At 39.4% G+C, this 72,089-nt stretch overlaps 1 protein-coding gene across 6 annotated transcripts; it reads right to left on the bottom strand.

Annotated features, from left to right (window-relative positions):
* Positions 1–18,785: 18,785 nt before the first annotated feature.
* On the bottom strand, positions 18,786–63,495 carry LOC126183726 (serine-rich adhesin for platelets-like). Of its 6 annotated transcripts, none has more exons than XM_049925923.1 (5): positions 63,446–63,460; positions 48,893–49,011; positions 36,379–36,439; positions 30,953–31,115; positions 18,786–22,991 (listed from the first exon to the last, which is right to left on the bottom strand). In XM_049925923.1, the coding sequence occupies exon 5, from the start codon at positions 22,963–22,965 to the stop codon at positions 19,324–19,326; it is 3,642 nt and encodes a 1,213-aa protein (XP_049781880.1). In that variant the 5' UTR covers positions 22,966–22,991; positions 30,953–31,115; positions 36,379–36,439; positions 48,893–49,011; positions 63,446–63,460; the 3' UTR covers positions 18,786–19,323. The 6 variants fall into 6 exon arrangements, with proteins under 6 accessions (XP_049781880.1, XP_049781881.1, XP_049781879.1 ...); XM_049925924.1 differs by lacking the exons at positions 48,893–49,011; positions 63,446–63,460 and adding exons at positions 30,232–30,310; positions 63,227–63,402; XM_049925922.1 differs by lacking the exon at positions 48,893–49,011 and having other exon boundaries at positions 63,446–63,494.
* Positions 63,496–72,089: the final 8,594 nt, after the last annotated feature.

Raw genomic sequence — 72,089 nt, 5'->3', positions numbered from 1 at the left:
AATATTGTTATTCCCTGTTGCATTTTGCCTACTCCTACCTTGCCGCATCTCAGGAGGCGTCTTGTCGGGCCTAGGGAGGGAATTCTCTAACCTAAAAAACCCCCATGTGCACTCCACACGTACTCCGCTACCCTTGTAGCCGCTTCCGGGATGTAGTGCACGCCTGGCCTATTCAGGGGGACCCTACATTTCTCCACCTGATAGCGGAGGTAGAGAAATTTGCACCCAAGATCTCTGCAGAATCGTCTGAGCCTCTGGTTTAAGCCTTCCACCACTCGGCTCCAAACCAGAGGACCGCAATCGGTCCTGGGAACGATACTACAAATAGTTAGCTCTGATTCCACCCCGCGAGCGAGGCTTTCTGCCTTCACCAATTCCGCCAACTGCCTGTACGAACTGAGGATGACCTCTGAACCCAGACAGCAGGAGTCATTGGTGCCGACATGAGCAACAATTTGGTCGGGTGCACCCAGTGCTCTCTATCGCCGCTGGCAGGGCCTCCTCCACATCTCGGATGAGACCCCCCCCCCCCCCCCCCCGGCAAGCAGACAGAGTGAACATTCACCTTCTTCCCCGACCTTTCTGCTATTTGCCTAAGGGGCTCCATCACCCGCCTAACGTTGGAGCTCCCAATAACTAATAAACCCCTCCCCCCGTGTGCCTGCTCGGACCTTGCTGAAGGAGCGGTGTCCACTCACAGGCAGAGCGGGCGATGCCACACGGCCAGCCTCCACATTTACCCTCCGCCTCGTGCGCCGCAAACGCAGCTGAACCCGCCACTCCCCTTCGGGAGAGGGTGGCCCAACCGCGTCCAGTACCCGCGAAGATGTCTCGACAGCAGGGACAGTGGGTGAAGCATGTAACATCTGGGGTGTACCATGCGACGCACCAGACTCCCCACTGCCGCTACACTCCGAGGCAGCAGCCTGAAGACGGCTGACCACGGCCATCAACACGCTCAGCTGTTCGCGAACAGTGGCCAGCTCCTCCTGCGTCCGTACACATCAGTCACACATCCTATCCATCCTAAGAAATCAATTTACTGAAGAGAGTTAATCAACTTTTAACTTGACTGCTAATTCACTAAAGGTGGCTGATTGTTGACTAAACTGTGGTTGCTAGCCATTTCTTGTAGAAAACAAACACTAGCACTACTGGCACTATGGTTGACTAAAGGGACTCTCTCTGACTGTATTCAAAACAAACACGAAATCTATGGAATACTATTACTAGCACTCAACAAAGCTTCCTAAAAGCAACAACACACGGAAGAAGAAGTGACAAGTAAGAAAAATACAGTTAATACTTAAATTAAGGTAGCTCGCTGCACAGCAGACGTGAAGCGGAGGGCAGTTACGACATTAATGATACTTTCTCACACGGTAATGGTTGGCTTACTGTAGCCATTGTACGTGGAGGTACAGGAGTACCTAACGTACCTGGACTTGAAAGTTTTGTTGATAGAGACATTATTACCTATCGTACTTATCATATGGCAGAACTTGCAAATAAAGACTTTGGTGTATCAGCTTATATGTCGCCTTCTGCATTGTCTTTGTACCTCCACGTACAATGGCTACAGTAAGCCAACCATTACCTTGTGAGAAAGTATCATTAATGTCAATACTAAAATTAAGTCTACAACCACAGAAAACACAAGGTCCGTCGACAAGTGCAGTAGCAGCAACACTCTTCACTGGAATGCGATTCTTCTTGTCGCCTGCTGTTGTGGCGAACTCTATGTTCTCAATGGTTTTATACACTGTCTGTTTAGTTTGTCCAGTCTTAGAGTATTGTTCATCTGTATGGGACCCTTACAAGTTGGGTCTCATTCAAGAGATTGAAAGGGCCAAAGACGAGTGGCAAGATTCAAGACTGGTACATTTAGCCATCGTGAGAGCGTTACAGATCTCATAGAAAGTTTGAAGTGGGATGCACTTGCAGATAGATGACACGCTAAACAGAAGTGGCTGCTCACTAAATTCTAAAATCCAGTCTTCACCAAGAATGTAGAGCATATATTATTACCACCAACTTTCAGATCGCACAATGATCACCATTCAAAGATACGGAAAATTAGAGCTCGTACTGAGGCATTCAGACAGTCATTTTTCCCTCACGCGATCTGCGAGTGGAACAGAGGAGGTGGGAATATGACTTTGGCATAAATTGTGCCCTCCGCCACACACCGCTTGGTGGACAGCGGAGTATATATGTAGATGTAGAAGGATGGTTGTGGCAGCCTACACTTACGCACTTATTTCTTTAAGACTTCTTCCAAGTGACACTGAGAGAAAACTAATTTAGTATTGTATGTAAAGAAAGTGATAAATCAAAATATTTATTGCACTAAAAATAGAAGTAAAAAAAATAGGTATACAAGAAATACAAATTCTGTAAATTCTTATAGCATCACATTATTTGTCAAACTCAGTAAGATATGATTTCATATAAAAATCATGAAAGATGTGGAAACTGGCCTCTTGGTGTAAACAAGAGGAAGAGCTGGAAAATAAGTAAATGAAATTCTCATTGAATGCCACGTCAAGTTATAAAAATACTGAAATGTGTGATTGTTGAGACAAACAAAATGTTATACCAAACTGAAGTTGATTCAGTAATGGGCCAAATGAAACGAAGATCTTTAGGAGCCATGTTTCAATGGTGTGACGAGGGAGGGTGGGAGGGAGCGAGTGACACAAGGAAAGGGGAAATTATATTGCACATAATTCTAATCTAACAACCATGGATAATATTCATATTCAATACAATATCCAAATGTTACACAAAGCGGTGAAAACCACATGATTTCAGGTGACTGCTGAAAAAACTGAAGAGGAACCAATACTTGAAATACAAGAAAATTGTTGCAGAATGGGCATTATATAATATTAAGCTAAAGTTTTCATAGCAAATCTGTAAGGAGATTATTGTGCAAGGAAGGCAATAGTATTTTGCACTTAGGGACGGGATTTATGTAAAGTTCCATTTAAGTTCGACATGAATGCCAAGTTTTACCACAAAAAATTTAAAAATTTGATGGAATCAAGTGGTGTACATCACAGAAAAAAATGGAAAATCTATACAATCTGTTTTTAGTAGACACTTTTAACACAGTCCATAGGAGCTTTGGAAAGTCAGTTACATATGTTAAATGTGGCAAATTGTCAGAAGAGACTACACATTCCAGGTTTCCTTCAGTGTGGATAACGGATGATTCACAGTGTAGTACTGCAATGGTACAGCAACTGAAAATGTATTCCAAATTTGAAGCATATGAGTCAGTATGATTATTGTGGGCAAAATGTCTAAACACCACATAGATTCACTGCAAAATTTTGGCTATATATGGGCCAAATGCAATCTTGCATGCATCCATAGTGAAATGGCCACATATTTGGGATGATGCTGATTATGAAATTGAGATCTTGCACCATGTGATTTCCATCTTTTTGGTAAGCACAAAGAACATCTTGGAGATAAGAGATTTTCCAGTAATGGTGACTTTTACACAGTATTTCTCGAATTTCTCCATGACCAATGCACAAAATTACTGTTTACATAAATTTTATGACTATGTTGAAAAACAGTGTAATGTATCTGTGTCACCGCTTTGAAGAGTGCAACATTCAATAACAGATACTTGGCCTGCCAAATGTGTAACTTACTTTTTGATGTCCTCTCCTATTTTCAGTACCATACAATTCCAACATGTTACTACTATTCAAATGATGGTTTGTTTAACAAATTTAAACATGGCTGTAAGCCATAAATCATACAAGAATATGATTTGCACAATGCAGCCAACCAGTTGCAACAATATTTAACTTGATCTGGTATTGACACCAACTGTGCGTGTCTCCATCAGAAAAACCAAAAACAGTTACATATACAGAACACAAAACCAGTAACATAGAGAAAAAGCAATAGTCATCTACTTCAAGGTGGTACTTAGTGCAGTTATGTGTGGTGTTCAAGTCAGTAAAAGTACAGCAGGTACAAATGATGTGGCATCTAATGAAGCTAATATTTGAATTGGAGGTTTCACTAAGTTTCTACAACAAAACAAACTGAAAAACAATATTGTTGTTACAATTCCACATTGTTATGAGTTAATACATGAATTGTGTTCACAAAGAAATAAGAAAAAACAAATGGAAGAATCCAGTTACTAAGATCAAGATATGAAAAACGTTTGATTATAGATATTGGTACAATGGATAAAAGCATCCCACTAAACATGGATTACATTTGAACTATGAGAGTAAACGGTTTTTGTGTGAAAAATTACAATAGATTGGTTACAGAGAGAACTGAACGGAGTAGTTTAATATGTGAAAATGTTAATTGGTGAGTGAACTTTTTTAGTGTAAATCAGCATTCAGTGTGTAAATTTACCTTCAGTGTTCACACAAAAAAGCAAAACAACTGCAGACAGAACCAGATACAATGAAAAATTTAAAATAATGTTACAGAATGTCCAGCAGGTCACTAATTAAATAGAACAAGTTGATGAATTTCTAGGAGAGAGTAAACCATACTTATATATTGTGAATTAACTAGGATGCAAGAGCGAAGAGATTCATAGTTTTAAGTTAAATAATCACAAATTTCTAAGTGCATGTTGTAGTAAGATGCACAAGGGTGGTGGTGCGGGCAGTATGCTAGAAATAACAACCTGTGTGAAAACACTGACTGTGTTCATGAACTCACTGTGGAGACGTGCTTTGAATCTCCAGCAATAAAAATAAAGGTAGGCAAAATCAAATTCATAATTGTAAGCCTATACAGATCACCAAATGCTGGTGTATATGAATTCTTCTGCCATTTAGAACAACTATCAACAAAAAAAGCAGGTTATAATAAAAGGAGATGTGAACACAGACACTTTAAGCTATAATGTAAATTAACTTAGGTATTCTGACTTGTTACATTGCTACAGCCATATGCATATGAATTCATTACCAATGATAATGGCCACCTGCTTAGCTGAGTGGTAACGTGCTTGCATCCCATGCAGCGGGCCCGGGTTTGATTCCCGGCCGGGTTGGAGATTTTCTCCGCTCATAGACTAGCTGTTGCATTGTCATCATCCTCATCACTAACAGGCAATTCGCCCAATGTGGCATCAACTGAAGGAAGACTTGCACTTGGTGGCCGAACTACCCTGATGGGGCCTCCCAGCCAACAATCCCACACTATCATTCATCAATGATAATAACACTTAACTCATCACTCAGACCATAGAGCTTTGTCCACCGAGGTTAAAACAGAGCACAAAATAACTTGTTCACTTTTAGAAGAAAAACTGGCCACAATAAACTTAGGGAGGATCTTGCACACAGTGACTGGCAGAAAATACACAAATCAGTTGATATGAATGAATAGAGGAGGGGGGGAGGGCATTTCTATGAAACATTTAACCATAGTTTTAATCAGGCATGTCTAATAATAAACAAACTAAGGAAATCAGACTACACAAATAATCTTAAAATTCATCCAGAAATCCACAAATTAAAGGAAAATATTGCAGACCTACATGTGCTGTTCAGAGATACAAAATAACAGTACTTCCTAACAAAGTACATAAACACCAGAGAAACATACAAGGAATCCCTGGAGACTAAATGCACACTATTACGCTGAACAGGTAAGTGACTCCAGTAATGTTAATGAAACAGCTTAGAATATAGCAAACAAAGAATGTGAAAATAAAGAGAATCCAAGATACAGCAATACAGCACTAGAAGAAAATGGAATTTGGTGAGTGAGCCAAAGACAATATGTGAGGCCGTCATAAAACATTTGGCTACAGCAAGTAAAGAAGAAAATGAACCAACACTACAACTAAACTCAGTTAAAACCAGTAATTCATTTTTCCCAAGGAGTATAACAGAATCTTGGGCAATGAAAATAATCTCAAAACTCAAAATAAAAACATTTAGTGGCTGGGATGACATTATTATCTACATTTCCAAGGAAAGCAAAAATTACTTAATAAAATCAGTAAAACACTTAAAAAAGAGTTCAACTCACCAGGGGACCTTTTTATAAAGTTCTAAAAATTACTGAGACACGACTTGTGTATAAAAAGGGACCAAACACTGACATAAATAATTACAGGCCTCACTCACTGACTTCGACACTAGGCAAGTTGTTCTTTCTTCTGTAAATACAACCTATTAAACAACTAGCAGAATGGGTCTTGAAAAGGAAGATCTACAATGACAGCAGTAGAAACTTTCAACCATGAACTGCCAAACAGACTGGATAAAGGAAACAAAGTCATTAGGAATTTTCTTGCCTTGTCTAAGGCACTTCATTCTATGAATCAAGCAGTACTATTGTCCAAATTAGAAACTTATGATGTAAGAGAAGTAGCACTAAACTACTGAAGTTGGTATCTCTGAGATAGAAGACTGTACTAGACTGTGTTATAAGAATGAAAATAAAATCCTAACTGTAAAAATCGGCATACAAAACTCCTAACTGTCGAATTGCCCAAGGAACTACTCTTAGGCCTTTTTTTAAATTGTATATATTAATGACTTAACACAGGCACAACACTCAAAGCTATTTAATTATGCTATGATGCATTATTTATTAGCTGGGGCCATACTGATCAGCTAGCATTACAAAGCAATGAAGAAAACCCTGAACTGATCACAAAGTATCCAACAATAAACAAACTTACATTGAGTAAAAGTGAGACTGTTGTAATGAATTTCTAGTTAAATTATAACCAATCTCATGCTAAATCACATTCTTCTGTTGAAACATTTGTTAAAAATAAGTTTTTAAGCACTGTGATTGACAAACATCTTACATGGACATAGCATATCTGCTGCATCTGTCAAAAGATAGGCAGCAATATTTCCTTAATGAAATGTCTCTTAAATATAATAAATCCTCCTGTCCTTATGTAAGTTTATTATGGATTAATTAATTTGCATTTGCAAAATGGCATTGAAATTTAGGATGAGGCACATGGATAGGATATTCAGGCTTCAAAATAGAGCAGTTAGGATAATTGCCAATATAAGTAAGCATCAATCCTGTACAGACTACTTAAAGGCAATTAAGTTTGAAACAGAAAATTATTAACTGAGTATAATGAATTGAGATATTCATAACTGGATAGTGTTATGTACTGATTGTCAACTACCATTTTAATTTTTTTTTAGGTTTTTGCACCCAGTCATGTGTATAGGTGTGAACTATACACAATAAAATTGTCTGACATCAATATGGTTGATTTTTCAACATGAAGTTAACTTGAAACAAGCACCAAACACTCCACCTCAATTATTATATTTCGCATCAGTTGACTACCTACACAATCTTGCAGTTTTACTTTGCATCAGTTGGCTATGTAGCAATTGAGCTTTGCCTGATCACATGCATAAATGCTTTGCACGAGCACTATGTCTCTCTCTCCCCATGTGCTGTGGTTGTCTCTCATGTGCAATGTATTTTCTGATTGTGAGACAATCCTTTAATAATATATTTTATAGTTTTCACTGTTCTTAAGTGTTGTTTTGATAATGGAAATGTATAAGACATGAGAAGAAGAATGAATTTGAAACTCAGATCAGTTTCTTTAACATAACATTGGTGATTTGTGGTGCAATAATTGCAAATTATTTGTAGGTTGTTCTAGTTATGATCCATAAAAGTGATGTACCCAACTACTATGTATAATAAAGCATCTGGTTCTCCATACACAGAAAAATGAATATGCAATAGACCCCCAGTCTTTGCAACACAAGTGTCAGTACCTGATCAGTCAAATTAGTTGCCGATCTCACACCCCTGAGTCCAGTAAATTCTAATTTAAGCCCCATAACTATTGTACAGTATTATCATGAAAGAAATGATGTTTCCAGTTTGGGTGTTGTGAGCCCAACGTAAATTTTTGAGCTCTGTGAAAAATTAGGAAATCATGAATTGTCAAATTCTGAAGCCATGGGAGAGTCTTCAAATGGGGGACCAAGGAAGGGGTGGGCCAGAAAATACTCATCACAAAATTGACAAATAAGGAAGACAAAATGCATTATAATGAGACTTTCATGAATCAGAAAGGCAAAGTAAAAGAGAAGAAAGACTTCAGAGAATATCTCTGCCTCTAAGTTTTTCCAAGTTAGGATGGGATACTTTAAAAGACTAGTTTGGAATATTCTACAAAACTGACTTACACAACGGTCAAATAGCACTTATTTGCACTATGCTATTAGAAAACGAAGGGAAAAGGAAGAGAGTTAGGAAATCACATAAAAGAACAAAAACTAGAGCGTATAAAATATGTGGGATACCTGTATGTAAAACTTTCTTTCTCCAGACTTTTAGAATATTTAGTGGAAGGATACATTTAGCTTTAAAGAAAATTAATCACCACAGTGCATTAGAGACTTCCTAGGAGTGGGTGGAGAAACAAAAAGGCTTCCTAAAGAAAAATGCAAAGAAGTAATACACCACATTAGAAAATTTCCAAAATACAAATCTCTCTATAAAAAGAGGTGAACCAAACAGAGTATTCCTTGCCCCAGAAATTACCATTAATGTCATGTACAGTTTGTACAAAGAAAACTATTCAGACGCTGTATCACTGACAACTTACAAGAAAATATTTTTTGCCAAAATTTAATACACAAAGAATGAAACTGATAAAGATATACATACTGTTTGTGACACACTTGAGGCTCTGATTAAAAAATACTATGACAATTCAATGGCAGAAAACCTTAAGATCAACAACAACACTCATCTTAACAGTGAAGGAGCAGAAATCTTCAGATACTTATGAACAAAAGAAGATGAGAATGTAGAAGTTCATTGTTTTGGCCTTTAAGGAACTGTGCCTCTCCCAAGCATTCCTACAAACATTGTGTTCTACAAGGGACAGTTGTGGCTATATAACATAGGTATTCATAGTGCTACTAATGACAAATGGCACAGCTATGTCTGAGGGTGAGGCAGGACATGGAGCACAGGAAGTAGCATCCTGTTCGTTAGAACATTTAATGCAACAGATATTGACAGCCAAAGAGGTAATTTTGTGGTCCGATTCATGTAGTAGACACAAGAGAAACAACAAGCTGGTTCTAACACTAAAATTAGGTTTAGATCAGCATCCCACATTGCAGAAAATAAGATAGCTGTTTTTTATACCTGTACATAGCTTCGTTTCAAATGGTTGCAATTTTGGAGACATGGAATGTGCTCTCCAACTCCAACAGAGACTTTATCATCTGTGAGGATGGGGCAAAACAAAGCAGCAGAATTAGGGTTTAAACTAAAAGCAGCTAATGGTTCAAATATGCATTTTATACATCACTTAACAGCTGTTGGCTGTCATCTTCCAAAAATGTTTAAAATAAATATTATTGTTATTATTATTATTATTATTATTAGATGTTATTATACTGAAAAAAATTATGAGGTAAAATTACAGGTATTGCAACTGACATAACAGTGGTAATTGTCAGTAAAAATTATAATGTGTGGCAGTTCTTACTGTTTTGTCATTCAGAGAGAGCTTATATCAATAAAAATCACATTTTTATTTCTACTGTGACTATTGATTTGAATATTCACTTTCCTATAGAATTTACAAAATAAATAATAAAACCATTACAATTAATAATTCAACAAAATTATTTTGAATCAAACCAATAGTATTACATGTAAAAATAAGTACATGAATAGACTCACATACTTCAATAATACCAGACAGAATTTTCATTAACCAACAGAAAAATACCTCTTGAAGACAGGATACCAAATAAAGTATGAGGTTGGTTAGTTAGTTGGATGAGTGTTCCATTGATCAATCACACTGTACTGTAGCTATAATGTACGTGTCAAGTATCTGGTATTGGCACTGGTACAGGCACAAGGGTACATGGATGGCAGTATATCTTGTAAATGAACATCAGAGGGGTATACAGCAGCTACAAAACAAATACATAAACAAAGATGGATGGATCAAAAGGTGCTGTTTCCACCTTTAAAAACAGCATGTCACCTGCATGCAGTGTAGCAGTTAAATACTACTGAATGCCATGTGCAGCCTCCACAAAAGAGGTCCCGCTCCCTGTCTGAACACATCTCTCAAAACATGACATGGAGCACCCAAAAGTAGCACCACAAAGTGCAGTATAACGTAATGCAATCATGATTTGAATTTTCTGTGCTGTGACCAGTAAACATCTGTACAGTGTGATACCAAAGTAATACAACTCAGGGTACAGTAAACTAATGTTGAAGCACTTAACAGGGCAATTCCAGTAATAAACATTAGCATCGAAGTTGAGCCACTGTAAAACATTCTCATATATACTGTGAAAATATGTAAGTTATTTTTTCTGCTGCCTTATTCCTAGTACGTAAACCTACCATTTTTCTTGTTTGCATGGATATGTTAATAATGACACCAATGCATGAACTTTGGGGTGTTATGTCACCACAAAAAAATACCAAGTCTGAATACGCTACTATTTGACAGAATATGTTGCAAAAACTGAAAATGAATGTACAAGGCAACAGAAAAATTTTACAAAGTATTCATTTGACACTGCACCACGAAGTTTAGTTGCTCTCAAGAGACAAGGAATCTGGAAAAATAGATGGACCCAATATAATGTCAGCATGTACCCTGAATTCATATCAAAACCTTAAAAATTCAAATAAGAGTCCAATGGTGAAACAATGATTGAGGGGAACACTGTAGCTTATGTCAAACGGTTTGACAAGAAAAGTGCTTACCTAATGTTCATTATATTGGTGTTGCACTCTCTGGCACAGAAAGCACATAGTCAATAAATGACAAATGATACATAAATGTACATGCCATGCGTATCATGAGAACACAATAACTACATAGTTAGCAGAGATGTTCTGGACAAGTTAAGCCCACTGAAAAGAATAAATATGAGGACTTAATAGTATTATCTATGAATCATGTTCCACCCACAGAGGCACAGCAAAATCCACATTTTTTAATTGATGTTATCAACAAGCTAAGGAGAAGCATATTTCTGCTCAATTTTTGACTGGAAATTTCCACCATTCCTCCTCAGAGTGGGAAAGTTGCAAGTAAAAATGCAGTCATCCTTCTACTAATGGCAAGGTCAATCATTTCACAAATGCTGCACTTTTATGGTTTTCTAATTTAATATACCAGTTTTCCTGAATACCAACTTCAATTTCAGATATTTTCTGAACCAATAATGGCACTTGTTTTATTTATTTATTTATTTATGTCCCATAAATCCAATACCGCGAGACATTTGCATGGATGTAGGACATGTCAGAATTATTACAAATAATACAATAGGAATACATAAAAGGACCTCTTTCAAGATGATATCTGGTATAAGACAAAATACACATTAATAGGTATATAAAAAATTACACTAAAAATGGTAGATCTTAATAGCTAAATGAAAGACACAGTAATGTTAACAGTGATTGTGAGTATCGTAATGCACAATAGCACCTCAAGTTAGTAAATGAAAAATCAATTACAGTTAACTACTGAAATATGCTTCTACCGAATAGAAGGAATTATCTAATAAATACTGTTTGAGCTGTTGTTTAAATTTGGGAAGCTCGTGGATAAGTAATTTCAGTGATGGTGGGAGAGCATTGAACACCTTGCAGCTCATGTAATGGACTCCTTTTTGTACAATAGTAAGGTTTTTTGATTCATAATGAAGGTCCATCTTCCTCCTGGTATTGTGGGTATGGTATGACTCATTGGTTTTGTACGATTGTCCATTTTTACCAATGAAACATAACAGGGAGTAGATATATTGGCATGCAGTTGTCAGTATCCCTAATTTTCCGAAAATGTTCCTGTTGTGGCGCGTCAATCGTTCAAAGTGCCGCCACGCAATTACGCGTGTCCTCTACATGCGGCGCTGTCTGCCAGCCACACAGCAGCCGCGCCACCTAAGCGGCCAGCATCCGCTAGACTTGGACACATGCCTTACGTGGTCTACTCGCTCTGTGACTTACATGTATTGTGTCGTCTTTTGAAATATAGTGTCCAACTTGATGTTATAACAATTGGCGACGGGGTAGTGGATTTTTCCTTTTCATCACTGACCCACAAGTTTCCATGGCTACTTTAGAGCAACTATTGCACGGTCTCATTGAACAGCAAACGCTTCTCATGGCGGTGATTCGTGATTTCGTCGCAGCATCAAATGCAGGGCGTTTCTCGCCGTTGTCTACAACTCCTTTTACTCCTTACGACGAGACAGCAGAAGACTCGTCTGATTACGAAAAATGTCTTCGACAGCACTTCTTGGCATTTCATGTCACGGACGAACAAACATGTAAGTCTCTGTTCCTTTCATGGATTTCACCTCAAATGTATCGACTGTTGTCGTAATTGGCTCCTTTGAAAGATCCTGCGTCTTTGTCCTTTGATGAAATGTGCTCACTTCTGTCCGTATATTTTTATAAGCAAACGCATGTGGTAGCCTCTCGTGTTGCCTTTTATCATTGTCAAAAACAACCAAATCAATCCCATCACGCTTGGGCTGCTGAACTTCACGTCCTCAGTAGAAAGTGTCAATTTGTTACTGACGTTCACAAAGAATCCTCTGCCGATTCCATGGTACGGGATGCTATTATCCGGTCGGTGCTCGACAAAGAAGTGAAGCAGCATGCCCTTCAGTTGGCAAATCCGACTCTCGATGAAGTCCTATCCATCGCGCAGTCTTTTGAAATTTCTTGCACTGCTGGAGCGCAAATAGAGGCGTGGGGTGACGTCGGGGAAATACAACCTCTGTGTGCTGTTGACGAAGCATGTGATATGTCCCCACCGGCCAACGTGGCTGCAGTACGCTCCCGAGCGCCGCCTCGGCCTAACCGTAAACAAACCTCTAAGAAACTGCAGCAAAACCACCGGCAACTTCCTTCATGCCCGCGGTGTTTTACAAAACATTCACAGGAGGATTTTCCCCAACATTGGGCCGTGTGTCACAACTGCAAAAAGAAGCGTCATGTGTCATCCGTTTGAAAATCCGACCGCATACATGATGTTCATGAACATGACGCTTATTCTGATTCTGTGTTGTCTGTCAATTGCACTTCTTCCCTTTCAGGGAAGTTATTCCTCACGGTCCAAATACTTGGTCGAGATGTTCGTATGCAGGTGGATACTTGTTCTGCTGCCACCATTATCAATTCTCAGACGTATCTTCAGTTGGGTTCTCCAAACCTATCACCTGTCACTAGGTAACTACGGATGGAGAGACATCTACAGACATTAAAGTAACCTCTGGCGTGCCACAGAGGAGTGTTATGGGACCATTGCTTTTCACAATATATATAAATGACCTAGTAGATAGTGTCGGAAGTTCCATGCGGCTTTTCGCGGATGATGCTGTAGTATACAGAGAAGTTGCAGCATTAGAAAATTGTAGCGAAATGCAGGAAGATCTGCAGCGGATAGGCACTTGGTGCAGGGAGTGGCAACTGACCCTTAATATAGACAAATGTAATGTATTGCGAATACATAGAAAGAAGGATCCTTTATTGTATGATTATATGATAGCGGAACAAACACTGGTAGCAGTTACTTCTGTAAAATATCTGGGAGTATGCGTGCGGAACGATTTGAAGTGGAATGATCATATAAAATTAATTGTTGGTAAGGCGGGTACCAGGTTGAGATTCATTGGGAGAGTCCTTAGAAAATGTAGTCCATCAACAAAGGAGGTGGCTTACAAAACACTCGTTCAACCTATACTTGAGTATTGCTCATCAGTGTGGGATCCGTACCAGATCGGGTTGACGGAGGAGATAGAGAAGATCCAAAGAAGAGCAGCGCGTTTCGTCACAGGGTTATTTGGTGACCGTGATAGCGTTACGGAGATGTTTAACAAACTCAAGTGGCAGACTCTGCAAGAGAGGCGCTCTGCATCGCGGTGTAGCTTGCTCGCCAGGTTTCGAGAGGGTGCGTTTCTGGATGAGGTATCGAATATATTGCTTCCCCCTACTTATACCTCCCGAGGAGATCACGAATGTAAAATTAGAGAGATTAGAGCGCGCACAGAGGCTTTCAGACAGTCGTTCTTCCCGCGAACCATACGCGACTGGAACAGGAAAGGGAGATAATGACAGTGGCACGTAAAGTGCCCTCCGCCACACACCGTTGGGTGGCTTGCGGAGTATAAATGTAGATGTAGATGTAGACGTATGATAAACAGAAGATTTCTCTCTTGGGACAATTTGATGATCAGGTATCTTACAAATCCATCATTCGCACTGTTCCCATATTTGTGGTCGACCATAGTAACGCGGAAAATCTTTTTGGTTTCGATACCTTTCACGTTTCTGGGTTCTCCTTAGATGACTGTCAATATTGTCTCTGATGCCATTCCTTATGCTCAATTGGATTCCTTGTCGACGACATTTTCGTTCCTTTTTTCTCCTGGGTTAGGCCATGCAAACGATTTTGAAGCTCATATCACGCTCAAACCCACTGCTCGGCCTAAGTTTTTTCGGGCTCGGCCCATTCCTGTGGCCCTTCGTGATCGGGTAAAATGGGAGCTGGATTGTCTCACTGCTTCCGGGCTCTTGCTTCCTGTCACTTCAGTTCCTACAAGAATGTATAGGCTGGACTCCGCTCATTATCCTAATAACTCTCTTTTGGGCAATGAATATTTTTTTTGGATAATGGCTGATTACCCCAGAAAACTATGCCACAGCAATAGTGCATGGAAATAACTAAAATAAGCAGTTTTTGTGGTGTCTCGGTCACATACAGTGGAAATAATACAAACGGCAAATGTTGCTAAGCTGAGTTTTTTGTGGAGGTACAAAATACAGACTATTTTAGGCTGTTGTCAATGTGTACACCCAGAAACTTAGTTGACTTAACTTGTAGTAGCTCACTACCATTCAATGTAATACTTAATTGATCCTCAACTTTTTTCCTTACTTGGAAATGTACAAACTGGGTCTTACTAACATTTAGTGATAACCCATTATTCACAAACCAATTACATACTTCACTAAAGACAATATTGGCCGATTCCTCAAGATTGAGGTTGGGAGTTTTGTTGATGAGGATAGAGGTGTCATCAGCAAAAAGAGTAAAGTGAGTTTTAAAGGGAAGGTCATTGATAAAGATGAGGAAGAGAATGGGGCCAAGTACAGAGCCCTGAGGAACACCACAGCCAATAAAGCCCCAGCTGGATGACACAGAGTACCCCTCAGAGTCGTTCAACATGACCTCCTGCTTTCTTCCAGCTAGGTAGAATTTAACCCATGAGCTAACTGAGCCACTTATACCATAATATTCAGCCTTTGCTAGGAGGATTTCATGATTAACACTATCAAAGGCCTTAGAAAGGTCACAGAAGATACCAACAGGAGACAATTTATTATTAAAAGACAGATTTGATGGGTGAAGGAAAAAATAGCTTGTTCTGTTGATACACCCTGTTGAAATCCAAACTGGCTAATGTTTAATATCTTATAATGTTTGAGGTGTTCAATAAGTCTTTTCTGAACCAATTTCTCAAGAATTTTAGAAAATGTTGTTAAAAGGGAGATAGGCCAACAGTTGGTAATGTCGGCTTTATCGCCTTTTTTAAAGAGGGGTTTGACAATAGCAAACTTCAATCTCTCAGGAACAATCCCGTGCTGGATGGATTCATTGAATACGTGGCACAGTATTTTGCTTATTGACTTCTAGCACTCCTTCAGTAATCTTGAAGAGATACCATCTATGCCAACAGAATTCTTGCTCTTCATCTCTCTAATTATATTCTCAGTTTCATGTACTGTGACAGGAGACACTTTAATCTGCTTGGTTTTGTTTTATTAATAGCTTTTTGAAGGGATAACACGGCTTCATTAACAGAACATGTTTTCCAGTTTGTACTGCTGACGCCAGGAACTGGTTGTTAAAAATTTCGGTGATTATTTCAACATTGTCATGAATGGTATCATTTCTCTTAATTTCTATTGTGTTTTCGGCAGCAGGGATTTTACCTTTTTTCCTTTTTATCATGCCCCATATGGTCTTAATTTTGTTGTTAGAGAGATCAATTTCTGATTTTATGGAAATACTCTTTGGTCTTCTTAGCACTTTTTTAAGGATAGAGCAGTATAGTTTGTAATGTTTTTCCTTTTCTACACTATAACTGGATTTGAGTGAGGCATACAGATTCCTTTTCCTTCTGCAATACGTTTTAATGCCCAGTGTTAGCCAGTTTTTATTAGAGTAGGTTTCGCATAGGCAGATATATTCATTTAGAAAAGCATTGTACTTGTCATTAACACTGTCAAAGATCTCAATTTGGTCCCAGTCTACTTCTTGTAGGGAATTACAGAAGCTATTGATAGACGGTGTGTTAATTACTCTGAAAGTTTTACTGCAGGAGTTGTTCTTACAAAGGGGGCTAACATTATCAATTGAAAGTAGTTGATCATCATGGTCTGAGAGCCCATTCAATATACATTTTACAGTTGTGTTTAGAATTCTACTGCTGTCTAAGAAGATGTTGTCAATTTGACTTGTAGAATTAGCTGTGACTCTAGTGGGAAAATCCACCAGTGCTGTTAAGTTAAAAGAGTTCATTAAGGGGCTCCGGAACGCCCTATACTTGCAATGTTAAAATAACGCTTATAAATTACATCTTTCCTCACAAAGTATTTGAGGTAGGAAGTTGAACTTTTTACAGATTATTTATTGGAATATGGGCTACAACTTAACACACGGATTTTACAGAATTTTAGTTCAGTTATTAAAGATGATTTTTTTTTCAATTGTAATGAAAATTCACATTTTTTATTTATATGTTCAAAAATATACAGTTTTTTTGGAAAAAGGCTGTGTTAAATTATGCAGAAGGTACTGTGTAACATTTACTGAAAGTTTGAAACAAATATGTTTGGAAGATCCTTAGAAAACATGTAATTAGTACGAGAAAATAAAAGTTTTGGGAATCGAGCGACAAAGATTGGATTAACTTTTTAGTGCATTCCAGGTCCATAGGATGGATTATCTTCATCCTCTGCAAACTCCTCCTCCAGCTTCCTCTTGTTCCTCCTCCTGTTTACTCTTGCTTGTATTTCTAGACTCTTTACAGCCCTGTCTGCAGCCCGAAGGCGTTCCTTGTCTAAAGCAAGCATCGCTCGTACCATGTTAGAACCTATCTTCAATCCCATATTTCTAAATACCTTGCACCTTACAATGTTGCCATTGTTGAAAGTCGCAACAGCATCATACACACCAAAGTGAAGTGTTTCTATTCCAACAAATACAGTCTTGGGGATTCTCGACCATATAGCACTATTTACACTTTCATTGGGGTTTTGAGTTTTTCCGTGAATACACTTTTTCAACAGTTCAGGTGCTGCTAAGCCTCTGAAAATAGGTTTTATCACCTCCATTATTGCATGAGGCAGACTATGCTTATGAGTGTACACTTCACCAGTTAGCAATCCTTTGTTATATTTACACCAACTGTCTTCTTCTTTGGGACACAAGCTATGTTGGGGATTTTCATCGGTTGAAGAAGTATGAAAAAAAAAAAAGAGCCCAAACAGCCTCCTTCATTTCGTCGACACTTTGTGTATTTTGCCTAATAGCCATTCCATAATAGTTCTGTATTTTGTCAATTACACTGTCAGTTAACCTTCCCTTCCCATCCAACCCTTTACCATCACTGAGTTTTTGTTTTTTGTATGAAGCTTTCAGTCACCGAAGTCTTGTTCCCATTCGCTTCTGTACGTGTCCAATACACTCAAATTTCTGCACTACAACATCATCACCATAGGGCTTCAGTCCTTGAACATGTTTGAAACTTTTAGAATCATCGTCACCAAGGTAATTAACATATCGCACTTTATCACACGCCTCAGAATGCTGGAATATACTGGCAACACCAGCCACTTCCATTCCTCCACTACTGCCACTATAATTAGCTTTGCAATTATTTTAATGTGTACCTTTATATTTTTGTGGACATCTAGAATACTTTGATATTACTGCTACATCTAAAACTTTCCCTGTATACATACTGGTGGCAGATACTACACCATGAAGAGATGTGTGTCCCAGTTTATGCCAGGTACCATCGAACGCTGCAGTCAAATCTCTGTTACCATGATTTTCCATTACTGCCTCTTCCACAGCGTTCTTCATAGATTCTGTACAGACATCTTCTACTTTAGACCCTATTAATTTATTATAGGTCGTAAACTTGGTTGGGGGATTTGGAAGATTCATGATGCCACAGAAAATTGCACCTGCAGTAGCACCCTGACCAACTGAACGCAAGGAATAAACAAATCTAATGTTGTGTTCGTAGATTTTGCTACCATTTTCTTCAGTTGCAGTTACTGCAACACTGTTCCAAAAGGTGGTCATGTATGAACACTTATCACATTTCAGTTGTATTTCACTAGCAAGTCCTACGTGCTTTATTATGGAGAGTTCCAGACCAACTTCACTACAATGAATACATCTTACACAGTTTGAAAAAATTCCTTTGAGAACCGACATATCAAATATTTCATTCACATCCGATTCACCCATAAAACATTCATAGTTTTCACTCATTGAACCAAGCTTCTTCTGTGAAGTATTTTCTTTCCCGCTTTGACTGCTATGGGCAGGTGTACTTGAGAGGTTAGGTTCACTCACTTGGTTATCGTCTTTATTGTTTACAGTAATAATAAGTCAAGCACGACATGTATTGGGGGTCAGAGAGAGGAATGTATTAGGTTATTCACAGACTGCCTTAGAAACACAGACGGGGACTTTATTGAAAATGTATTTAACGTATTCTTTACGACATATACAATTCTAAAATTGTCATAGAATTCTTTTTCAGTCTACATCTTTGGTATAATAGTCAATATTACTAAAAAGTAGGAACAATTAAAATCCTGGTATATGATACACTTGCTAGACACAATATTCATACAGTCCATGGACAATCACGACGTTGGGTCCTGAAATTGGCGATGGTCACATTGCGTGTAACCACCACCAGAATGCTGCCCACCAAAGAGCCATGTGTGTTATTCCTAGCACCGGTATTCTTTCTGGCATCTCCAACATTGTCTTCATTTCTGTTGTCACCCTCCTCGGTAGCACCAGCATCCCCAACACTGTTTTCATTACTATGGTCCTGAGTAGCTTCAGCAGTGTTGTCCCCAACACCATCTACATTTCTGTTGCCACTGTAATCCATGTCACCATCACCATCCTCACTTACATTCTATCCAGTATTGCTGACTGCATCAGTAACATCTCCATTGTTGACAGCCGGAGCAATATTGGCTGCATTACTAGTAGCATTGACGATTAGGTATCTGATAAACTCGCCAGACGCCTCCGCCATATACTCTAATTTCCATCTGCTTATAAAGATGGCCATCTGGCAAACCATTCCAATGTCGCACAGTGCTTACCAAAGCATGGACAGCCACAACATCAGGGTCATACAGTTCTTCATAGTACGGCCCTGCATAACCTCCACCATAAGGCTGTTCAACAAATTCCCAAGGATTATTATACTGAGAGCCATCAATTAACTCAGGTTCACTGGCATCTCCAACATTGTCTTCTTTTCTGTTCCCATCATCCCCGGCAGCATTGGCATCCCCAGTACCATCTTCAGTACCACGGCCATCACCGCATTTACTAGCACTGGTGTCCTGAACACTGCCTTCAGTACTGTGGCCACCAATGACTTCAGTGTCGGTGTCCTCAACACCGTCATCATTACCTTGGGCATCAACTTGTTCAGCAGTAGCGTCCCCAACATTGTCTTCTTTTCTGTTCCCATCATCCCCGGCAGCATTGGCATCCCCAGTACCATCTTCAGTACCATGGCCATCACCGCATCTACTAGCACTGGTGTCCTGAACACTGCCTTCAGTACTGTGGCCACCAATGACTTCAGTGTCGGTGTCCTCAACACCGTCATCATTACCTTGGGCATCAACTTGTTCAGCAGTAGCATCCCCAACATTGTCTTCTTTTCTGTTCCCATCATCCCCGGCAGCATTGGCATCCCCAGTACCATCTTCAGTACCATGGCCATCACCGCATCTACTAGCACTGGTGTCCTGAACACTGCCTTCAGTACTGTGGCCACCAATGACTTCAGTGTCGGTGTCCTCAACACTGTCGTCATTACCTTGGGCAACAACTTGTTCAGCAGTAGCGTCCCCAACATTGTCTTCATTAATGTGGCCACCATACCGTTCATCAATTGTGTCCTCAACATCTTCATTTCTGTTGCCACCATAATCCACATCACCATCATCATCCCCACTTACACTGTATCCAGTATTGTTGACTGCATCAGTATCATCTCCCCTGTTGACAGCAAGAGCAGTATTCACTCCATTACTAGTAGCATCCTCAGCAACATCATTTTCTGTGCTGTTATTGTCATATTCATGCTGTGCCTCCATTCTCAGATCTTTCATATGCGATTCATTTCCGGTGTGGTTACTTAGATCTGAGGCCTCGACAATGTTACACTCAACCTCAACCATATTTTCATCTCTGTCTGTCTCATCCCCTTCAGGACCACAACTACCTGCATCTGATTCTGCCTCATTTTGTGAGTACTGTTTTTCAGACAACTCTAATTCACTGTCACTTTCTGAGGTTTCAACTTCTTCCTTTATTTCAATCTCTTCCATAGAGAGAGATACGGAGTCAAAAGTATTCCGTTCACCATCTTGAACTTGTTCTGCACTCCCACACATTAAATTACTCTTGGAGCTGGCACACCCTGTTCTATCATCCACTCTGCCATTTACATTATTCTGATCAGAAACTACAGTATCCACTTCATGTAGGTCCAGGATTTCTTTTGGGCCTCCAGTGGGTGAAGAACTAGTACTAGTAAATGTCCCAGCAGCTGACACCATGATTATGGGCTCAACTGATGACGACGTTGCACCATATTCTGATGCTGACTTTGAGACATTGTCTTCTGTTATACATGTTATTGTGCTGGTACTCTCTTTTGTGTTTGCTTCCAGTTGGGCTGTTTCTCTGATACTTGCTTCAATATGTGCATTATCAGTGCTACCTACTGGTGATGGTGTGTCGTTTGTCTCTTCAGTGAGAGAAGTGCTGTGTGATGTGCTTATGCAGGTCTCAGCAGGCGACAATATGTTTCTGGACTTCGTTGTTAATGTTGTGGTATCACACTGAGGTGCAGACTCAGATATACCACCTCCTTCTACACTGGCTTCTGTATTGGTCTTCTCTTTTATGCTTGCTTCTAGATGGAATCTTCCCATTAAATTCCCATTTGATTGCGTGCCTGCTGCTGCTGGCTGTACTGCATCACCATTGGATAGTGAAACCACATTTAATTCTGCAGACAGTCTACTTTTTAATGCATTCATAATATTAATGCTATATAGTAAACACCCAATAGGTGAATGGCATGTGCAGCTGGACACCAAGTGAGAAACGCCAGCTACCGTATGCTCAAAATTACGGTCACTTAATGTATCACCAACTCTATTAGCACATTTCTGCAGATGTGCTGCCACATCCTGAAGTAAACGCGCAAACACATCAACAGTTTTTCGAAAAGTGTCACCCAACTGTAACTGAGGAGGTGCTGATGCTGACCGTCGACGCAAGTATGGGTGCATTTCTAAATGTGTAAGTGCATGTGCAGGTTGTGAAGTTGCACTGTGTGTCATCTGCAAAGGTGCTGTGGCTACAGAACATGAAGTTGGTGTGACTGACCTACTACTGTGGCTGTTAATCTCTCTGTTTCTGGATGACTGGCCATCTTTAAATACTTCACTCGTCATCTTGAGAGTTGTGATAGTTTCAGAGCTTGTACTGCTGTGCTCTGTAGTTAGTGGTCTGCCTCCATACTGATAATCAGCATCTTTTACTTTGCTGTGAGAAGCACCCACAACAGTTTTTCTTTTTTGGGTACGACTGGCTGCTCTATTTACATCACTATTTCTGATGCTCTTCTCCATATGTTTGTTATGTTTTGCCTTCAAGCCATCACTTGCAACTCTTATTTCATTTCCACTGTTGTTATCTTTTCCTACACAACATGTACAAACTGGCTTCTTATATATTTTACGGCGTTCTCGGCGAAATTCTGAACTCATTTTGTGGGAAGCATCCCACAACTGTCTTCTGCTCTGATGGGTCGAACTCTCCAACAACCCCTGGTCATCATCATGACTCAAGCTGAGCGATGCTACATTCTTCTGATCACTATTATGTAGTTCTTTGCCGTCATGATGAGTAGATTTCTGCAAACATCTTTCACTGCTTCGAGAGTCCATGCTTCCTGTTGTCGAGCGCTCTTGATTTTCTGTGCTGCAACCATTCGAACTCTTAGTAGTTATTTTGACATCTCTGACAGAGTAATTACTGATGCATTTCTTTTTATTGCGATTTGCAACTTTAGCCTGTATACGCTTCTCCACATCCAATGGCTCTAGCACCACTGACACTGTTTTATTTAGAACACTTGCAAGCTGGTCATGTTCGGATTCTTCCTGGTAGTTAGTCGCTGCCTTCTTACTGCTACATGTAACAGCAGAATGCCTTCTTTTCCTGCTGTTTTTGGTCAATTCTATAAAACTTCTGTTAGAATTTGTATTATCATGCTGTGCACTTTGACTGATGTCTGACGCACATCCTCTTGATTCATTCTTCCTACGCTTCTCCATATCAAATGGCTCTAGCACCACTGACACTGTTTTATTTAGAACATTTGTAAGCTGGTCCTCCTTACTGCTATATGTAACATCAGAATGCCTTCTTTTCCTGCTGTTTTTGGTCAATTCTATAAAACTTCTGTTAGAATTTGTATTATCATGCTGTGCACTTTGACTGATGTCTGATGCACATCCTCTTGATTCATTCGTACTCTTGAGTGAACAGCTTTCCCCTCTGCCTCTGCTACTAGATCTGGTTTTCATGCTGGCTATTCACTCTCCGGCAGACACTGTAAAGACAAATTAAATACCAGATTACTGTGTGAGCCAGGAGCACTATAAACAAACAAATCTTAAACCAACTACAACAGATGTCTGTAAACAAAACTCCTGGAACATGCATGAAGTGAGAGGAATTTTTAAAATCAAAAAGGTGTCACATTCATCAAAACAAATCAAGTTTAACAGAACCATGTAATTGTCAAACACATATTTTGTTGCTTAATTTACAAATTAATTCTCTATTATGTCTAGCACAGCACAAATGCAACCTGCAAGTAATAAATAGTGATGCCAGAAAACTCACTCCCTCCCCATTGCCTTTTCACTTTTCAGTGCACTTTCAATACTCCTCTCCTCTGATCAGGAAGAAGCATTAAGGTCTGATACTTCACACATGTACTTATACCGGGTGTCTCAAGAGGAATGGTCAGTATTAAGGGAAATGAAATAAAAAATCAGTTGAAGCAAAAAATTGGGTATGTACATATGCCCTAGTCCGAATGGATTCCGAGACAGCACACATTTAATTTACATTCTTATTTAATTTGAATATTATTCAATACATAGTCAATTTTACACACGTACACATGCAAAACAGTTAGTATATCAAACGTGTTTTAAAACCACCAAATGAAAAAATAACATACACCTCTAAGTATTACCACACACATCTGTTTACAGCTGTTGTACAATTCACAGTAAGTGTTCAAATAGCCTATCATTTCTGCATTCCTGGGAGAACATACTTCGTTGCTTGTCCGAGTGCCTGTGCATGTTCTGTAATGAGAGCGGCAATGTCCATGATGTGACCAAACTGTTCATCTTGCATTTTCATCATTTGTTTATATTCTTCAGACTTCATCGAACCTCACAAACAAAAATCTAATGTTGTAAGGTTTGGTGACCTTGGTGGCCAGTTAATTGTACTACCTCTACCAGTTCAGTGATACGGATAAATGTGGTTGAGATGTTTCCTAAGATGCCAAGTAAAATGTGGAGGGGTTCCATCTTGTTGGAAGTACCCTGCAATCAATGTGGCCAAAGGAACAAAGGAATGAACGTACCATAAATTGCAAGTAGGTCTGCCCAATAACTCGCTTTCCTAAAATGACTGGACTTATCAGCATGTTACGGATCATGCCACATCAAACACAGACCAAAAAACAAAGTTGGATGTTGGTTCCACTGTAGTGTGTGGATTTTCCTGTGACCAGTCATGATTATTACGCATGTTGTTGATTTCGTACCATATAAATGTGGCTTACCAACAGTATTAATGAACAACTACTATTTAATCAGTGACTAAATTCAAGTCATGTGGCACTGACACCAATGTGGAGAATGTGGACATGTTGCAAACATTCGAAGGAGACAGGGCTTCCAAATAGCATATAAGACTGGGCAAACCCTCCAATCGCATCTAAGCCAACCAACTATCAAGAGGGATAAATTCCAGTGATCAGAATATATAAACTTGAATGTCAAAGTTGTGATGCGATATACATAGGCATGACATGTGGGAATTTAAACATGGTACAACAACATATCAGGTGTTGGAAGTACGAAACAAACCATTCCACATTTGCAGAACATTCAAAACACCATAACCACCATCCTACAAACATGGAACAAGAAATCAAACTAATGAGAATATGCAACCATGATAAATATCTTATACAAATGCAAGAAAACTTCCACATTCAGAAAGCCATCGCTGAAAACAAACATGTGATAAATGAGCAAACACACATCACCACACCCTCCCTACTACAATTACTAAAAGAAATGATAAGATAAAAATTGTCCCTCTCACACAAGCAGCCACAAAAAAATAAATCTACTTCATTTACTTCTGGTATGATGGACGTGGAAGAATTATGGGCAAATTTTAAACACATTGTAAATCACACACTGGACAAGTATGTGCCAAAAAAGTGGGTTACGGACGGAAAAGACCCACCGTGGTTTAACAGCGCAATTCAGAGAATGCTCAGGAAGCAAAAGCAGTTGCACTCGCGGTACAAGAAAGATTCGGAGAATGAGGACAGGCAAAAGTTAGTAGAGATCCGTGCTGCTGTAAAAAGAGCGATGCACAAAGCATTCAACCACTACCACCGTCATACCTTAGCAAAAGATCTTGCAGAAAACCCAAGGAAATTCTGGTCTTACATAAAATCGGTAAGCGGGTCGAAGGCTTCCATCCAGTCACCCACTGATCAGTCTGGCCTGGCAACGGAAGACAGCAAAACGAAAGCTGAAATTTTAAATTTAGCATTTGAGAAATCTTTCACGTAGGAGGATCGTAAAAACACACTGCCGTTTGAGTCTCTTACAGATTCCCGTATGGAGGACATAGTGATAGACATCCCTGGGGTTGTGAAGCAGCTGAATGGCTTGAAAATAAATAAATCTCCAGGTCCTGCTGGGATTCCAATTCGGTTTTACAGAGAGTACTCTACTGCATTGGCTCCTTACTTAGCTTGCATTTATCGCAAATCTCTTGCCCAACGTAAAGTCCCGAGAGACTGGAAAAAAGCGCAGGCCTGTATATAAGAAGGGTAGACGGACGGATCCTCAAAATTACAGACCAATATTCTTAACATCAGTTTGTTGCAGGATTCTCAAACATATTTTCAATTCAAATATAATGAATTTCCTTGAGACAGAAGTTGCTGTCCATGCATCAGCATGGCTTTAGAAAGCATCGCTCCTGCGAAACACAACTCGCCCTTTTTTCACATGATGTCTTGCAAACCATGGATGAATGGTATCAGACAGATGCCATATTCCTTGAATTCCAGAAAGAGTTTGACTCCATGCCCCACTGCAGACTCCTAACTAAGGTACGAGCATATGGGATTAGTTCCGAAGTATGTGAGTGGCTCAGAGACTTCTTAAGTAATAGAACCCAGTACGTTGTCCTCAATGATGAGTGTTCATTGGAGGCGAGGGTATCATCTGGAGTGCCCCAGGGAAGTGTGGTAGGTCCACTGTTGTTTTCTATCTGATAAATGATCTTTTGGATAGGGTGGATAGCAATGTGTGGCTGTTTGCTGATGATGCTGTGGTGTATGGGAAGGTGTCATTGTTGAGTGACTGTAGGAGGATACAAGATGACTTGGACAAGATTTGTGATTGGTGTAAAGAATGGCAGCTAACTCTTAATATAGATAAATGTAAATTAATGCAGATGAATAAGAAAAAGAATCCTGTAATGTTTGAATACTCCATTAGTAGTGTAGCGCTTGACACAGTCAAATCAATTAAATATTTGGGTGTAACATTGCAGAGCAATATGAAGCGGGACAAGCAAGTAATGGCAGTTGTGGGGAAGGTGGATAGTCGTCTTCGGTTCATTGGTAGAATTTTGGGAAGATGTGGTTCATCTGTAAAGGAGACTGCTTATAAAACACTAATACGACCTATTCTTGAGCACTGCTCGAGCGTTTGGGATCCCTATCAGGTCGGATTGAGGGAGGACATAGAAGCAATTCAGAGGCGGGCTGCTAGATTTGTTACTGATAGGTTTGATCATCACGCGAGTGTTACAGAAATGCTTCAGGAACTCGGATGGGAGTCTCTAGAGGAAAGGAGGCGTTCTTTTCGTGAATCGCTACTTAGGAAATTTAGAGAACCAACATGGCTGACTGCAGTAAAATTTTACTGCCGCCAACTTACATTTTGCGGAAAGACCTCAAAGATAAGATAGATTAGGGCTTGTACAGAGGCATATAGGCAGTCATTTTTCCCTTGTTCTGTTTGGGAGTGGAACAGGGAGAGAAGATGCTAGTTGTGATACGAGGTACCCTCCGCCATGCACCGTATGGTGGATTGCAGAGTATGTATGTAGATGTAGAAATATCTTACTCACACACACACACACACACACACACACACACACACACACACACACACACACACACACAAAATCGTATTCAATATCTGGCAGTAGCATCTGACAGTCAACAACACAAACCAAAATAAAGCATCAAAACAAGTGTTCAGTTCCTAGTGCTTTGAAATGTGGAAAAAACCCAAAGTGGCAATTTTAAGAAGAGGAATGGCACCAAAAATGGAACAGAAACACAACCTGTAAGTAAAATTTAAAATATTACTATATCGTAGTAAAAATCAACCACCAGAACTGTTTATAACCTATGGGTACATTGCCCAAAATGTAAACTAAATAGTAAACATACGTACATATTACAGGCCACTGAAGATGCCTTGCAGAGAATAAAGGCGAAATGTGTATGGCACAAAAATTTTGTTTCATTCGGCTGTAATCAGATGGTCCAAAAAGTAAAAATTATCAATATACTGTAACAGTAACCATTAAATTAAAATTTACCAAAGAGATTCCTTCACTGACACTTTGATCCCGGCTTCCTCTCAACATCCTACAACCTACAAACTACAAACTTGCAGCATTCCGCCGCATGATCCACTGTCTCCATTCTATCCCTATGTCCCAAGAAGACTGTGACCTGGAACTTAACACAACGAAAACAATGGCCATAAATAATGTTATAACCGCAATATCACTCATAAAATTTTAAGTAAAAAGGTGAAGAAGCACGCCAGGTCCCTACTGTCCCCAATGAAAAACACAGCAAAACGGGAAAAGCAATGGTGCAGATTACCTTTTACAGGGAAAACATCAAAAAGGATAAGTAACATCTTGAAGGCAAAGGGTTTCTCTGTGTTTTTCTATGTCCCTCAGACAATAGGTAGTTTCTTGTTCAATGCTAAAGACAAACAACCAGCCATTAAAAAAAAAAAAGAGGGTTTATAAAATCACATGCCACAAGTGTCAGTCTTGCTACATTGGACAGAAAGGAGATCAACCTATACCAGGCTTAAAGAATACCACATAAGCTGGAGATTGAGGAAGCCTGATTCAGTCCTTGCAGAACATTACCGGAACAATAACCACAAATACACAATAGATGTGCAAGTCTTACACACAGAGGAATAGGGGGCCAAACTCAACCAACTAGAAATTTTAGAAATTAAAAGACAGATGTGTATATCCGCACACCTATTGTTAAACAAGCAAACCCAATTGAATTATTCAGCTCTTTTAGATGAGATCACAACCCCAGGATAGAAGCAAAACTTTGGGCCACAGTCCATCATAGTTAAAAAGTGCTTGGCTGATGCATAACTTTAGTCCTGTCATTGTAGTGTAATTGCTGAATTGTGTAATAATGTATGTAATTTGTTAAAAATGATCATTGACATAATTGTACATTAAGCTATGTATCGATACCTTAAGAAGTTGAGATGATTATCTTTGTCTTGTGAACATGTTTATCTGTGCATGAACATGTTTATCTGTGCATTATCATCTTTTGGAATCAGTAACATACTTCAAAATGGACTTATAAACCGAAATCTAGGTTGTGCAGTAACATTGATGATAAAATTGTGAAACAAGGCCAAAAACAGTGTTTGTTTAGTTAATTTACAATGTTTCACCAAGAACTCACAGTTGATTCAACTAAAATTACATAAATGCTTACTTCATAAATACTCTAACTTGGGTGATTAATTACTTTCGGGATAGTAAAACCTCAGTTTCATGGTGACGCTGTGTTTTGCTAAGACCCATAAATAAATTAAAAGTTCCTAGAATAAATAAAGAAGAAAATGATGAATAAAACTTCTTCATAGATCAATGATTCAGTCATAATAAAGTGTGTTAGTGTCGTATCAGAAACAATTTCACATATCATAAATACGTCATATCAAAGTAGTGTTTTAACTAAGATTAAAAATTTCAAAATCAAAACTATCGTATAAAAAGGGCAATACGTATGAAGTGGGAAGCTATCGATAAATAGCCTTGTTACCTGTATTTTCTTAAGTAAGAGAGACACTCATGAAACAAATCCACAAACTACCTTGAAAAATTCAACCTCTCGTCTGTAAATCAACACAGTTTTTTTGCAGAGACATAAGCACAGAGTCAGCTACTATTCATTTCATTGAAAATATTGTTACAAGACTAGACAGAAACAACAGTACACTACGAATAAATCTGGACTTATTGAAGGTGTTTGATACTGCCCAACATGATATCTTGCTAGATAAATTAGAAGGTATTGGTATACGAGGGATAACCAAGAAAAGGTTTCAGTCATATCTCCAAAACAGGAGACAGGTAGTAGAAATTACATCAACAAACATTACACACCAAAGTATTGTGTATGGATCTGATATTCACACTGTAAGACCTATCATTTCTTATTTACATAAATGATATCAAGATTTTGATCAATGGCACTCCTAACTCTTTGCTGATGACACAAATGTAGTTGTAACTAGTAAAAAATAGGTATTCCAATATCTACAACCAGAGTTTCGGAATATGTGGGAAACTGGTTGGAAAAGGATGAATTAATCTTAAATCTTTCAAAAAAAAAATGATCATATTCACTGCAGAAAAACAAAATCATATCACGATCTGGACCTCAAAACACAAAACAAACAAATTGAGAGGGTAGCTGTAACCTAATTTTTAGGTGTCCATGCTGATAAAAATTTAGACTGTTCATGGCATTGCACCAATGCATTCATCATGTAGGCACTCATTCTAAGAACAGAGACATGGGTGTTTATAGTGACATATGTGGTGCAACAGTGATGAAAAGTTTCCGAGTTTTCACAGAAACTCAACTGCAGAGTCATTCCTTCTGTATCCAGTGGCTCAGTACAAAAAATTGTTATGTTTTTGTGATAATGAACAGGGCATCCCTATATCCAAGATGTTACAAACTAAGATTTAGGTACTGAACAGTTAGTTACCGCAACACGATTAAACAATATCTAGTGCCTACAAGATGCATTGAAAAGATTAAAGACAAGTTGGCTCTGAGCACTATGGGACTTAACATCTGAGATCATGAGTCCCCTAGAACTTAGAACTACTTAAACCTAACTAACCTAAGGACATCACACACATCCATGCCCGAGGCAGGATTCGAACCTGCGACCATAGCGGTCGTGCGGTTCCAGACTGAAGCGCCTAGAACCTCTCGGCCACCACGGCCGGCGGATTAAAGACAAGTACAAACAATAATAACATAAGTGTGTGTGCCAAAGAGCAAAAAGATTATATCACAAACAATACAATGGTATCAGTTGTGACAGATAATAATTACAATGTATTAGCTGAAGAAGAAGCTGACAGCCAACAAATAAATTCTGCAGATTATAATTTAACTTCCGCTGCACTATACACACCTCTGTGCAGAAAGTCAAGAGAATGTCTTCAAGTAATAAACAAATGAATATAAGAATGAGTTGTGATGATTGGTGACATCTGAAAAAATAAATAAATAAATATAATACATCATATATGGTGGTAGGAACTGAGTGCACCTATGACTGAAATGACAAAAAACAGAAACTCACTCAGAGAATTATCTAAGAATAATACTTTCATAATCATGGGTGGAAGTAATGATGCATACTGAAAGGAGGGTAGACATGCGACACAGTGATTAAAACTACACAACTTGATCTTAAATTGCCCAACATCACAAGTAATACCATGCCTCACAGATATGACCTGCAGGATGACTCAGTCAAATTTGGAGCTTGCAAAAATATACAGATAGTTGCAAAAAAAAATATGCAAGGCCTATCATAATGTAACATTCTTTGAGCTTTCCATTTCAGGAGAAGTGTTTATGAAACACAGACAACATAACAACAACACTGGGAAGTCATATATTGGCAAAATTAATGCACAAAGATGACTTCATTGCAATAAATACAGCCCCATTGCATAACTGGTTGACCAAACCTGAAACACCGAACTCAGAAATTGATTGTGTTGAAACTTGTGCAACTATCAAAAAACACAGGAATACAACAGAAGAGACACTTTTAGGTGATAAAACAAAAATGATAGATACATATACAGAAAAAAGGCATCCACAGTGAGATGATAAAAATTTACCAGAAACATCTGAAGGAAGCTTCTTTTATATGCTTAGGTGAACACTGAGAGCAGTGATGTGTTGGCAGTTAACACTATCCTCATCAATCACTAAAATATCCTCTGTACATGGTGGGCTATGCATTTCTGTCAGAAGTAACATGAGACACTGCTGCTTAAAATCCTGGGAAAAGAAAACAAAACTTCAAAATTTCAGCTATGGAAATAACTTCACTAAAAACAATTACAATTTGCCTGTACAGAAGCCCAAATGAGATCTTAACTTACATTCTTGCAGAAACTAAGACAGTGCAGTATATAACCTTAAAGCTAATAAGAAAAATCTAATGGTGTGCGACGATTAATTCAATTTCCAGGAAAACTCAAACAAAAAAATGTAAATACGACAGCGGGCACATTTAGGCGCCACGTCCCACCATGATCATCAACGGCACCTACCTTCCGACACCGCATCACTTGCACCAATGGCACAACGCCTCTACGTCACCGACTTGTTGTCAGGCACACCCTTTCTCGTCGACACCGGCGCTGATGTCAGCATTATCCCAGCCAAGCATGGGGGTAACACGCTTTCTCCTGCTAACCTCGCACTGATTGCTGCAAATCACTGTTATATCGCAGTCCTCGGCTCCATCAAGATTTCGCTTTGTCTGTCTCTGGGCATGACATATCCTAGGACCTTCCACGTCATCAACATAGATGAACCTGTGATCGGGTTGGACTTTCTACACCAATACAAGCTTTGGCCGGACCTACAGGCTGCTACGCTCCACCACGCATCTGCTTCTACTGTTCTGTGCTTGAACAAGTGCAGCACATCTTTACTCTCCGGTTCCTTGGCCACGCTTTCCACATGTGCTTCTCTGCTCGAAGATATTATGGCTCACCTATCTGATTAATCAGAGATCCGCAAGCAGATAACCGGACTATGCACTCATAATGCGGAGTTACGATCCCGCATTGCTACCGCCTCCGCTGAATTGGCTTATGCACGGATTACCTTAGGCTGCCTCTCTGCAGAGCCGCTCCTGTCAATGGAGCCTCTCTCTCCTACTGTGTCTTCGCTCTGCTTTGCTCCTGTGACAAGCTGCACCTTTCCTGCTCCTGGTTCCGTGCGGATGCAATTGGACCTGCAGGACACTCCCGCCCCCGCTTTGCGAGATCCTTCGTATCACATGGCTGTCACACCATGCCCACTGTCGCCGTCTCTCGCCAAGGCCCTGTCTACATCACTATGGCCCGGCTCAGAGGCTCATGTTCCTGCTTCACAGTATCACTCGCTTTCCGTGGCTACAGCGCTGCGTGCTCAGCCGTCACCTACTGCCAATGCCTTGTACACGCCATCCTAGCACATCAAGGTCAGTCAATCACTGCCGCTCCTGCCACCTCCCCTCCCCCCCCCCCCCCCCATCTCGTCCCACCACACATGCCTCCCTTTGCATGTCTAGGCAATCAGCAACGGAACCTGCCACCTAATCCACATCACGGATACGTCATACGTCACAAAACTCAATGTCTTCACACTTCGAAATTGTTGCGAGCAAAAGAGATAGTTCAGGATTTACTGGCTTCGAATGTGCTCCGACCATTGGACAGCAACTGGTCCTTTCCTCTCCACCTGGTGCCTAAGAAAGACGGATCGCTACACATGTGCAGCAACTACAGGTACCTTAATGCTAGGACTATTATAGACAACTATCCAATTCCTCATATCCAGGATTTCACGCAGTTACTACATGGATCGAAGTTCTTTTCTGTCTTGGACTGTTCGAAGGCATATCACCAAATTCCACTGCACCCGCCGGACATTCCAAAAACAGCGATCATTATGCCTTTTGGACTTTTCAAATTCTGCTTCATGCCCTTTGGTCTAAAAAATGCTGCACAGACATGGCAATGCTTCATTTATTCGATTTTGCTACCACTTCCTTTCGCTTTTTCCTATTAGGACGACATACTTATCTTTTGTTCATCTACGGAAGAACACCAATTTCACCTTGACGCAGTTCGTGCAGCTCTTGTGGCCAACGGTGTGGTTGTCAATCATGACAAACTGCAGCTCTGTTCCATATCTGTTACTTTCTTTGGACATATGGCTTCAGCCGAGTGCCTCCGCCCTACTGACTTGCAAATTGCAAACATCCTCGCTCTACCTCTCCCCGAGGATTATGCACAACTAAGCCGTTTCCTATGGATGGTGAACTTTTATCGGTGACACATACCTTGGGCTGCCTCCATCCAGTCGGCTCTAACCGACGCCCTCTCCAGTAAAAATACAACCGGAAAGCGTAAACTGGACTGGACTAGGCCGATGCTGGATGCTTTCAACAATTTAAAATTGGCCATCACATAGGTTATCACTCTTGCTCACCCTGACCCCCAAGGCGCAGATTTTTATCACTACTGACACTAGAGATTGGCAGTAGGTGCTGTCCTTGAACAGCACACTGCAGACTCAATGCAGCTGCTCCCTTTCTTCTAAAAAAAAAAAAATAAAAAATAAAAAAAAAAAAATCTTACAAGGAGTCAGTGTAAATGGTTGGCCTTCGACCGTGAGCTCCTCGTGGTTTATGAGGCAGTCAAATATTTCATAAGCAATGTCTAAGGACGCGCTTTCACCATCTACTAGGACCATAAACCTCTTGTTGACGTGATCCGCAACCCAGCAAAAGATCTCCCATCGTACCACTTCCGGCACATGGACTTTATTTGCCAACATACTTCGGACACTTGTTACATACGCGGTGCAGAAAACAGTTGCCAACTACCTCTACCACATTTCGATGATCTCCGCCCCATCGAACTTAGATGAACTGGCGTTGCTTCAGGCTGAAGATGCGGACACAACGTCTGCTCTCAGATGACGGATCTTCGCTTGTCATCAAACCTATTGTCCTGCACAGGTCGTCAACTCCTATCATCTGTGACGTTTCTACTGGTTCGCCCTGCCCCTTGTTGCCTTCCCCCCTTCGGCATGGGATTTGCGGCGCGTTACATAATCTTGCCCACCCTGGAACACGGGCAATGACACAACTCGTAACCAAATGTTTGTCTGGCCGGGTGTGCGGAGCGATTGCCGCACATGGTCACGCACATGCGTTCTTTGTCAACAGAGCAAGGTGAGCAGACATGCTCAACTGCCTTTAGAGCAGTTTGACGTCCCCAGGGGCCGCCTGCGCCACATGCATAATGACGTGGTTGGTCCTCTTCCCCCGTCCGAGGGATACAAATACATAATTGTCATGATTGACTGCATCACCCATTGGCGGTACCCCTGGTGGACATTGCAGCTGAGACAATTGCTCGCGCATTCATTTAGGCATGGGTGGCTAGATTTGGTTGCCCCCTGTCACTTACCACGGACCAGGCCAACCAATTTGAGTCGTCGCTTTTCACTCACCTGTGCGAGTTGTGTGGGGTCGCGAAATTTCACATGACTGTATATCATCTGCAGGCCAATGGACTAGTGGAGCAATGGCACAGAGTGCTAAAAGCTGTACTCATGTTCCACAGTGGGCTTTGGTCTGAGGCTCTGCAGTGGGTATTGCTGGGAATCCGCTCCACACACAAGAAGGACCTCAATGCTTCATTGGAAGAGGTCCTGTATGGTGAATCGCTCATGCTGCCAGCCGAATTCATTGAGAACACTTCTCTGACAGATGCTACTGACCTGCCGGCCCTTGTTGAATGAGTGCGTGCTCAAGTGGCCTGCCTTTGCCCGTCTCTAACTCGCGCTCACACCACGCCACAGGTGTTAGTTCACAAGGACCTTAAATCATGCAATTTTGTCATGCTACGAGATGACACTGTTCATGCAGCTCTGCAACCTCCATACTCCGACCCACACTGTGTATTATGCCGCGGGGGTCAATAAATTTGTGATTCTGCTCAATGGCCACCCGAGTACAGTTTCAGTACAATGTTTAAGGCTTGCGTGGTTCCTAACGGAGCCACTTCTCGCTGCTCCCTGCCGACCTGTCTCATCCGAGCCTCACACTTCGTGTGCCCGACACTGCCTCACCCCCCACGCTGGCATGAAGATTTTTTGTGGACGTGTGCTAGCTCCGCCCCGCCGTGCTCCGCACTATCAGGGGGGGAGGGGGGAGGGGGAGGGGAGAGGAAGGAAAGGGGGGGGGGGGCAGGCTCTGTGACGTATCTGATGTGAAGCGACTGTTCTTTGACTATGCTCTTTGGTTTTATCTTCTTGTCTATGTTTTAGCACTACGTTCAACAGCCATCTTTCTGTATTCGCTCTATTAAGTGATGAAATAAATGTCGTTTCGATTCTAAAAACATGATGATATGGTTCAATGCCACGTAAAACCCACATATGTACTAACTATTATGAAACTGCATTCCCACTGAAGGAACACGGGCTATGGTATTATAATAAAAACAAGTCTTGGATACCAGCTGCAATTAATATTTCAAGGAAAAAAAGAAAAACCTATATTGTATTAAGGACACTGTGGGTGTGTGATGAACTTCACGCTTACCGCAGAAAATACAAGCGATATTTTAATAGTTGTCACAAAAGCAAAAATGAAGGAAAATGACCTTTACATGCCACAAGACAAAAGCTACATCAAAAATTGTGAAACAACAGACAAGTAATGTCACTACCAGAAATGCCAATATCAAGCTATGTCAAGATGAAGAGAAAATAACTGATACAAAGAATATTGCAAATATCCTCACCAACTATTAACAAATATATGTACGGAACTAATCAATAAGATTAACCCAAGTAACCAAAATGCTATGGCACCATCATTCAAGATCAACAACCCTGCTACCTCATTGCATCTGTACCAAATGAATAAAAGAGAAATTTTTACTGTCATAAAAACCTTAAAAATGAAATAGGCATCTGGAGTATATGGTATACCTGATAAAATAATAAAAAGATGTAGTGGAATCACTGTAAAACCACTGACATTTATGCAATAGTTTACTGATGTCAAGGACTTCTCTTCCTATCAAAAAATTGCAAAATTGAAACTAATATTTAAAAAAAGTAAAAACAGAAGAAGTTGTCAATTACAGGACAATTGCCCCATTGTCCTGCTTCTCAAAAAATTTTGAGTAGGTCTTCCACAACAGACTGACATGCTTTATGCAAAAATACCAAATTCTGTCCATAGCACAACACAGGTTTAATGTGAAATGCCAACCAACATTGCTACCTATGAATTTCTGAGTGAAATTTACCTGAAAGTGGACAATGGTGAATATATTATTGGAGGATGCCTCGGCTTGTTAGCATTCAGTATTACAGATCATGAGGCACTACTACAGAAATTAAATGAACTAGGCATAAGAGGCACACCTAATGTTAGGTCATGTCATACCATTGCAGACACAATCAAATAGTGGAAATACAACACACTGCATGCAACAAAATTACAGACCAACACTCAGCTTACCAAGAGATGAAATATATTGTTCCCAAGCATCAGTCGGATGTTCCTCCTGTATGTAAGTGACCTACAAACAAACAGAAATTTCAAAATATTTATCAGTTCGCTGATAACACAAGCTTCCTCATCAGTGAAAAAACAGGAAACTTAATACAAGAAAACATAAAAAAGGCTATGGTCAGCATAGCAAAATGATTCACACACAACAAGCTAGTGAGAAATGAATAAAAAAACTCTACTGTATGAATAATGATCTGCGTTAGTTTTGAAACTGACAACATACCTTTTTTATAGTAATTACACTATTTGATATTCAGAAACAGTGCATGGGTGAAATATTTAGCTGTTGAAATAGTTGTTTGGAGAGTGTTAGCCTTAAACTGTTGGTAATTATCCTCGTTTTTGTTTAGTGAGGATGGTTTCCAGATTTGTATTATTATTACACCAGGAGAGGTCATAGGTAATAGCAAAATGAATGTAATCAAAGTAGACAATTCTGCTACATTATCTGTTACATACAGTACTAATTTCACACAACACAAAGGAAGCAGAGCTTAACATGTCAGTAAGATAGAGGATGTTTGATTCATTTACTTGTCAATGTGGTCTTGTGGGTACATAGAATTTATAGTAAGATGATGGACATCATTTAAGACAATAATGCTTATGTCACTATAATACATCAATCATTACTTACAGCTACAACAGATTTCTGGTAGATTATCTTTAGTACTGCTTCAGTTGTTACAATGGTTATGGTTTCCATGTGTAATATTTGTACATTACTATTGGTACTGCCACATTATTATTTATCAAAAAAACTCTTTCTGGCTACAAAAGAAGTGGTCAATTAGATACACCTTTACTGTGCCTTTGAATCCTGAAATGCTGTTAACTGATTGTATGTCATTTGGTAATTTTCTTAATATCTTTTTGTTCAAGTTGCAGAACTCCATTTTGGCATAAGTTAGTTTCCGTTCTGTGTATATGGAGATCCATTTTTTGCCTTAGATGAGGGTGTGTACAGCTTAATTTTTGGGTATGAGTGCAGGATTTTCAATTGCATACTGCTTTACGAATACTACTGTTTCGGGCATCGTCTATCATCAGATGACCTGCGCAATGCAACATCTGTACAAACCTTTGGCAAAAAAGACTTTCAACTTACAACACATGAAGTTATTGTATTCACATTAAGAACAGAAATACTGACATGACCTTAACAGTTGACAGTGTTTATGTTATATCAAGGCATCATACTCATGTCACATTGTGGAGGTCATCTGATGATGGGTGGCACCCGAAACACATTCCAAAAATAAAGAAGTTCCATTAACATCTAGTAACTACTATTTTAGACCTATAGGCTTTTTTAGAATCAAAATAAATGTCATTAAAAATGGCCACACACCTCATGCACAACTTTCAGTCATACTTGCAGAAAAAACAGAAACAAAGAAAGAATGAAAGAATTGGAAGAATCATGCAAGGTATAACATACACAGAAAATCTTGCAAATCAATTTGCAAAGAACTGCAAATCATTCTACTTCCATGCCAACAGATATATACAAGGTGTTCAGAGATTCCTGTTACAAACTTCTAGAATTTGTATAGGAAGATAGTGGACAATAACTGAACAGGAACCCATGCCTGGAAATGTAATGTTTCTATGCTATAACCATTTGAAAACATGTTGGTAGCGCAACCACTTTTACAAATAATTTATTAAGCATGACCCAGTAAATGACTATTTTTACATTTCCACTCATTAATAGCCAAAGAAATTCCTCATGCACTCGTTGGTGGGTTCCCTTCATTGTGATGCAGTATGGCCTCTTCCAACTTGGGTGTGCAGTGCCTTGGAGTATCAGACACACGCCTGCTGATGGTAAAGCTACCCATTCTCGAAGCTACTGCACAACTGTGGCAATGAGGGTATGCAATGGAGTCGGATCTTGTGCAGAACAATCTTGATAAAAGCAACAAGCAGCTTTTCCATTACTGTGAGCTTAGCCATTCAGAAGGATCATGTCAGTGTATTCTGCAAATGTGTGCTCATGTTGATTAACCCTCACAGACACATGACAGGCTCGAACCAGGTGAGAGGTAGGATAGACATCACAAATGACATCAGCTGATCTGACATAACCACCCTAAATCCTGCCTACCCTGGAGCATACCTACTTAGCAAACATGTTTTCACACACCTGTAGCACAGAAACTGTATGTTTCTATACAAAATATTATCTGCTCACTCCCCTCGACAAGCCATAGAGGTTTGTAACTGGAAATTCCTAACACCCTGTGTATCCATAGTATTCATATAGCAGTATGTTATTGAAAATCCCGCAATGTTCCTAAAAAATGAAGATGTACATACCGATAATACAGGGCAAAAAAAGACTGATCACCATATGCATGAAACAAAACCTAAGCTCTTCCAAAATGCAGTCCTGCGTCTTGGAAAAAAGATATTTAGAAAATTACCAAATAACATACAGTCAGCAAGCAGCACTGCAGGATTTAAAGCTACAGTAAAGGCATAGCTAACTGACCACTTGCGTAGTTTAAATGAGTTTTTTGATAAATAATGATGTACCAATACCGTCAATGTACCAATATTATGCACTGAAACCATAGCAGCAGTGTAAGGACTGAACGAATACTAAAATAATGTACCAATACTAACAATAATGTACCAATAATCTGTACTATAGACTGGTGTAATAAATTATGTGTAAGAGTGACAGAAATATTACTGTGTTAAACGATGGCCAAGATCTTACCCTACATTCTATGCACCCACAAGATCCATACATAAATAAATAAATAAAGCAAACATCCTCTATCTTACTAATGAGCTACGCTCTGCTTGCTTTGCATTGTTTGTAATTTGTACTGAGTGTAGTAACAATGTAGCGAGAATTGTCTACTATATTACATCGATTTTTCCATGATCTATGGCCTCTCCTGGTGACATAATAAGACAAACTTGAAAACCATCTTCACCACACAAAAACAAGAATAATTATTAACAGTTCAAGACTGACACTCTCCAAACAATAATTTCAACAGCCAAATATTTCACCCACGCCATGAATATATATACTAAACAGTGTAATTTATATGAAAAGGCACAGAAATGAACTAACATACATTTAGGGTACTAAAGTGTACAACAAACTTCCGGCACACGTAAAATAAATTAAAAAAATGTCTTCATTTAAAGAAGTAGTATTCAAATTTTTAATGACTATCTGCTAACTGCTATTATACAGTTTACAATAAACTTGCACCACCACCACCACCACCACCACCACCACCACCACTGTATTTTATTTTTTGTCCAACCCAGGACATATTTTTGTGTTTACTTAAAAGTCTCAACAGTTTACTAGAACATTAAACTTCATTTACTCAGTTGTATTTTTCAGCAGACTTCTTTTTCAGAAATGATTTGTGTTCAGTATACACTGAATAACCAGTTTCTAAGGTAGAAACATCTCAATCACTTAGAACTATTCTGAATGCATTTTCATTCCCCACTATCTTGTATCGTTAGTGTCACCAGCAGTAAAAACTAATCTTTCCTTCCAGTCCGTATTTTTGCACACTGCAAAAGATACTGAGTCAAAGTTTCAGCAGTTCAACTTGATTTCCTTCCTCCAGACTGAAATATCCTATAAGAATTCGAATGAGTTTTCCTTCACTTCTGTTTGAGCTATCCATTGTTTATGTTGCACAATGTTTTCCGAAGAAGGTAATGCTTAATCAAATACTGTACAAATAGCAAAGTAGCTTTAACAATAATTGCCTTGGTTTTAGTTCTAGTAGATGAAAATTTTGGGCCACTTAACATTTTAACCACTTTAGATATCTGTTCTATTTTGGAAGTGTGTTTGTGATTGACTGATTGATATGCCATATAACAATACAAATTGTATGGAGGTTGTCAATTGTGTCTTATGAACTGAAACATACACGGGTTCTTACAATATACACTCCTGGAAATTGAAATAAGAACACCGTGAATTCATTGTCCCAGGAAGGCGAAACTTTATTGACACATTCCTGGGGTCAGATACATCACATGATCACACTGACAGAACCACAGGCACATAGACACAGGCAACAGAGCATGCACAATGTCGGCACTAGTACAGTGTATATCCACCTTTCGCAGCAATGCAGGCTGCTATTCTCCCATGGAGACGATCGTAGAGATGCTGGATGTAGTCCTGTGGAACGGCTTGCCATGCCATTTCCACCTGGCGCCTCAGTTGGACCGGCGTTCGTGCTGGACGTGCAGACCGCGTGAGACGACGCTTCATCCAGTCCCAAACATGCTCAGTGGGGGACAGATCCGGAGATCTTGCTGGCCAGGGTAGTTGACTTACACCTTCTAGAGCACGTTGGGTGGCACGGGATACATGAGGACGTGCATTGTCCTGTTGGAACAGCAAGTTCCCTTGCCGGTCTAGGAATGGTAGAACGATGGGTTCGATGACGGTTTGGTTGTACCGTGCACTATTCAGTGTCCCCTCGACGATCACCAGTGGTGTACGGCCAGTGTAGGAGATCGCTCCCCACACCATGATGCCGGGTGTTGGCCCTGTGTGCCTCGGTCGTATGCAGTCCTGATTGTGGCGCCAACCTGCACGGCGCCAAACACGCATACGACCATCATTGGCACCAAGGCAGAAGCGACTCTCATCGCTGAAGACGACTCGTCTCCATTCGTCCCTCCATTCACGCCTGTCGCGACACCACTGGAGGCGGGCTGCACGATGTTGGGGCGTGAGCGGAAGACGGCCTAACGGTGTGCGGGACCGTAGCCCAGCTTCATGGAGACGGTTGCGAATGGTCCTCACCGATACCCCAGGAGCAACAGTGTCCCTAATTTGCTGGGAAGTGGCGGTGCGGTCCCCTACGGCACTGCGTAGGATCCTACGGTCTTGGCGTGCATCCGTGCGACGCTGCGGTCCGGTCCCAGGTCGACGGGCACGTGCACCTTCCGCCGACCACTGGCGACAACATCGATGTACTGTGGAGACCTCACGCCCCACGTGTTGAGCAATTCGGCGGTACGTCCACCCGGCCTCCCGCATGCCCACTATACGCCCTCGCTCAAAGTCCGTCAACTGCACATACCGTTCACGTCCACGCTGTCGCGGCATGCTACCAGTGTTAAAGACTGCGATGGAGCTCCGTATGCCACGGCAAACTGGCTGACACTGACGGCGGCGGTGCACAAATGCTGCGCAGCTAGCGCCATTCGACGGCCAACACCGCGGTTCCTGGTGTGTCCGCTGTGCCGTGCGTGTGATCATTGCTTGTACAGCCCTCTCTCAGTGTCCGGAGCAAGTATGGTGGGTCTGACACACCGGTGTCAATGTGTTCTTTTTTCCATTTCCAGGAGTGTATATACTATGCCATATGCTGTCACTTTATATAGTCCTATGTGGTATTTGTGTCCACTAAATAACTATCTACAATTATTCTAAATTCTCATTTACTTTGTAACAACTTTTGCCTAATAAATATGTCTTTAGCTTTTGGCTAAAGATAAGAAGTTCATTTACACCTTTCATTTCCTGTGGCAGCCTGTTGTACAGTTTGAGGCCACTATATAGCATACTGTTCTGTGTTTTGGACTTGGTTTTCCCGTTTAGGTATAAGTAATGGTTGGATCTAGTTTCATTGTCATGTATTGAGATGTTTGTAGAATACAGATGAATATTTTTCCTTACATACATTACAGTCTAGAAAATGCATTCACATAGGATAGCCAGAATTTCTGGTTTTTTGAATGAGACAGTACAATGGGCCCTATTGCTGCTATTTGTTATTATCTGTACAGCTCTCTTCTGTACCTTGAAGACAGACTGAATATTCTGATCACTTGTTCCCCAAAACATGATTTCTTAACTAATGATTGAATGTGGTATGTATCTAAAATATTTCATTTTGAGGCATTATATATTGCACACTAAGTGCAAGTATTCGTAGAGCATAACATGCTGCATCTAACAGTGCACACTAAGTGCAAGTATTCATAGAGCATAACATGCTGTATCTAACAGTGAATGAAGTGTCTTTAGCAGCACACTCCAGATCAGAATTCCCTAAAGAAAAGCCTCTTTATGTTTGGTGAAGCAGTAGCAGTAATAGCCGGTTTTGTGTGGACATTAGTATCACCCTTTCCTTTATGGGCAACAGAAAATCCTGCAGTACATAGTGTGCAACAAACACCTCTGTTGTTACTGTCACTGTAAAATTTCCAAAATTTGCATTCTTGTTGCCAGTTAACAAGAAACACACACTTTCTTTTGAGCATTGCCAAATAATAAACAAAAAACAAACATGTATAAAGTGACCACAAATGTGCAGATGTGTTACAGTACTTCACACACGAAAACAACAAACCCACTGCCCTTGTTGTGTTGCCAAATGACTAACAGTAAATTGAAAAGTTATTGGTAGCCACGCCTCACCATCAAAATCAGTTCTAGCTCCAAGGTCAGCTAACAGAGCATGGGCATAAGAGAATGTTTGTAAATGAGATATCAAACATATAACTTATGTCTAAAATTTTAAAAAAATCCTGACCAGTCATGAAATTCTCAAACCCTGGTCATTACGTGGGATGATACTAAAAAATCAGGACTGTTCAAGCTAACCCCAGTAATATGGTAACCTCGCTACTATGATAATGTTTCTGAATTTGATAAATGATTTTTCATAGTTGCACTTACACATTTTCATCTTGTTGGGCTTGTGTTTGACAACAAGGATTCAACTTTATTTGAATCTGCTGTGAATCTCCTCCTCCTCCTCCTCCTCCTCCTCTCACAGTAATATCTTAACACCGTTAAGCAACATGGTGATTTGATCCCATCTTCCACATCACAAACAGTCTAGCATATATTTTATAACAATTCTGAAGTAGTGTCAAACATCTTCCACAGTCCCCTTTTTGGGCTAAATGTTTGCTGTTAACCGCAGAGATAGTTTGAAAGGATATGATATCACTTGAATATGTAATAAGCAATAAGGTTCTGGGTCAATTTAACATGGAATGATCATACTGATTTTGCTGTGGGAACTTCACATACCAGATGGAGATTTATTGAGAGTCCTATACAATAGTAATTCACTCGTGAAGGAATCATCAATTCTTGGGTAGTTTTCATCAGTCAAGGACCCTCGTTCAGTTGTATTAATGTAGGCAATAAAGAAGACTGAAATAAGATGTAATCATTTCATCAAAGATTTGTTTAATCAGTGTAACACAAATGCCCAATAAACTCCAGTGGGAAATAATATGAGAAGGACATTGTGTAACACAGCCAGCCTTAGTCTCAAAATCATGAGACCACATTCAATAAACATATTACCTTCTGTAACATTTATCTTGTGTAAAGATCACAACAGGAAAGAGAGAGAAATCTGAGCTTAAACAGAAGGTTATTGACAACTGGGCATCAACAATACCATCTACACAAGGAACAGAAAGGAAGGGAATTATTATGGCACACTTTGTACCCCCTGCAGCACATTGTCTGCTGGTTTCTGGAGTACTAATATACATATAAAAGTACATTACATTAATACTTGTTCTGTGTATCATGAATGCAACATTTTGTAATGATGTAGAACATGTCAGTTTAACATAAGTTTTCTTTACACAGTTACTACTTCACATCTATAAATTCACCTACTGAATAGAAGGCACTGTCATTCAGAAATTCTTTTAATATGTTTTTAAATGTTGGTTGGCTAGCCGTCAGACTTTTAATGCTATTAAATGACCAAAGATTTTTGTGGCAGCATAATTCACCCATGTCTCTGTCAAAGTCTTATTTAACCCAGAATAGTGAAAATCATCCTTTCTTCTAGTGTTGGAGCTATGCACTTCTATTATTGTTGAACTGGGATGAGTTATTAATAATAAATTTCATACATGAATATATGTATTCCAAAGGTACTCTGAATATACCGAGTTCCTAAAATAAATGTCTGCAAGGTGATCTTGGGTGGGCTCCAGATAATATTCTGATTACACACTTTTTGTGCAATGAATACTTTTTCCCTTAATGATGAATTACACCAAAATATGATGCCATATGAAAGCACTGAATGAAAATAGGCACAGTAGGCTAATTTACTGATATGCAACAACCCTAATAGCATAAGCAGCTGAACCTCGGTGTTTCAGCAGATCGTCAATGTGTTGCTTCCAATTCAATTTCTCATCAATGCACACACTCAGAAATTTTCAATGTTCTGCCTTGGCAACAGACTTTTCAAAGTATGTATTTATCAGTGGTGTTATTTCATTTATTGTACTGATTTGTATATACTGTATTTCCTCAAAATTTAGTGAGTCCATTTGCAGAGAACCACCTAATATTTTCTGAAAGACATTTACAATTTCCTCAGCTGATTCCTGTCTGTTGGGTATGATTACTATACTTGTATCATCAGCAAAAAGACCTAGCTATGTATCTTCATGAATATAGAGTAGCAAATCATTAATACAGGGTGTACATAAAGACCGGGAACACTTTCAATTATTTATTACACAAGAACCAAACATTGTACAGACATCATACATATGTCATTTTGAAGAGAAACCCTGAAAGTTTTTTTTTTCATGTACACTGCCACAGTGTAGTCTGGCAATCTGCCAATAATCAGTGCTAGCTGCAAACATGGTAAGTTCAGGTGCGAGAGCACTGTCACTGGATATTTCTACTTAGACATGTTGTAGCAATGGCTGATGCCTCAAATGCAATCAGACTCATCATTCATTAATCAGCAGGATGGGGCCCCATCCCGCTTTCATCGTGAAGTTCGTGTGTACCTGAACACAGAGCTGCCGCATCGATGGATCGGCCATGCTACAGAAGGGACAGCTGTTTCGTGAAATTGCCTCCCCGATCGCCAGATCTCACTGTGTGACTTTTTTCTGTGGAGACACATTAAAGATCTTGTGTATGTAATGCCTCTACCATGTGATGTAGCAGAGCTCTGGGAGAGAATATGGGATGCGACTGCCACAGTCAATGATGCCATGCTGGGACGGGTATGGCAAGAATTCGAATACCTTATTGACGTGTGTCGGGTCACTCATGGTTCGCATATCGAATGTTTGTAAAAAAAACTTTCAGAGTTTCTCTTCAAAATGCAATATGTATGACATCTGTATAATGTTTAGTTCCTGAAAGTGTTCCCGGACTTTATATACACCCTGTATAGATTAAGAACAGTAAGGGAACCAAGACTGAACCCTATGGGAAACCTCTCTCTTGTCTCCCCAGTAGTCAATGGATGACACAGAAAAGTTGTGTGTACACAATACAATGTAAAACTGACTGTTTAAAGGTGGACTTAACAAAATTTTCTTGATAGTGACATGTCTGTAGATCTCTTATTTTGAAAGTTCGATGTTTTATTTTTAATATCAACTGGTTGTCACATTGCCATATAATTTGGTTGGCAATAATGCACTACATGTTGCATCATGTTTTCATCCCATGCATAATGAATGAAGAGAAGACTTTCCCATGACAATGCACAATACTACATCAGTCCTGTCCACTACACCCATCTCACATCTGTAAGGTCAGAAAAAATGACTTTAGGGGCATTCATCTCATAAATCTGCAACAGCGCTCAAAATACAGGATGTGAATGTAAGGATCTGAGAAATAATTGATTGTGCCGTGTATTCAAGGACTTGCAGAAGTGTCATGAAAAGTGCATCAAAGTACAAGGGGCACTTAAAACGGTTGTGAAAATGGAATTATAAGTAAATACCTGTGAAATAAATGTGTGATGGCCCTCTTGGCCACAGAGGAAATATGTATACATTACTAAATGCCCCTTTCTCACGATAACAGTGACATTACTCCACCAATGACAGACATTGGTAGGTAGTAAAATACTTTCATTTTTATGAAAGCCCCATATTATAAGTCTGCTTCTTTACTGTTATGCTGAGGAAGATGTGCCTGTGTCTGAATCATCTTCAGCCACTCATGTTTTTGCTTTGGTTAACTTTTCAGATAATCACTTTGAAACTTTCACATAATAAAGCTGTCCTCAACAAAAAGGTTATTTGGAACACTGCATAGCTTCACTGGATACGGTCCCAATGGAAGTAGTATCCCATTGCTTCCTGTGACACTGAGCTGACTTACGCAGCCCATTACACGAGAACCACAGACTATTGTGGACTCCAAGCCATGGCAAATCTCAACATTTTTCAAATTAACAAATCATTGCCAGATGCGAAAGAAGTGATAAGTAACAGGAAAAGGACCAACTGCAGATTAAAACCTGGACCTTTAGATATTTAATCTGACATCTAACCACTGAGCCACACACCACTCCCACATCTGAGATTAAGGAAAATATTGGAATAAGTGTGATAAGTAGTTTTTCACATAACTGTATTTTGCACACAGAAAGAAGGGAAATACACTTGATACTTTTAGATGAGTTTCATACTATTTATCATGCAGAATAATATTAGAGGTGGTGGGATAGGAACCATACAATGGTTTCTTTCCTGTAAAATCAATCAAATATGCCCCACAAAGGAAAGTAACAGGGTGGGTCAATAGAGTTGTTCAAGATTATCTTCATGTTCACCTCTTAACAACTCTAACAGAGCAATTAAGGATCTATCAACTTGGGAGCGAGTGTTCTTCACACATGACGTACAAGTATTTAGCCACCTGTAATGTCCGAATTATCCTTAAACGCAATTAGTCCTAGAAAACAGGAACAGGAGCAAAGCAATACAATGAAATTGTGTTCAACACTGTCACATAGCCTGCTTTCTGATGTGAAAAGGAGACAGTCTATTGCACAAGACTCTTTGGGGGTCATCATCAATGAAACTAATGAAGTGCAGGAAAATTGCATTACACAGTTCAGTACTCATATAGGAAACCTGTATAAAAGTACCAAATATTCAGCTGTTTCTGATAAATAACTTAAAATATTCTGTTTTTATGCATGTGGTATTTGTTCATTTATCTTCAGTCGGCTGTGCAACTATTAGCAGCATTATCAGTACTCCAACAGTGATTCACGTGTTGCCCTTGCCAGCCTAGACATACCACCATGCAGCAGCACTGCTCAGTTATTGTTGGAGTACTGGTTATTTGTCAAGTTTTAACGTTTCTGTTAATACAAATTGATAAAAAAACATCACACAACACTAATTTGTGATCACTCTATCAAACATGCATGTAAAATTTTGCTTTAAAAATGTAGTAGGGAAACAAATAGATGCTTTCCATTGATGCAGGAAGTTGTATGAAAGATGTGATGAGCAGTATTTGTTTAGCTGACTCCAGCTACATACTACAAAAAAAATTGCAAACATTTTCTGAAACACAACATCAAATGCACATGACGACCTTTAAGAGGGACACCATGGATAATTTGTCAGGGTGTAAGAGTCGTTTTCTTTATGGGCGAGTGAATAGGGATCAAATGTGCCATGCCATAATGATGGCTGCATATGGTGCAGTAGGTCGCACCTCCCATTATTGCCACAAAATGTCACTGCAAACACTAATGAAATAATGACAGACGGGGTAACATTCATGCCTTTTGAGAACTTTCAGACTACAGTGCCTGCCTGGTGATCGAAGAAGAATAATAATAATAAAATAAAAAACCTTACAGTAGTTCCTGAGATTATTCTTCACATGCAGGCCAAAAAGGTTGGTGGAAGGACAATATTTGTGTAGATTCTGGTAATAATGGCATGTGGCTCAATGGACTGGTTCAAGTCTCAATTGAACATCACTTCAGCAACCTGCATATCCGTAGCTAGGTATCCTACTGTGGAAAGGAGCTCAAACCACATTTCATTTATAGCAAATCTCCACATCACTGAGATGTGATTGCTAGGTCAGACAGATCACCATGCTCAACACGGATCGAAACAGGTCAAAACCTATACAGTGGTACCTGGGTTAGTCAGATCATAAATACAGTAAGTGTGGCACAAAATGGACGTACAGTCAAAATTGTAAGACTATTATCAGATAATTGTAGCTTGTTTGATTACTCACTCTTAAAGAATGAACCAGTCACTTGAAGATATATTAAAATAATCTACTCAGCAATTTTGACAGAAAGCTGCATAACATGCAAAACCTTAAACCCCTTTCCACACTCATCTCATTGTATTTAAAACAGTGGAAAAACAATTATCAAGACAAACTGCTCCCCTTTTGTCAGAATATATAATGCAATCAAGGAAAATGTGGCATCGCAGCACTGGTGCACAACAAGCAATGCACCCTGGTGGTCCTCCTGCTGCAGGAGTTGCCTTTGTGTCGGAGTACAGTGGCCCATTCTCAGACATGCTAAGGCCACTGGTTTCTACCTGTGTGACTGCAACAATGTTCACCATGGCAAAATTGTTGGCTTCATCAGGTTTAATTTGTTACTTTGTACTGCCAACAACTCTTTCTCCTGCTGACACCTACCTCTTCTCCTCAACGAGTAACAGCAGCCGAGGGGACAGCATGGGATAGTATATTGATTTAGTTGCCATCACCTCTTGCTGCCATGTCAGCTTGCTCATTTCCATGGATTCCTGCAGGGCCTGAGACCCAGAAGAATGATATTTCACTCCCTTGCTACTGTACCAAGTGAAAGGTGTCTTGTACGTATTAATTACTTTGTTTACTGGGTACTTTTGCTGAATGAACTATATAGCACTTAAGATATCACAGCAAATGAGTAAATTATCCGAACAACTGCACCTCTTCTGCTCCTTAGGAGTGTAGAGATTACTGTGTCAAAGAGAGTAATGTCATTTGGAAGTCAACTCATAAAGACACTGCCAGCGGAAACTACTGGGCAGCTGACACTACACCTCTGATTAAACCTATGAATGTAAACAACGCACCTAAACATTAGCAAATGGCTTGTTTAAAATCAAATCTGGTGTACAGTAACATTGAAATATGACACCAGTTTCTACTGGATGCATAGTACAGTTTCCAAGTGCCATAAATGGCCTTTTGATACCACACAACTGTTATTGAAGTGTATGTATCTCTGATTTTAGCAGGAAAATTGTACCATGCCATCAGCCAAAGTTATTTACTTGAATACCTACAATCCACTGATCTCATTCACGAAGCTCAAGCTGCGAGCCACCTAGGTGTGGATTCTGTTCCTGTCTGTATAAACACTGACATTGCATATTCTTGCAGGTTCTAATTCAAATTCTTTATTCATACAGTAAATGCTAACAGATTGTGGAATGTCATAGCACACACAATTCATACACACAAGCAAGTACATGTTATGCACAAATGACTGCCAATCCCAGCATCTTCGGCCAGAATGCTGGAGTTGGCAGTCATATTTGCATAAGGTGTGCTTGCTTGTGCAAATGAATGGTGTGTATTTCTCTTTAGCTGATGAAGGCTGCAGCCAAAAGCTTTAGGTAAGTGTCTTAATTGTGACTGGCTGCAACTTAATGTGTCTTCCTTAAACAACGTAACAATCTGTCTTTTCCTACATTGTTGATATTCCTACCTGGAGTTCCTATAACACTATTTGTAGTCAAGGTTTTACAGGCTGATGTCCTTATTAATTGCACATGGAGCTTGCCTGGTATCATGTTCATTTATGTTGGAATTTTTGTTTCTTTCTCGCATATTTACATGTTTCTAGAACAAAACTGCAGGGGAGTGAGAGAATCGAAGACTTCTGGAAGAGGTACCTGCAGGAATCTGTTTGTCATGCATAGTGCATTTATCTTATAGCTATGTTTTGGATCAAGAGGGTGATTCAGATAGTGGTTGTGCTACCCCAGAATATAATAACGCACCCCAGAATATAATCACATAATACTGTGGAAGTGGGCAAAGTGTGCAATTAGAACAGTGTGGAAGCTTGCTTTGTGTGCAAGTAAATGTAGGCTGTACTATACTTTCTTCAGTGTTGCATTTGTTTTTGTTATGTGTGTGTCATTTAAAATCACACTGAAACCAATATGCCTAAAAATTTTGTTTCCAGTCAGGGTGTAATGCTTCTGAAGTTTGTCACAGAGGTGTTGGAGGCTCTTCTTTTAAACAGAAGTTTAGAAAAGTTGTTTTGGGTGTATATATGTTACTAGCTTATTTCCCTCAAGCTTCAAGCCAGTCATGTACCTGGTCTGTAGATTTATTTATGTTTGCTTGTAGCTGTCTTTGGGTTTTTGCTTGTAAGAACAATCATTACACAATCCTTAATTTTAATTTTATAAAATTTGTGACCAGACTTTCTAGACTAGTTGTATGTGATAATTCGTGCCAAGATCTGTGAAGAAAAGATAAATGCAATGCCTCCTTTCTGGATTCAATCTGCCTCCCACCATTGAATTTCCCAAATGGAAAATAACAGGAGAGTAACAGAAAATATTTTCGTTTATATCTCATGTGTAGATGCGTTCACTCTTCAAGACATTACAAATGGGTTACCAACTCAATACATAAAGGTTTTAACAAAGGATGGCATAAAGACAGATACAGGAGTACACAGATACACAAGAAATTAGATCGACCCTGCTATCTGAAACACAATTACTCACTCTGCTTACTACAAACCACTAAAATTAGTCCCTGTGCGAACTCTCATTAGACCTGCTTCACTGTGTTATGAGAAAGTAAGTATTACTTACCTTCCTGTGTCCTAGCATGCTAATAAGATTTGTAGAAACAGGTAAATTCTTATGTAGCATTACATAAAACTGTGCATATATTACTACTTCGAGTCCACTTAACTGTATTATGGTCATTTCAGCTTATTTTAACATATGGAAAAGTATTTTAAAAAGTTCATGTACAAAGAATACAGATGTATTTACTTGATCTGACCATCCTGATATGGGTCTTTAAAGGTTTACGCAAATTATTCCAAGCAAATGCTACAATTATTCTCAGCCATGGGCCATGGATGACACATTTCTCTTCTAGACACGTGTCCATCTCCACATGAAATGGTGATGACCATGGCAACATGTGTATGCAGTAATAAAATTTCCGACCTCTGTTAGAGTTGTTTTACTAGTTTGTGCTGAAAATTAATGTCTCAGAATTTTTTATTATGTGTGCAATTTTGGTTAAGGTATTACATGTCATGCTTCACTGGCAGAAATTGCAACCCCTGCGAACAGAGGGCTCCAAACTGTAGCGTGTAACATGGTGGTGTGTAACAATGTCAGTGCATGAGAAACAGCATGCTGTAGTGTAATTCCTAACTGCAGAACAGTCTGTTCCCACATGGTGCCCCATCTCCTTCAGCATGACAATGGAAGACCACATATCTGCAACAATTAGATGCCTTGGATTCACTGTCATCCTTTGTACAGTACCAACTTGGCCCCATTCGATTTTCAAACCTTACCTTGCAGAAGTCAAACATTTTACAGTGAGGGTATCAACTAACTGGTCTCTCATTGGGTGAAATGTATTTGTTGCCAGGATGACTACATTGAGAAATAAATATGTAGACATGATGAATAAATATGTAGAATGTTAATGAAGTTTGTTTTATTTAAAAACCTTTACGGTTCTGAGGCATTACTTTTCAGCACACCCCCATTCACTAACAATAAAAATTTCAGAAGGTACCATCCAACTTCAGGTGTTTTTAACAGAAATTATCTAAACACTTCACCTAAACACACAGATGGAGGATAGCTTTTGAAATGTAGTGCGTGGAATAAATCAGCTCCTTACAGTGTTCTTTTCTTGCCCACTATTAATAGTTGCGAAAACAGTAAATTCTTTAGCTGCATTAGTTTCTTCATTATTTTCATATTAAAAATTCACAGCTCAATGTTTTATTATTGTGATGTTTTTCTTTTGATAAGTTTTAGATGAGAACTGACTTTTTCTTAGAACTTTTTTCATAGAATAAAAAATAAGCAAACATTATAAAAAGAGAGATTTTTATTGAGTAGGCCTACATAAGTTTGATCGTAGATTCAATGCATTACTGCAGACATTTTCAAATTTTATGAGCACGCTTTTTCAATTGTGTGCAGAAAAAATTAAGAGCACATTAAAATCTTTAAGTAGTGCCAAATTTTCTCAGGAACAAATATTTCAATGTGGTTTCATTATCCCATTGCAGCAAAGAATGAACCACCACTCAAATATCGAGCAGAAAGGAACATCACAAAGTAAAATGCTTCAATCTACAATGATGGGCATAAGATACAGTTATTAGTGACAGTGAAGTCACCAAAACTTGCACAACCTTTTTTTTTTAACTGAGTTGCAGAGCTGGAACACACGAATTTTCATGTGTGCAAAGTCTAGCATGTGGTTAAAAGTGTGAAAGTTCAATGCTGTTGTTTAGGGGAAGTAATTTAACTTAAATCTTGCTCAGAGACAAAATCCTCATTGTATGTCAGAAACTAAGTTATTTAGGAAGTGAACCACAACAAAATTGTCAATTAGGAGGACGCTGTAATTGAAAAATGATTGTTATTTTCCTTGCTTGTTTGTGCCCATGTATAATAAAAGAAATACAAACAAAAGTTAGTTGAAATGGTACTTTGAAAAATATTCTGAATGATTTACTTTTGTATTTACCATGAACAAGTTAGAAAGGACATTGTAATCACTGATTCGCCACACATGAAATACCTGATATTTCCACATCACAGTTTGTCATATTTATACAGTATGTTTTGCCCGAGGATAAACCTATTGGAAGATTTTTGGCTTTTCTTGTCAATGCTATGCAAAAGCCAGAGAAAAATCCCTTTGAAACTTTACTGGCTAATGTCACTATTTCAAGCAAAGTTATTTATCAGTGCTACAATGTTGCAACTGTCACAAGTAGTCATCCTCCAGACAACCAAACTTTTCCTACATAACATTTTAGATATGCTCGTAATTTTTGAAGTTATGGCCATACTCATAACACAGACACTAGAATTTTTTACTGACATCACTAAAACTTTTAGCTACTTCCTCAGCTCTTCTGAGTGAACAATGATGCTTGTAATAGAATAGAGAAGTCCATTATATGTCCAACACAAAATGCAGCCTCAAATCAAGAATAATACAACCTGAACACAAAAACAGTCACTTGCAGAATACATAGAGAGAATCCAACTTTTATCTCAACAAACTATTGTGATTAGAATCATAAGAAGGTGCCATCTAACACTACAAATACCATCATTTTAACTTTGGTTGTCTGTATTTTATCATATAACACCACACATTGATATACTGTACAACTCATTTCAGGCTATTGATTCATGACTGTATAAGAAGATCTAACATTTTAAAATAGTTGTACAAGGTACCTGAGGTACCTTCACTGCCAAAACTTCCACATACAGAAAGATACTGCATCCAGCCAAGAAATATGCACAGAAACATGAAATTCTAAAAATGGAAGCTGTGAAAAGTGTAACAATTCTCATTCAGGTTCATGATTGCTTTTACTTTACAAGCCACCTAATCGCTGCCCTGTATCCAACACTGACAGGTTCTCGTACATATTGCTATACAGGTCTCACGAAATATATCCTTCTTGGTGTGGTGTAATATGAAAATAGAGCTTCAAAGATTCCATATGAGTAAATAGTTTAGAACTCACACAGGTGCTGTTGCAAAAGTATGATTTCTAGTCACAAATAATTTTCATGAGCTTTTTAGTGAACGAATGTCTCTCTATATCTTGAAGACAATACAATTTTTTCTGAGATCTGAGGTGTACAATGTTTTCCATTCAGAAAAACTCCTTACAGTGCACTGTAATCTGCTACGAATGAGTCTGTGACAAACTCCCTACACTTATGGAGAGTGCGATAGATTGTTTCATATAAGCATATCCATAAAGAATTTTCTATGTTTTTAATTTCTGGCCATGTTACATTAGCTATTTACAACCCAACAGTCCATCTGACACTGAAGCATCACCGCCTTTGACCCATTTGTTATCCTAATACACATATCAATAATTCACTATTCAGTGTACTAGATAACTTTAGCTTTTTTTTAATCTGAAAATGATATTAGTATCATACATTCAGGGCCATACTGAAAAACAGAGCAAACAATGTATTGGAGGGAAATTGTTCACAGTTAATGATTAATGTATGCTCATGTAATTTCAATGTGAGGTAAAGCAAAGACCAGGCTTCATTTGATCAATGGATCACCTAATGACCTATACTGGCATACAGCTCAGCTTCAATAAATTCTCATCAGGTTTGACTTACACAAAATCTGCAGCCATGGCAGAAATATTTAACAGTTTCAAGTAACAGACACTACAAATAACGTATGAAAAACCTACTTGTGAAACTACAAGAAAGAATTTAGGAATATCATTCGGCCCTGTGGATACCGTTCCCCAAAGGGCTGCCAAGATAACATTATACTAATAAGAAATTGCATTTGTAGTAATTATTACCATATTCAGTCTGTGAGTGGAAAACAAACCTTAATCTATAGTGGTGTCAGTAAATATCCGATCTCACGCGTCGGCTTTGACCCGTGACGTAAGCGTGTTGTGGTGTGTGACGTCATTACGGCGCGGAGTTTGGTTTGTGATTGTGGTGTGTTTGTAGATGTCGTGTTGTTGTTTGTTGTGCCCTCTGGTGGTGTGTTCATGGTTTTCGTTTGTTTGGTGTGTTGGGGTCAGTTTGCTGTTGCTCAGTGGTGAGTGCTGTGTGCGTGGTTTTGAAGCGGAATTTGTATTAGTGAGTTAACGGTTTTGTGTGATGGTTAATGTAATGATGATTGCTGTACGTCGGGTGAGTTTGTTATTGAGTGTATTCGGTTGTGGTTTTTTGTTCAGGAATGGATATGAAAGACCGGATTAATAGTGCTCGGTTGAGGGCTATGATGGGTGAGACACCGTTAGAGCTGATCAAATTTCTACAGCTATTCGGCTTAATTGCCGAAGTCGTAAAGTACGGTCTGTGCCGTGAGCCAATGAAATTGGTTAAAGTTCCGGCCTCTCGGACCAGGGACGGTTACATGTGGCGCTGTAGGAAAGATGACGTATGGCGTTTCATACGGCGCGGTACCTGGTTCGAGAAGTCTAGATTGGGCATGCGTGAGATTGTGCTTGTTACATATTATTTTTGTTATAGATCCCCACAGAGTTTTTGCGCGCATGAGACTGGTGTGAGTGAGAGGACTGTTTTAGACTGGTATTCCTTTTGTCGTGAAGTGTGTTCGGAATTTATTAAGTACAGGGGTAAGTTGGGGGGGCATGGGGTGGTTGTGGAGGTGGACGAGTCACAGTTTGGGAAAAGGAAGTATGGGAGGGGGAAGTCTGTGGCTGGTCTTTGGGTGTGGGCGGCTGTTGTTCCGGGGGGGTGTGGGTTCCGAATGTGTTTTTAGGGTTGTGGAAGGGAGGTCGAAGGCTCAATTAGTGGGGTTAATTGAGGTGTATATAGAGCCGGGGTCCACAGTAGTTTCTGATGCTTTTTCTTCTTATAGGGGGTTGGGTGAGAGCGGATTTAATCATTTAGTAGTGAACCATAGTTTAGAGTTTAAGAATTATGATACAGGGGCTTGTACTAACACAATTGAGGGGATGTGTGGGGCGGTTAAGTCAGTTCTTGGGAGGGGGAAGAGGCACTCTTCCAACCTTCAGTCTCATTTAGATGAGTACTGTTGGCGGAAGAGTGTCCCAGAGGGCTATTGTATTGTTCGGGTTTTTTTAAGGGCTGTGGGTAAAATGTATAGGCCGAAAGTGGTTAGTTAGGGTGGGCTGGGTAGGTGGGTGGGTGGCTGTGGTTCAGGGTGGGGTGGGTGGTTTATTTTGTTGTATAGTGTTTGTTATGGTGGGGTGGAGGGGGAGTGTGTTTGTTTTTTCTTTTAGTTGTGGAGGATCTATTTTGTTGAAGTTTTTGTTGAGTTGTAGTGTGTGATTGAGATGTTTTTTATGTTGTATTTGGTTTTTGTTTGTGGGTTTTTTATTTTGGGGTTGTGGGGGGGGGGGGAGGGGGTTGAGGTGTGGGTGGGTTGGGTTTTTATTTTAGTTCAGTATTTTTTCGTTGGTGTGTGTGTGTGTGTGTGTGTGTGTGTGTGCACATGCATTTGTGTGCATGCATTTGTGTGTGATTGTGGTGGCCAATCTAGTTTGTCGGGCTGGAACTTTTTTGTGGTAAGTTCCCTTTTTTTTGTTTTTGGCGTATGTGTTGTGTATTGGGTATAGGGAAGTGTTTCATTGAGATTTGTGGCTGTGAAGGTTGGTATTGGTATTCGTATTGGGAGATGTGTTTGAGTTCATAGGTCATGGGTAGTGGTCGATACTAAGTTATGGGATTGGTAGCTGCTGTTGAGCTATATAGCTGGAGGGAAGTGTTCAATCTCAATGTTTGGTGGAGTATGTCGATTTTTGTAATTGGAGATGGGATCGGGAGTTGCTGTTGAGCTATATAGGTCAAGGGAAGTGTTCGATCCCAATTTATGGGATCGGGAGCTGCTGTAGATATATGTAGGTGAAGGGAAGTGTTTGTTCGCAATGGTTTGCGGTGTATTTTGATTTTTTTATTGGGGGATGGGATCGGGAGATGCTGTTGAGCTATATAGGTCAAGGGAAGTGTTCGATCCCAATTTATGGGATCGGGAGCTGCTGTAGATGTATGTAGGTTAAGGGAAGTGTTTGTTTGCTATGGTTTGTGGTGTTTTTTGATTTTTGTGTTGGGGGATGGGATCGGGAGATTCTGTTGAGCTATATAGGTCAAGGGAAGTGTTCGATCCCAATTTATGGTATCGGGAGCTACTGTAGATCTATATAGGTCAAAGGAAGTGTCTGATTCCGGATAAGAATGTGTTTTGTGGTATTTGGTGAGTTTTGTGATGCCGATTTTTTTCGTCGTTTTGTGTGGTTTTGTATGGCGGTCGGTGGCTAAATTTGTGTATATTTAGTTTCTCCCCACCCAAAAACCCCCAATTTCCCATGCTTGTCCCGTTAAAGTCATTAGGCTTTTTGTGAAACCTGTGTATTTTCGTGTTTATGATACGTATGCGATGTTTTTATATCCGCCATATTGGAATTGTCGTTTATGGTCGTTTCCGCCATATTTGTGACGTCATGGGTCAAAGCCGGCGGGTAGGATCGGATGCTTCTGTATTTCCCTATAGTATTCTAAGTGTCCACAGCCATATAGTGATCTGCATGGGTTCTAACATGTGTGTCACTGTAGACCACAAGTCCTGGAGATCAATCTTTCATTAAATGTGTTTATAACAGAAGCATGATTTATCTCTCTGTTGGTCACAAGACATATGAAATATCTGCTTCATCCAATATACTGTCTTGCAAACAAACATACAACATAGGGTGTAAGAAGCTTTTCTTCTTTTAAAAAAACCACCTCAGATAGCAGTAGTCATGGAAAGGGTCTCAATCCCCAAAACTAGCATAATAATATGTGGAGACACAAAGTCAACACAGATGTTGAGGGTGAAATTAGTTGTAACTTAAAATAATTGAAACAATATGAAGTTGCGTGTGTAAGGCTTTTCAGTTATTTTAAAAACAGTGTGATCGCCTCACGACACACCATGTGTTCACTGCAAAATTAGTAGTAACTACTTAAACTTTTTGAACACTTTCAGTGTGGCACAAATGGTAAACACTGCAACGATGATTTTAAGAAGTTACGTTTCAATTTTAAATCAAGTACTTACAGACACTGACAGGGAAAACTGTAAAGTATTTATAAGAGATCACGGCATTTCAAATTATTACTGTCAGATGATAGAGCTAAAGACACGCTCAGTGAAACCCACAAAACTGCAGGCCTACAAAAGGATCTCCTCAGATCTTAAGATACATACTTTTTCTAGATATTGGCAAATAAAACCTGGGGTGAAATGTATACAAAAAGCAATCTAGATGCTACGTCCTCTAAATTTTACACATTAGGTAAACCAATTTTTCAGATGACACTTCCGAAAGTAGACATTTCTACTGCTGCAGATAGGAAAACAGATGGGTAACTGCAGGTTTTAGAAAGTTCTCACAGACACTTAAATTTATCAGTTCCTTGTAAAAGCAATGCACTAACCCACAGACCCTCGAACACTATCACAGATGTAATTTCCTAGACTTTCCCGGCGATTCTGTGACATCTCGAATCGGGTGTACTGGCGGTGGTCTGCGTTTTTTTAACAATATTTCCACGTCATACCTCAGCGTCTTCATCAGTTGCTTCCTGTGACTGTTACAGGAAGCACCTGATGAAGACACCGAGGTACGATGTCGAAATACTGTGTTAGAAAAACGTAGACCACCGCCAGTACACACAATTCAATGAGATGTCACTATCACAGATATTTAAATAAATAGAAGTGGGTACCGCTTGTTGTAATAAAAAAAAACGTTCAATGATAAGTTAATATATGAAACTTCCTGGCAGATTAAAACTGTGTGCCCGACTGAGACTCGAACTCGGGACCTTTGCCTTTCGCGGGCAAGTGCTCTACCATCTGAGCTACCGAAGCACGACTCGCGCCCGGTCCTCACAGCTTTACTTCTGCCAGTACCTCATTTCCTACCTTCCAAACTCATTCTGGTCAAGTTAATATATAATTCAGAAAATAAAAGCAAAGTGGTATGAGAGGTTATAAAACGTGAAGTTGGAGAGGGCAGATAGAGGGATAATAGTATATAAATCAAAAATGAGGACAGAATAACAGAGTCATCAGAAATTAGCAACTTTTGTAAATGATTATTTCTTTGGTATTGCAAAGAAGTTGCAGAAAAATCTTTCTAAAACGCATGTAGCACTACAAAGACTTACACAACAAGCACAATCATGTTTCCCACAACAGAGCTTGAAGTTACAAATACAACACAACAATTAAAAAAAAACTGTTCTCAAAGCATGCATACAAGACCAATTAACAAACATAATAAATGTATCTTTTAGTTTGGGCATTTCTTCCCTAAAATAACTAAAGCAAGCATGAGTGTGAAGAGAACTGGAAACTAACGGCCACATTCACTGCTGTCTTCATTCTTAAAAATAATTGAAACAATCATGAAAGACGACCTCCTTAATGAAGTACAGTTTACTTTCAGAAGTGGAAGAAGTACAATAAAAGCCACTGCAGAATTTACGAAGATGGGAAACAGGATGCAAAAGGTGGAGAACGTTCACCCATCCGCTAATGTAAATGTTTGGTAAAACAATAATCAGACAAGATACATAAATCACATTCCACAGAAGCAAGACACGGAAAAAAAGTTCTCTTTGCTGATGACAGAAACATCGTAGCCACTGATAAGACATCAGAACGCCTGTTAGAGAAAGTGGATGAAATGCTAAATGATGTTTACAATTGGGCAGTATGTAATAAATTAATGCACAACAAAAAGAAAAACAGTATGCATTTAAGCATAAGGAGAGGAACCAACTCTTGTCACATTAAGGATAGAAAATAAACCTGTAGGTTGTGTAGCAAACAACAAAGTTTTTAGGGATGGACATTGATTGTCAGCTATTATAGTATGTACAAGGATACTGGCAAACAGCATATCATCAACATATTATGCTTCTAGAGTGTTAGCATCAGATGGTAACAGCCAATGTTGTGACATATTATGCCTACATATACTCAGTTCTTAGCTATGGAATTCTTTTCTGGGGATCCTTACTGCAACAAGTGAGTATGTACACCAATCTGTGGGGCATATCAGACAAAATATTACTAAATACTACACTAATAGTTCTATTCCTAATCATGGAACAAGACCTAGTTTGGAGCTAAAAGAGGCAGTGCACCAGCGCATAAAATTGAGTAACAAATTGCCGAAGGTAGTGGAAAAGATTACTAAAACACATTTGCTTAAAAAGGCAGCTAAAATGTCCTTCACAAGTAATGCATATTACACAATTCAAGACTACTTAGAGGACCCAGAGTAGTGGCTGGTAATGAATGGTGACACTACAGTACCTTGTCACATTTCAATACAGGGTTAGTGTTTACTGCTTTCACAAGGATCATATGTGAAGCTGTATAATGCATAACAGTTATGTCTGCCAAATGAGGCAATGCAGCTGTTAGGATGCTGACATATTGATGAGGATGAAGCTGCTCTCTCCAGCCATTCTGATTAGGGTTTTATGTGATTTTCCTATATCCCTATGGCCAAATGCCACGATGGTTCCTTAAACTAGGCCACTGTCATACACCTGTCCTATTCCCATATGCTACCAGCCTATCCTCTTACAGCATGTTATATATGTTGTGTGTTATATTTTCCTCTGCTCATTGGCACTGTATTACCTCGACAAATCCTGTATCGTTGTGAGATGATCCCTGGATGAATAAAAAACTAATTTGCAGACATACATCAACAACTTGCATGGGAGAAATCACAAAGGGAATTCCATCAAATGAAATAATTGATTACCTGCTCTTCCTTCTTATAGTGAATTGCATGATATTTAATTTGAAATAGGAAACAAAACCAATTTTTTGTTAATCAGAAAAGTGTTCCAAATATGTACAAACCAAAGAACTATTAAAATGACTACTAAAATCTCAAATCCTCTACTTTTTAAGATGATGGGTGGTTGATGATGGAAATGTATCTGGGTCTGAAGAGCAGTTTATATATCATAAAACAAAGCACTGTGAACTGAACAATTTTGTAAATATGTCATATTGAGTAACAGTGAAATGGAACTGTCTTTACCATAGGAATTGTACCTGGTATATGGCAACTATACTAGATTTCCATACCCTTCCTTTTTGAACTTCTCACAAGCTATTCCACTTTCCTCAGGGGCCAGAGAGAGTAGTTATGTGCCTGTGTGTGTGTGTGTGTGTGTGTGTGTGTGTGTGTGTGTGTGTGTGTGTGTGTGTGTGTGTGTGTGTGTGTCAGGTCTGATTGTGCCTGTCTGTGGCTCGGCATCTCCTCTCTATTGTGGGTAGCAATCTATCCTTTTCATAATATTGCCATCTTTAAGAAAGAATACCTTCATTGCCGAAAAACAGGCTGTAAGGAAAATATGTGGTGCTTCAAAATAAATAGAAAAAGTTTTTCTTTGATAATTCCTCCCATGCCATGGAAAAATCTCTATTATAATGTATAAAAGGTGGTGGTTACTCACATCTGTAGGTCATCTTTTTTATTTTTAAAAGGAAAAAGCAAGAATGTTGTCAATGATCAGTCTGTGTACAAAATATTTTGTGATGTGAATATAAAAGACTCAGTCCACATCATTACTAATTATTGTGCAAATGGCCCATGAAAATTAAACTAACTAGCTCTCACCTCTTTAAGGAAAGTACTCCCCAACAATTCTCTCTTAATTTTACAGTATACTTTTCTTTGGGGCATTTTTTCCTGATACAATACTTCATTTGTACAATTTTTTTTATACGTTACTTTATAATGATAAACAGATTCCTGTGGAAAGCCTGAAGACAATCCTGCATAATTCTAACTTGTTCTCATCAACTTCAGTCACTTGCTCAGCCTGCATGAAGGGAAAATTATCACAACACACAACATAAAGCAACTGTTAGTCACTGTGGAATATGATATGTTTAGAGGACAGATTTACACAAAATTATTTTTGTCTTAATATTTGTGGGAGAGGGCTACGCCAAAGTACACCACTACAGAGGGAATGGTTCGCATAGACATCAATCATCTCAGTCTCGAACACACAATATTAATTAATGCAGCACTTCAAAAATACCACGAAGTTATAAACTCTGTTCTTAACAAAAACTGGATTTTAGCACTATTTTCTTTCCCCAAAGCAGGGAGAAGACAGGATATAATTTTTTTGTAACTGTAGCAGAAATTATATTTTAGTGAATCCAAAATAAAGATTGGTATTTTTCACTGATGTGTTGATACACAAGCTGTCAAGGATGAACTTCTCAATACATCTACCTCTAAATGGGCAAACTACAAATCACATGCAAGTGCCCAGCACTCTGGTTAAGCTAAATAAATAACAGTACAAAAAGGAAATATATATATCTCAAACACTACAAATCACATGTAAGTGCCCAGCAGAGGATTCATCAAACCACCTCCAAACTAGTTCTCCAATCTCGAATAGCAAGTGGAAAAATTTAACTATATCTTTCTGCATGAGGTCTGATTTCCCTTATTTTATTATAGTGTATGTTTCTCCCTATGCAGGTAGCCATCAACAAAATATCTTCACATTTGGAACAGAAAGTTGGTGATTGACATTCCGAGTAAATTCTGCCAATTTTCACAGCATCTGAAATTGTAAATGTATATTGACGTATGTAATATCGCTCTAAACAACGATCAAAGGATGGACGAATAAATAAAAGTACAAATTGTGATTTTTCATTTATTACTGTTACGACAGGATGTCATCTTCATCGTCTTTACAAGGGAAGTCCAAGTTTATATATAAGCTGGGCAGTATGGTAATTAAGCGTCAACTGCGCCGGTTAAAAGGGGAAACGGAATAATTTTTTTTTCTTCGTGTTATTACAGAACTCACGACCAACGCCATTTTCGTGAGTATGAAAGACAACACAGGAATGATAATTAATGTCTACCATATAAAAAGCATTAAGTATTAATGAGTTAACCCACGGCCAAACAGAATTTCATGGGTACGACGAACACTTAACATTCTGATCATCTCATTTATATTGGATACGATGATATACACATTTTAACAGTGCTAATACTCGAACTTTCTTCATAGTTTTATGAAACACGAAGATTGCGCATACAGGAGACTCGCTTTCAAAGCTACAGCTTACTAAACTGATACCGCACCACAAACAGTTGTATTAAATGCAGCCATACTACGTATTTACGTTTAGTTACGCGTCATCCAAACGTAGCAAAACCAGCGACATCCACGGCAACGTCATTCCCGAAGCTAACAACTACTATAACACAAAACCTTGAAGATTTGCTAATAGGAATTTTTCAGTGATAACAAGGGAGCTATTTCGAAGCAAACTGTTAGCACTCAGAACCTCAACCACATGATTATTTAGTCACATGAAAAAACAGTAGCAATGTAAAATAACCTTGAGTAATGGTGGCCATTCCAAAATGCACGCACGTATGTACACACACACACCCACACCCTCTCTCTCTCTCTCGAAATATAATGTACATGCGGTCGTGCAAAACGTTTAGTACTGTTTTTTTACTCTCATTTAACATTTTATGAAAGTAATCAACAATCTTCCACAAAATCTGATTCTTAATAGGGTAGTATACAAACAGTAGTCAAAAAAATTTTTAAACCCAACTTTTTCTTACCTACGTAATTCTTCAACTGCGACGAATCCCTTGTTTAACTTCAACTAATTCTGCGTTATTTCGACGATACGAAAACCTATCAAAGCCGCTCGCTCTACCGTTAATGTCGCCTGCCTTCTGCACGATCTTTGCCGTGTTGGCTTATGACGACAGAACGAAGTAAAGATCAGAAAACGGAGAGACAAACTGCATGGAAATGAGCAAAGAACAAAAACCCAAGGTAGTCGAATAATGCCTAGATTTGAGGAGAATTTCAGACTGCTTTACAAGACGAAATACATAATTATCTTATCGAAATTAGGAAAGTTTGCACTAGATTTTTTTAAAAATGTATATATATTATTACATGCGACCTCTTTATGAGCACTTCATTATTGGTCAAATTCATTATTCCGATATCTCTGAACTACTCAATCAAGTTCTGTAATGGTCTGATTTCTTTACTATTTACGCATTGATGATGAGCGGCAGGAATGTTGAAAAACAGGGAGGAGATTACAGACCAAAAAATGAATGGATAAGGTTCAGGAAATCAAATGTTACAGTGATACATTTAAATTGAGGAAAATAAATCTTTAACAAGCTGCAAGGAAATATAAACTGAGTTATTAGGCAAATCTCACTTTCTCCCACACTGATAATGTGAATCAGTGTGTAAATACATATTGAACCTTCAAAAAATCTATTGAAGAATGAACTAAATATTTAAGTAAGAAATGTACAGCACATTTACCATTTGGGTTAACATGTCGCCACCGGAATAGAAATGGGAAAGAAGCTATGGCAGTTGAAATTCTAAGGGTTTTGAAATCATGTCTTGTTGCAGCAGCAGTCATGTCACACACAGATGGTGTCAGATCACCTGCAGCAGAGGCCAGATCACACACAGCAGAGGCCAGGTCACATACAGAGGAGACCGGGACATCTCCAGCAGTAGACCTTACAATGGCAGCAGAGGATCCTGCAGACAGCAATGGAGGACCCTGCGTCAGTAGCAGAGGAACCTTCATCAGCAGCAGAGGACCCTGCATCAGTACCAGAGTACACTTCATTGGCAGTAGAGGACAATTCGCCAGTAGTGGGAGACCTTTCGCTGCCAGCTGCTCTGGCAACTAGAGATCAGACACCAGCGACAGTAGAAGGATACCTTTCACTGGCAGCAGTCGATCCACTCTCACCAGTAGCTGCTGCAGAGAGCATTACAATACAGACAAGGGAAACACAAACAGGGTGCAGAAAACCCATTGGGCTTAAGGACTTTTGCCACCTCACCTCAAAACAACATCAGTTATTAGACAGCAAAGTGTGAATACAGCTCTACCACTCTCTGTCATAGAGGTTTCCATATTTTAAGCTATAAATATCCAGAATCTGAGAAATAACCCTTTTGAATCTAAAGTTACAGTTTACCATATGTGTATCATGGAGCACCGATACAGGGATTCTGAATCAGGTATCATGAACATTAATCAATGTAATTTGGCTTTTCAGATTTTTAAGAAGGACGCCAAAAGTGGTGGAGTTTGTATTTTTCTTAAATCTAACGTGGAAAGGAAAATTTGGTGTGAGGCAGAAGCACTGAGTATTGGAACGAATTTTGAAACTGCTGCCGTTCAGTTGCATGGGAAACTAATTAACATAATAATTATTGCGGTATATGGAGAACCTAATAGATACATAGACTCCTACTCCTCTCTGCTGGACATTATATTTATTGAAGAAAGCACCATAATTGTCTGTTGAGAGTTTAATATAAACCTCGTGAATGATTCTGCATTAAGGGAGCTGTTTCTTAATGTACTGCAGAGTGTCAAGATCTTTCCTCTTACAAACAACCCCACAAGAATAACAAATGGAAATAGATATGTCTTACAGACAACACATTTTCAAATGTCGACACCACAGAGATAGAAATTATTAATACTGACTTATGGCTACTTGATCATAATGACCTCTTCCTTACAGTTCCAGCAGTATTTCATGAGAGAAAGGACAGTATGCCTTTCCTATAGAAAAGACTTTTCTACAGGAAATTGTATTAGTTTTGTCGTTAATCTAAGTAGTGAATCTTGTTTAGTTATGCTTATATTCTTAGGTACTAACATTGCTTTTTCTTCAACATTCGTGTCCAATTTTGAAACGTGTTTTCAAAGCAATCGAGTAGAGTCCATTCATGCTGGATCATTAAATCTAGTTTCTGGATTACATCAGGCATTAAGATTTTCTGTAGGACTTCAGAAATGTTCAGTTAACAAATGAAAAGATCCACAGGTCTTCAATTTATAGAACAGATAAAGACTTATAAGAACTATATCACAGGTAACAAAACAGCCAAAACAACTTAGAAACAAGAGCATAATAAGAATTTAGGTCAATAAATCAATATCTGTCTTAGATATTGTACCGAATGGAACAAGTAAGATACATGAAGGAAAGGAAATAACACTTAAAGACGTTGATGGTATCAAAATTGGCAAAAGAGACCAGCCAGATTACATAAATGATTACTTCATAAATGTTTCCCACACACTTAGCTTAGATTTCGCAAATCAAGACAGACTTAGGTATCGTACATCTGCATACAGCGTGAGTTTAGTTCCAGGTAGTGAAGTAAGAAGGAGTAAAAGTGATTAAAAGCCTGCACTGCAAAAGGTTAGTGGGGTGTGGATGATGAACGAGAGTCATAATTGGTACTCGTTCACAAACTGCAGAACCCTTTGCTCTCAACTGTTAATATAGCACTCGGTGAGCAAATGTTTGTCAACAGATTAAAAATATCGAAAGTGATACCTTTATTCAAGAGTGGTAGTAGGCATAAGATTAGAAGCTGTCGACCCATTTCACTCCTCTCAACATTCTCTAAAGTAACTGAAACGGCCACAGTCTTCTGAATAATTGCCACCATGTCTTTCGAACGGGTAGCAGCACAGAAAGAGTGGTAAATCCTCTGAGCACTATGTGACTTAACTTCTGAGGTCATCAGTCCCCTAGGACTTAGAACTACTTAAACCTAACTAACCTAAGGACATCATACACATCCATGCCCGAGGCAGGATTCTAACCTGCGACCATAGCGGTCGCGCGGTTCCAGACTGTAGCGCCTACAACCGCTCGGTCACCCTGGCCGGCGAAAGAGTGGTAAGTGCTTACATAGACGAACCAGATAGTAACCTGGATAACAACAATCTTGTTGTAGGAGTTAATTTAGATCTTTCTAAATCTTTCGATACCGCTAGTCATGAAATTCTTTGAGATAAGCTGGAAACAATGGGGATAAAGGGGATAGAAAACAAATGGTTTCAGTCATATTTGCAAAATAGATCTCGGGTTATGGAACTCACATCAACTCATTCTAATCATAAAATCAGATTAGTACCTCATACAAACAAAGTCGTAATAGGTGTACCACAGTATAGTATGTTAGGTACTCTTTTGTTCTTTATTTACTTACATGACATACTCATCTCAGAAGCTGCAGCCAAGATCATATTGTTTGCAACTGATGCTTGAGAACTAGCAAACGATGTTAAGGAATCTCTATCCACAATAACTGATCAAGTCCTCAAGTTCTTGTATTCAGTGTTAACATGCTGACCCTTATTGAGAAAGAAACAAATTACATTCAGTTTGGAAAGATGAATCAAAACCAAGATCTCCAACTAGTACTGTGTGGAAACGAGAAGGATGCACAAAACTTTTAGGGATGTATGTTGAGCAAGAGTTAAATTACAAAGACCATATAACTAAACTCTTGCAGAGACCTAGTTCTGCATGTTTTACTTTGAGAATTATTTCTAAAGTTTACTCCTGACGTGGGTCTATAATGGTTTATTTTGGCTGCTTCCAGTCACTTGTAGATCATGGAATTGTTTTTTGGGGTAAAACCGATAACCAATTCAGTGAAATTTATACATTACAGGAAAGGGCTATTCGAATCTTGTCACTCAGCTCTGCTAGGTCTCACTGGAAGCCCATATTTAAAGAGTTCTTATTGCTTACTGCACCTCTATGTTCTTACACAAATGTTGATGAGAAGAGCTAGACTTCATGAACAGCAAACAAATCGTGATTACCTTAGTCATAATAGAAACACTAGCCCTTCATTTACTGTTGCGTTCTTCTGATACTCTTAACTGATGTTCCATCTATACTGCGTTAGTGCATGTAGTGGTACAGGGCGCCCTCCACCACGAACCAAATGGTGGCTTGCGGAGTATCTATGTACATGCAGATGTAGATGAATTTGCAAAAGAATGTTTGTGCTATTTGTTTTATGTTTCCTGTGTTTCAGATGCTGTGTAATACCCTCCTCAGAGCAGGCATTTGGTGCTACATTGATTGCGACAGATATAATGTCAGCGATTTTTCGTGTGTTTTACTATTCAGAAGTCTTATATAATGTTATTATTTCATTTTATTTTATTTTTTGGCGGTGTTTTATATCAAAATTTTATGTCCTAGTTATGTCACTGATTTACTTCTCGTGTATGTTGCAGTTGCAATGTACACTCTGTATTTGTCATTTTCCTTCCAACCATGTACTGAGCGAGGTGACTTTGACAGTCTTCATAAAGTGGACTCGCATTTGGGAAGAGTGGAGTTCATTCCCTCTCAGGTCACACAGGTTTGGGTTTCCCACAGTTTTGTTAAGTTGCTAAGGTGAATGGTGGAGTAGTGCTTTGATTAGGCCATGTCTCACTTAGTGCCAAATTCTCCCCATATCCTCTCCTACTTTGTTTATTTTCTATATATATGTACAGGGTGTAACAAAAATGTACAGCACAAATAGCAGGACACATTCCTCACATGTAGATGAAGAAATTATGTTATATGAGTATTGAAACACTTTCCTTTTGTGTTCCAACTCATTTTCTCCAACTCATCAAGCATGTGAAAACCCATACAAACAGAATGCACCAGCATACCCATGCAACTCTTTCTCGAAGGTGTATACCTCCCGTGTGCATTGATACATGCATCAATGTGTCACATAGTGAATGTCGTATGGGTTGATGTATCCCTGGAGTAAGTATATGGTTCAGCAGCCTTCCATAATACTGGCACAGAGAATCTGAGCATCTCATTCAGGGGTTCCATACACAAGAGCTTTCAAATGCCACAACAAGTAAACTCCAGTGGGCTTAGGTCGAGAGAGCGTGTAAGGCCATGCAGTTGGTCCATCTCTACCCATCCATCTGTCACCGAATGTGTTATTTAGAAGCCAAGAGACATTAATACTAAAAGACGGGGTGCTCCATCATGCATGAAGTACATGTTTTGTCATACAGCTAGAGGCATGTCTTTTCACATATCTGGTAAAATATATAGCTGGTGCTCATGTAACACCCGCCAGTCATGTGGCCAACATTCAGTGTTGCAGCTACATGTCTTGTACTGATTCTAGGGTTGTCGTCAACTTCATCACGAATTGCCACCAACTGATGCAGTGTCCTCGTCCGTCTAGGCCTCCACCGGTTGCGAGTATCAGGCATTTAGAACCAAGTACCCTAAGTCGACAATCAGTGGCTTCAAACACTTTCCTGTCTGGTCACCTTCACAGCAGAAACCTCTCCTGGTACAAACGTCGAGCGCCACCACCATTCCCATCATTCAATCTATACATCAAATGGGCATCTGACATCTCTGCATATGTATACACGGCCATTTCACGAGCCAAGTCAGTGATTAATTCTACGTAGTAATTCGTGTGGCAGCAATGGTCGCACTCACCGCTGGAACAGTTGATGTTACCTGTAAACAAGCTATGACGTATGTCTCATGGCAACAGGGACATGTAAAACAACACACTGGCAGTGCACACGTAGCCAGAGGTCATAAAGAGTGCGTGTTCTTCACGATTCTATCGCTCTGTTCTTGAGTGTTTCTCATAATTAATGAGTTGAAGAAAATGAGTTTAACCATGGAAACAAAGAGTTTTAAGACTCATGTTCATATAACATAATGTGTTCATCTTTGTGTGAGCAATTTATCCTGCAGTTTGTGCCATACATTTTTGTTACACTGTGATATTATTTCTGTACTGTATCTGACATTTCCGACAATGTTGTACTGAATGGTCTAGAGATGAATGAATAAATAACGAAATAGAAGAAAAATAAAATACTAGATTTTCTGCTAAGCAACAGGAAACCAAATTACAGTACCACAACACCAGCTAGCTCTAACCTGGACAAAGTGCTTCGAATCTATTGGATTCAGGGATAAAAAGTGATTAATGAGGCAGATATTCTGGAAGAAAGAGATTGTTTCAACAAAATGTTGACGTTGAACATCTAAAAGCATGGCAAACAAAATTAGTCACTTTGGTAATTTGTTCACTGGTGGACTGCAAGCAAAGCTCCTCACTGTGAGTCTACCAGCACTGAAGATGTTAGATGGCAACGAAGGCATACAAGCATCTCTCTAAAAAACTTAATAGAATACAAACTCACAGTTACTAGCGAAAGGGTGGCCTAGAAGTAGGTGTTGGCCCACGTCCCTTCTCTGGTCTTTGCTGTCGTCTGATGACGGTTCTGGAAGAGGATTCCCGCTCTCAAGCCATCCTCTGCAATCTCTCGAAGTTTGTCAGTATCTTTCTATTACACCACATTCACTGATGAGCGAAAAAATTATGACTACCTGTTTAATTATGTGTTGGTACATCTTTGAAACGTAGTAAATTTGTGATTCTGCGTGGTATGAATTCTAAAAGTACTTGATAGGTTTGTAGATGTCTGTGGTACCAGATTTCTACGCACAGGTCAGACAGTTAGAATAAATTATGCGTCGATGGTTTGTTGGCACAAAATTATTGCCTGGATGTGCCATATGTGTTGCATTGGATTCAGTTCAGACGATTTTGGTGGCCAAGACATCAACATCAGTTCACTATCACGCTCCTCAAATTACTGTAGCATGATTATGGCCATGTGACATGAGCAGTTCTCCAACTGGAAGATGCATTCACTGTCAGGGAAGACACCGTGCTTGAAGGACACAAGTGGTCCACAAGAATTCTCATGTAGTGCTCAGCTCTCTTGTACCTTAGATTACCACCACATATCCTACGGGAGCCCAGGTCCATCATAGTACAACACTGCACCCACTGCCCTGTGTCCGTGGTACGTTGCATGTTTCAAGCAGCCATTTCACTGGATGACTGTGTATCCTGACATGACCATGGATCTGGTGTAACAATAAACGTGACTCATCCAATCAGGCAATATGTTTCAATACATACATGGTATAACCTCAACGATCCTGAGCTTTCTGCATTCGTCATTGATGATGTCGTCCACTCAACACGGGAACACATAGGGGTCTTCTGCTATGGAACCTCATGTTCGACTGTGTGCGCTGATCAAAGTGATTTGAAAGGTTTGTGACTGGACTAGCATTGGACTGTATTGTCAGATCTGCTACAGATTTCCGTCTACCCTACTTTCCAGACTGAGCAAGCCTTCAATCTCCAAATTCTGTGATAAAGTGTGGACAGAAAGCATTTTCCAGAAAGCATACGACACAGTGCCCCATAGCAGACTATTATGAAGGTAGGAGCATATGGAATAGGTTCAAATATTGAGTGGCTCATAGACTTCTTAAGTAATAGAACCCAATGCGTTGTCCTTAACGGCGAGTGTTCATCAGAGACAATGGAACAGCTAGGAGTGTCGTGGGGATGTGTTATAGAACTGCTCTTATTGCCTATACACATAAATGATCTGACCGACAGGGTGAGCAGCAATCAGTGGCTGTCTACTGATGGTGCCATGGTGGAGGGGAAGCTGTCGCCGTTGAGTGACCATAGGATGATAAGAGATAACTTAGATAACATTTCTAATTGTGTGATGAACGGCAGCTTGTTCTAAATGTAGAAAAATGTAAGTTAACACAGATAATTTGTAAAAACAATCCCATAATGTTAAGAGTACAGCATTAGTAGTGTGCTGCTTGACACTGTCACGTTCATTCAGTATCTAGGATAAAGCTGCAAATTGAGATGAAATGAAACAAGACTGTAAGGACTGTCGTAGGGAAAGTGAATGATCGACTTAGGTTTGTTGGGAGAATTTTAGGAAAGTGTGGTTCATCTGTAGGGGGAGATCGCATATGGAACACTGGTGTGACACATTCTTCAGTTCTGCTCGATTGCTTAGAATCCCTGTCAGGTCAAATTAAAGGAAGACATCCAGGCATGGGCGTACCCAGCGAGGGGCAGGGTGGGGGGCAACTGCCCCCCCCTAGAAGATATTCGCAGTTTTTTGCTAGTTTACTGTTTTATTTAATAAGAAATGATGCATGTTTTCTCAGATTGTACAAGTGCATTCTTGTATTTAAAATGTTTATTAAGAGCAGTTTTTCACTGGTTTACTGTTTTATTTAATAACAAGTGCTGTATGTTGTCTC

The sequence above is a fragment of the Schistocerca cancellata genome, chromosome 4 (genome assembly GCF_023864275.1).
Source record: "Schistocerca cancellata isolate TAMUIC-IGC-003103 chromosome 4, iqSchCanc2.1, whole genome shotgun sequence".
In the NCBI taxonomy this organism is placed as follows: Eukaryota; Metazoa; Arthropoda; class Insecta; order Orthoptera; family Acrididae; genus Schistocerca; species Schistocerca cancellata.
The sequence above is the reverse complement of the archived record's forward strand: the minus strand, read 5'-3'. Positions and strand labels throughout refer to the sequence as shown.

What these genes read in the sequence shown, in the direction of transcription:
- LOC126183726 (XM_049925926.1), bottom strand. Translation starts at nt 22,965, where the DNA reads ATGAAAACCAGATCTAGTAGCAGAGGCAGAGGGGAAAGCTGTTCACTC.